At 38.1% G+C, this 72,089-nt stretch overlaps 3 protein-coding genes across 4 annotated transcripts; 1 reads left to right on the top strand and 2 right to left on the bottom strand.

Moving 5' to 3' along the window:
• Positions 1-2,284: 2,284 nt before the first annotated feature.
• GCNT1 (glucosaminyl (N-acetyl) transferase 1) lies at positions 2,285-12,231 on the bottom strand. 2 transcript variants are annotated; one of them, XM_041485566.1, is made up of 3 exons: positions 12,154-12,231; positions 4,687-4,819; positions 2,285-4,293 (listed from the first exon to the last, which is right to left on the bottom strand). In XM_041485566.1, the coding sequence occupies exon 3, from the start codon at positions 4,156-4,158 to the stop codon at positions 2,878-2,880; it is 1,281 nt and encodes a 426-aa protein (XP_041341500.1). In that variant the 5' UTR covers positions 4,159-4,293; positions 4,687-4,819; positions 12,154-12,231; the 3' UTR covers positions 2,285-2,877. The 2 variants fall into 2 exon arrangements, with proteins under 2 accessions (XP_041341500.1, XP_041341499.1); XM_041485565.1 differs by lacking the exon at positions 12,154-12,231 and adding an exon at positions 11,409-11,636.
• Positions 12,232-32,268: 20,037 nt separating this feature from the next.
• Positions 32,269-38,971, top strand: RFK (riboflavin kinase). The gene is made up of 4 exons (XM_041485561.1): positions 32,269-32,571; positions 34,140-34,291; positions 35,683-35,785; positions 36,319-38,971. The coding sequence occupies exons 1-4, from the start codon at positions 32,490-32,492 to the stop codon at positions 36,447-36,449; spliced, it is 468 nt and encodes a 155-aa protein (XP_041341495.1). The 5' UTR covers positions 32,269-32,489; the 3' UTR covers positions 36,450-38,971.
• Positions 38,972-52,778: 13,807 nt separating this feature from the next.
• LOC121363329 (long-chain fatty acid transport protein 6-like) lies at positions 52,779-69,685 on the bottom strand. The gene is made up of 10 exons (XM_041485552.1): positions 69,208-69,685; positions 67,998-68,210; positions 67,052-67,210; positions 65,210-65,334; positions 61,652-61,846; positions 60,129-60,219; positions 57,628-57,826; positions 57,164-57,261; positions 55,225-55,355; positions 52,779-52,955 (listed from the first exon to the last, which is right to left on the bottom strand). Exons 1-10 carry the CDS (start codon positions 69,683-69,685, stop codon positions 52,779-52,781), a joined length of 1,866 nt encoding a protein of 621 aa, XP_041341486.1.
• Between the last annotated feature and the right edge of the window lie 2,404 nt (positions 69,686-72,089).

A 72,089-nucleotide genomic window follows, 5' to 3' on the forward strand; every position in this document is an offset into this window, starting at 1 on the left:
CCAGTTGAAAATGCACCAAGTAATGGTGATCTGACTGGTGACCTTGATTATAACGGAAGTGTTGTAGGTTTTCTGTCATTTTTTTCTTGTGCTCGATAGGAAGGAGCAAGAGCCAAACACATGCTCCCTTGTCAAACCAAACCTCAGGCAGGCAAGAGATAAAAGCACAAGTATTAGGTTTCAGGGATCAAATCATCCTTTGATCCTAAAGGCTTTCTGCCTGGAGATCCTTAGTATTACGGGATACTTTGTTACCACAGTTATCATCACTAAACCAAGTAAATGGTGGTTGTTATTATTATTAATGCCACTCAAAATGCTTATGTGTTAAGTGGGGACTGAACTAGAGCAGTGTCTTCAATGCACTGAGCTCTTTTAGAAAGCTCTGCTATGAAAAGAAATTATATTAGGGGACTTAGCATACATGGTACTTCAGCCACAATTTCAGTGGCTACTCATTGCTTCCCAGCAATGGTGGTCAGCTGAACTGAGAAACTGAACCAGCTTTAAACCACTGAAAAAAAAATTAAAAAGAAAGAAAGAAAAAAAAAAAAGGTTATTCAGTAGGCAAAATGCAAACCAGTTTCCCTCCGAGCTGCCCACAGGATGACAGGATCACGGTGTGAAGGCTGGTGTAAGCTGGGTATGTGACTTGGGCCTTTAAATTCTACCAGAGCAGGGTGACTGTTCTCTAGTTGGTTTTAAGAGTTTTTTTTTTTTTTTTTTGTAGTTCACTTTTCCCAGAAGAAATTCTTCCTTATCTTATGGCAAATGTATCCTAAACAGCTATGCTCTCTTACTTTTCCTTCTGTACAGAAGATACAATGAGCATACACAGGATCGCTCTTCACTCCATCTAAACAGTAATATTTGAAGCATCTAATCAAGCAGCATCTTTGCTACCTATAGTAATAGTACTATTAACAACAGAAACACAGACAGGGTATTACAGAAATGATTAATTACAAAGCAGGCCGAAAGAGGTAGGGTAAAAATGCTCTAACTGACAAGTAGATTTCAAGCAACTGAGTCAGCAGTCCATCCGCTGCACAGAATATTTTATTATTTACCATCATTTTTTCAGTCTTTTTGAACTAGCAGTTCTGGTATCATAGAAGATATTTTTGCAGATTGTTTCTAGGTGCAAATTCTTAAAAACTGCTTTCTGCTGAAAATTACTTCCTCAAAATTCCCAGAACTGTATGCAGTGAAGGTTGTTGTAACTTGTGCAAAGGTGGTAAAGCACAACTGTCTACAAGAGCGTTCTTGTAGAAAAGTCAGAGGGTGGGGAAGACAGGGTATTTCCCTCAACTGCCTTGCTCACAGGCTTTAATTACCTGTTAACGTGAAAGTTTCTGAAAACTCCCTGAACAGCTTTCAGGTGGTTCTGAAGGCAGAGACTGGCAGAAACAGGCTCCATTTCAGATTAAACTTCTTGCATCCCTAGCTGTTTGCATGATCAACAGCAAGCAGCCCTTATGTTAATGTCTAAGTAGGAGAAACTTCAGAACAAACTGCCTTTGTAAGAAACACATGCTGCAGTTACAGCAACAGCTCACAAATAAAAAAAAAAAAATAGTCTGTTTTGCCATTTGCTAATACTTGTAATGAAGTCCACTGCCATCTCAGGAATGAGACAGCTGACAGTATGCATGACAAACCTGAACTGATACAGAAGGAAATAATATTATCCCTCACAGTGTCCTCTTCTTTCATCCCCAAGCTTCTGTTCCACACTGTAGTAGCTAAACTAAGCAATGGCCTAATTGGAATTAAAATCAGATTAACAAATTAAACCTAAACAAGCACAGACACATGAACAAATGACCATACATAGGTAAGGTAGGGCTTATCTTCAGTCATGTATGGAAAACCATACCAAAAATATCTTTGGCCTTCATCATTAGGAGTTATTTGTGATATTTTTAGGGGGGACTTGAATTGTAGGAAGAGACAATATCATTTAAAAAAATAATTTTATTTTTTTCATACTCAGTGTTAAAATGATCTGGAATGCAAGTTGAGCTTGACAGAAAGCAGAAACCAGCAGTTCCATCAGTAATATTTAGCCACTACTGCAGTTCTTTAAGTTTTGAGAAACTTCAGCAATTTTGGATACAAAAGCAAAACTCCCCATACAGTAAGAAATGTAAAATTACAAGTCTAAATCTCATCAGGCACAAAACTGAAGTTTCCCTGAGAAGAAGTAATTACAAACTAGTGTATAAACTTTATATCACAATATCAGGGTGCTTTAAGAATACAAAAGATTTGAATTCTTTAATACTCCATGCTGAAGACAAAATTCTCAGGAGCATTAAGAATTACATGTAACAGAACTGCAGCAAACAGATCTAAGTAAAATAGTAACAGCTGGCTTTGCATATCCCCTTTTGCATAGCTTTTAGATAATTTCTAATGTTATATACCTGAGATCTTTTAGTATTCAGTATGAAGTGCAGTCCAGCTGCTTTGTACCCCACCCCTTCATCTTTCTCTTCCAGCTAGCATTACATTCATGGGAAAAAAAAATTGAGAATAACCATGAACAACATGCATTTTCTATGCCTCAAAACAGTTTAGCCAAAGGGAGTCCATTAATTATAACTTCTAGATAATAAATATTCCAAATAGTTGGCTTTCCAAAAACTGCTGTCTGATTTTGTACCTAAAGCTCCAAACTTTAGTGTGCCACAAGGCATACTCAAGACACGTTTTCTCCCCCTTGTCCATGGACAAGGCAAGGCATGAGCAGCACCACACCAACATGGTGAGAGTCATTATACCCATTATCAGCACCACCACGATTGCTGTAACATGTTAAAGTACGTTGCAGTAGAATATGTGTACCTATGTTTCCTAAGAGGAGCAGACGTTTCAGTTCTTTTGCAGATACAGAGCTTTGTGCCGCAAATACTCTTCCAAACACTTCACTGCAAAAGGGTCGACATCAGTGTCAAACTTATTAGCAAATAAGTGGTGGTTTCGTAGCATCCAGTTCAAGTCTCCTACTCCAAAAACACAGACAGAGCGAATGTGAACTCCACTGCATGGTGGGTAGGGTGCACCTTTGGACACATCACCTTCAAAGTACTGCCATTTGACAAACCTGGCCAGGGCATTCATGTCAGAAACATCATACTTGTCACTGGAAGAAAACGCGCCTGGGACTTCAGGGATTCTTTGAATTGTTGCCCACAGGTACTCATCTGGGCTGTAAGTATCCTTCGCCCACTCAATGAATTTAAGTATTTTGCTGTTTTCTAGTACATATTCTACAAAGCTCCTGCTAACTACAAAATAGGCACTGCCAGAAAAAACTGGAGTACTGAGAGGTGGTAGTTGTTTGTCTATGCCTGTGTTCTTTATTTTACCATCAATAATCTCATGGTGTTTCTTCCACCTTACTTCTTTATAAACTGGCATTTTTTCTGTTTCCAAGCTGTTTTCACCCTTAAGGGCTTTTAATTTCTCTACTATTTCCTTGTTGGTCTTTATAGGAAAGTCCATACCACACAGGTTTATTAGGTATTTCCAGTTTGAACTTCTTCTGTGGAGATCTTTCATGCAATTAATGTCGGCCTGCACTCTGCTCCATGAAGCATATACCACACTCTCTAACTGGCTGGAAATAAAGACATTATCAAAACATGAGACTATTCCCTTCACAGCAGCAAAAAAGGATTCTGGAGACTTTTTGTCTACATGAATGCAGTAAAAATTCTGTGGAGCATAGATTGATCTTAGAAGTCTATCAAGCATCTCAATTTTGTGATAAACCACTATTGAGTAAGCAATTGGAAATTCTGCTTCCTCGTTACTGAGAGGTTCCATAATGTATTTCCTAGTCTTGGTGAAGGAGGCACAGTCTGCAGTCATGTTAATATAATCATCTGTTGTTAGTCTGGGGCGTTTCTTAAATGACACTGATAATGCCTCAAGCTGTACCTTTTGTATTTCTTCTATATCCCCCTCAATTATCTTGGTGCAGTTAACATCGCTAATAGGATCTTCTTTTGTTAGCTCCAGATGTCTCCGATTTAGGAAGTCTTCTTTCTGGTTAACTTTCAAAACTGAAATTATTACTAAAATGAGAGTTAGACCCAAGAAAAGCCTGAAGCGTGAGTTGTAGCAAAACCGTAATTTCCTCTTCAGCATTTCAAATACCAGGTAGCTTTGCAGGGCTAAAAAAAAATGTCCTCTTCTCTGTTCATATAAGCTTCAACAACTTCAGAAAAAAAATTTGTTTCTCAGGAATTTGGCAAGTTTTTCAGGGAAACAGAAGGAAAAATCCTAAAACAAAATGGAATATGATAGTCATTCTTAGACTAAAAGGTTTCTTAAACATATTAGTGATTAATAACTACATTCTTATTTAGTGACAGTAAAAAGCTGAATAGTTCAGCCAAAAATATTCTACTGAAAATCAAAAATTAACAAATACATTTTTTTATAGAAAAACACTGGGAGAAGCATACAATTTTCATGAAATTTCCACATTACTGACACTGCAAACTGAAGTTCAGTAAAAAAACAGAGCTGATTCAGCTGCATCTAAAACAAAACTGAAGTCAGATACACTACTGAGAAGCAAGTATTTCTTGTTAATTCATGCTTTAGAGTTTGACAAGAATGTTTAATACCCACTTCAGGGTTGACATAGATTTCTTTATCATTAAGACTTACCACTCACTTCCTGGATGGCAGCCATCCTTTAATTCTCGCTGGCAAAGAAGTCCCTGCAGCCTTTCAAGATCTTTATGTGAGACAATCTCTTCAACATCCTTCATATGAGCTTAGAAATACCACCAGGGAAGAGCTGATGAGAAGGGCAAGGAAAAAAAGTTATTATAGCAGGGCACCTCAGTTTTGAGTTGTGAGAAAAACTGTTACTGAATTGCTGAGAGAGGTTTTTAAGGTAAGAGGCAATATTTGCGACCTGTATCTCAAGCTGATTTGTATCAAGTTACTGCAAGTGCACTAATCTAAGTGCACAGCAGTGTTGCATTACCATAATTTAAACATAATTGTTTTTAATACTCAGCAATTACTTTTATGTGGAGGTATGCTACAGTGCTGGATTGCAACATGATTTCTAGCCAATTTTATTTTCTACTTTACTGCGCAAGCCCTAGATGATTTTTGTTTGTTAGTTCTGTTACTCTTTAAGCACCTTTTTTTCTTTTTCAGGACTCTGTGAACAGAATCACTGCAGCTGTGCAGCAGATACAGCTGTAGCTGTTGAGAAAACTGCCCTCTAGAACTGTATCACAGAACTGTGTGTCTTTTAAATTTTTTTTAAAGTACTATCTCATGCAGGTAAATTGATCAAGAACAGGATATCCTTAAATAACTTACACTGCTGCACAGATGCCACTTCTAATCACAAATTCACTGCCTAATAATTTAGTGCAGGTTTGAATTTCAAACCAGCCTCTAAATGCAAAAGCCCACACAGTTTACAGAGAATGTCTTCCAAAACATGAATCTGTAAGTTTATGAAACATTAAGTATTTGAGAGATACAAGGCTTCTTACATTTTTACTACTTTCAAGAAAAAAAGATAGTGCCTCAGAAAAACTTCTTGAATAGCTGTAAGAATAACAGCTATTATCAGAAAAACTGATAAGAAACTTTGTTTAACAAAAGTAAGTGCATATTGTGTCCACTGCTCTTTTGCCATAGGCTGTTCAGCACAAGAATTTCCTTTTTCCCCCTATTTTCTTTAAGCTGCTCCAGTATCATTTTAAGTTTTAATTCCTAAACTGTGGCTCTTAAGCTGCTACTTGCAGATCTCAGAACAGCTGCATTTAAGAAACTGAGGCATGGCATCACAGAGTTTTTCCTTAGCAATGCTGTTCGGGATGCACTACATGCTGGGTCCACCACTTTGCCCATGGCACTGCAAATTGACTGGGGGAAGCAGCAGGTGGGAGGAGGGTGTGGAACACTGCACAAGTGTCTAGCACAGCTATGAGAATCAGGAAGTACTATAGTCAAATATTTTGTATTTCAAGCCAACAGCAGGCAGAGACCACAAACTAGACATAAATTTGTCACTAACAGCATCATATAAACATTTTATTTACACTGAAGTGTACTTTGTTTTCAGAATTACAATTGTAAGTATTTTATCCTGCATTTCTCATTTATTTTAAGGAAGGCAGACAGTTGTTCACAGTGTATTTTTCATGTACAGTGAAGTCAAACTGGAAGAAAACTTAAAACTTAAGGAAAGTAGCCCAGTGAGCTAGCATGCAATTACAGTGGAAAGGACACAGAGGCAAGTTTTAACAATGAGGTCTTACACTTTGAATTTAAAAAAAAATTAAAAGGAAAATTCCAGAATTCTATCTTTCAATTTGCAATGTGACATAATTTAGAACATGTTTTAACACTTTGTAACTTATCACACTTTTGTACTTGATGTCCTGCTTGTTTTCACTAGTAAATCTAATCCTCCAAAAACAATATTCATTGCATATTAAATTAACAGAGGAAGGAGACTATATATACGGTAGTGTCCATTGGGTATATAGTTTCATAGGATGAAGCCTGTGATACTGCTTAAACTTCAATTACTGTATTCTGCCTACAAACTTAAAACTTAAGACATTTCTAGAACTTAAAGTGTACTTCAAATACAGTTATATTTGTGATACTTTAGCTGATAGACATAGGAATCCTTTCTTTAGGCTGTTGGCACTATTATTTTATCTTATTCTTAAGTTTTTATAGGAGCACTAGCATTGAGAAATAACACACTCAAGAAGATTACCAACCTGTCACTGTTCAAATGGATGGAGACAGTCTTAATTGAAAGTGACCATGGCAGTCTTCACCTTCTAAAATTTTCAAGAATAAAGCTTGCTAAGAAGTCTTTCCTTCTCCCATTTTAGAATAAAACTTAGTTGAGTGTAGGATAAAGAATCCCATTCAGAAAGACCTTGTATACCCAGCTGGGTGCAATTCCTCTATTGTTCAGAGCTCAGAATAATCAGACCCGGCATTTTCATTATATCAAAATGAGAGATCTGCAAACATTTACACATTAACATGGCTCTTATCTTTGAGGAATTTTTTTTCCTTGTAAATTTCTCTCACTGGCATGCTGCTTCCTCAGAACAATTTTAACAATAAGTTACTATTTGTTTATGCTCACAATTTCAGAGTCCTAAAATCTGATCATATCCCATTCACAAAAGCTGATCTTTACAGGTTAAGATTTGTTGCCTTTTATCTAATAATACACCTAATACACTTACTGACCCTAGAACACTCATTAATATAGTTTCAGACTACATTCAGTTAAGCTTTTAACATCACTAAAGCTTCAGCTCTGCACAGCCTTAGTGCGCACACTAGAGAATTACCTTATCAGAGGCAGCACTTTGCACTGTGGGAGAGCTGGAGGAAGGTTGCAAGGCTGTGGAGGAAACCTTTATTTGGCAGCCTTCGCTTCCCCCTCAACTGAGGTTCAGTTGCAAATTTACATACCTGACCTGCTTCCTTTTTTTACTGCTTTCTCCTCAAGTCAAAATCTGTGTTTCTGAAGCAGTCACCATTAAAACGGGAAACTTACAGCCATTGCTGGTAGTTGGGGAAGTTAGTGCAAAGGTTAGTATCCACTTCCCCACTGAGTCAGCTGCCCACTTCCCTCTTTCCTGCCAAAATTATTCTTTATTGCTGTCTACAAACCGTCTACCAACTGTATGGTATGACTAAACAAAACCAAGGTAATTTCAGCCAGATTTCTAGCAAACACAAAATTCCAGGAGAAACCTAGGTCTTCAAAACAAAAACCACACAAAATCTCCAAAACAAAGGGAAAAAAACCCCACCAAACAAAACACTTTTACAACAGTATACCACAGCTTGGAGGGAGACCAGAGCTGGCGTGGAGGTTTTGTGCAGACAGGCTGGACTGGAGCTGCTGGTCCTACAAATGAGGATGCTTGCGAGGGTGTGCAGCCAGCAGGGCACTGCTACTCCAGCAGCCAGGACACCAGCCTCTGGCCATCGGCACAGCACAGCCTCTGCGGCTTCACCACGCCACTGCTCTGGCACCATGATGTGCTGCTGGAGGAAGGAGCAGCCCCACTGCCATCTCTGGCACACACACATTGGGCCAGGAGGAGTGCAACAACAGATCCAACCAGACGGCCACTGGGGAGCTCTCCAGCCAGTGGGGCCATGAAGATGGATTTGCTGCAAAGTCCTAACATTTTACGAAGGCATATCCAGAATGCTTCAAAGCACACACATCCTGTAGTTACTACAATTACCATGGTTCCATTCAGATTCAGTTATGCAGAACATTCATTCTGAGGAGGAAGTGATTTTCAAACCAGTAAGCAGCTTGCATAAACACAAACATGCATAAACACAAAGACAGCCTGCGTGTCATCTGCAAAGATCTGCCAGACACAGAAGTCATTTACTCAGCTTTCCATAACACAGAGCAGCACAATCTTGAAAGTAGATATGCCTGTAAATGAATCAAAGAACTCGTATTTGTTCTGTTAGGTAGTGTTGAGTCTCGGGTCTTAGTGAAAATGAGAACTGGTCATAAGCCACATAGCTGGCTTATCATAAGGCTTTATGGGACTCTTAATTCTGAAATCATATGCAGCAGAGTTTCATATGGGCACAGTTGTCTGCAACTCCTACAACACTCTGTAGGAGTAGATGCTTTTCCCTCAGAGATGCTCAAGAAAAAAATAAAAAAGGGAAAATACACTCCCTTTTTACAGAAAAAACCCCAAACATTTATAGTCCTTTGTCAGCTTGGAAGATGGCTTTAGACAAAACTCCACAAGTGACCAGTCCACCACTACATGGAAATTAAATACTGAGTGTAGCTAAAAGTAGACAACTGTTTTTTCAGAGCTAAAAAAAAAAAGAAAATAAATTCAAACCTCCAGGTTACATGAAGATATTATATTCAATTGTTAGGAATCTTACACTCTAAAATATTTGTTTCAAAAAATGAGTAACACTCACATGTACGTACAATCTGTGTAGATTGTGAATTGAAAAAGCAGACAGTTTTACTAGCCTTTCTAGTACTCTCTCCTACTACTGTATCACGTAAACCTTCTGCAGAACAGTTCAAAGCTTTATTACTATTTCCAATCCTGTCTGTCCTTAGAGGCCCCACAGACAGAGCTAACAGTAAAGTATTTCAGCTAAGGAGAGTAAAGATGTTATGGCAGTGACCTGTTCAGTGACCAGTTCCTACCTCAAGAAGCCTGTGACTCTTAGTAAGGACAAAAAGATAGGTTTTACCTTAAGGTGACTAACACTGAAAGAAGGAATCACAAAACAAAAAATAATGAAATCTTTAAACTAATGTTGGCCAATTTAACATGCAGTAGAACTGCCCAGTGTTCCTCAAGGTGATTTGTACATATTGGCTACTTCAAGGTAAAACACCTATTTTTTTCACATTATTCTAAACTGTGACCTATAATCACCAGAGAGAGAGCCAGTTGCTGCACTCCTCATGCCCACATAAAAAATTTTGCTCATTGCTGCCTTGTGACAATGCCCTATTTCATAACTGGACACACACTGGCAGGAAAAGTTATCTATAAAACCAGAAGGAAGGTGGAAGTAAGAAGCTGCCAAATTTTTGAGTACTTGAATCCCTCTTCAAGCACAACAGAGAAAATATTCTGAGATTTTCTTCAGCCCTATGGAGAAGCCAGCGTTTTAAAGCCATGCCTACAGTTATAGGTCATCAGTGAGCTAAAGAATCATCAGTGAACTTCCTGAGATACTCTAACACAGTTTTCCAAGATGAGGTTTCTGTTTGTTTTATTAAAGTTCCTCTAACAGCACCACAATTATCCTATGTATAATAATGCTGCACATTGCAAAAAGTGGTGTCTCTGGAGCTATGAAGTAAACCTAACACTGAAAGTTACTCTACTTGTACTACTGGGTAGGATACATTTCTGTGGCACTAGATTTTTTCGCCTTTTGTAAGACAGAATTCTATGTTGATAGGTGTTTTCCAGTTTCAGGAGTTTATGAACTACTGTAAAAGGGAGAACTTTTGAATTATGTTGAAATCCAAAGCAAAACTGAGAAGAATGATTAAAAAAATGAAATTAACTCTTTTAATAACACTAGAAGTGGGTTTTCTAATGTGGAAACAAAATTGGAGAGCAGGATTTTGCTCAGTAAACATAGTATTTTCAGCAAATAGACTGCAAATCTTTAGCTTGTATGTTTGCCTTGCATTTGGTTTATGTTAGGAAAAAAAGGCAGACTTGGCAAAGGTATTCATCAGGTTTTTTAGCAACTTTTGGCTCTTCTCGCCTCAGGAAGTATTACCCCAGATAATTCAGATTTTTTAGGAAAGGCATGCTGCTAACTGGTATACACTATAGGCAAAATAGTTAATCATTGAGGAGAGAAGATGTTTTCTTGTGTATACATCTACTTTCAAAACCTAAGTGATCTCCAACACCTACTTTCAAAATCTAAGTGATCTCCAACTAGAGCTACAAATACTGCACTATTTTTCATAAAGATTTTCAAGTTGAAAGACAGAAAAGCTAGATTTGTCCCCTCTTCTCTCACTACCATTTCTGATTCTCATTTTTGCCAACTCTGTGGTCAAATACCTCATATTCCATTAAAAATTACATTTAAAATAGCAGACTCCAAAATGGCAATTCCCTCCTGCTGCCACTCCTCCTTCCCACAAAGAAGTCCACTTTTCTGAGTAACGCTGAAAGAAGGCAAAGTGCCAGAGCATAACTGAGTCCCCTGTCAGCCTTCTTTCTCAGTCCTCTCACCCAATCTGGGCCACAAAAAACTATTTACAACCTTCTAAACAGCTTTTTTTTTTTTTTTTTTTTTTTTTTCCTGACCAAAAAGAACTTTTTTCAGGGTTTTCCCAGTTAGACTGAGTTAAAGAGAGAGAGAAAAAGCACCACAACCTACGACTGCAACACCTCAGGAGCTCCATGAACCCTAAACCTTGTTATGGCTAGCAGATTTCCCACCAAGCCAACACCCTGCCCGGAGGGCAACAGCCTGCCGGGGTTCCCTGCATGCACTGCCGCGGGAAAAGGCGACCGGAGGGTCGGAAGGCAGGCAGACAGAAAGCGGGGAAACAAGAAAACACCAAGAAAACAGAAAGTGTGACAGGGGAAAAGCAGGGAAAGAAGGCGAAAAGGGAAATGAGAAGAACAGGGGAAAGAAAGAAAGAAGAAAAAAAGACATAAGTGGAACCAAAAAGGAGAGGAGAGAGGGAAAGTGGCGGGGGGTGGTGAGGAGGGGGATAGAGGGAAAAGGGTAAGGAAAGAAAAAAGAGGTGAGGGAAAAAAGAAGGAAAGAAGGAAAAAAAGGACACAGGCACAACAGATGCGACTCCCTGCCCTCCGGTGCAGCACCTGCCCGACGATACGGCGGCTCCTGGAGTAATACTGCGAGGCTCCGCAGGGTACGGCGCCCGGGAAGAGCGATGCTCCAGACCAGCCCGCGCAGCCACCCGCTTCGGGACCGCTCCCGGTACGCCCACAGCACCAGGTGCGGAGCAGCCCAGGGGCAGGCACGCAGCCCGGCCACCTCCCCGGCGGGCGCGGCCCCGAGCCGGACTCGGGCTCCTGCCCTGGGCTGCGGGTCCCGCCCGGCCCGCGCCCCTCCCGGCACCCACCCCCGGGTCCTGCCGGCCCGGCCCGGCCCGGCCCTCCGCGGCGCCGCGGCCGCGCCCAGCGTCCCGCCCCTGCCTCTCCGCCGGGCCCCCACCTCAGCCGCACGGAGCCCTCGGCAGCCCTGGCAACTGCGCTTGTTCGTCCTTTTTTGTTGCTTTCTTTAACGCTTCCTCCTGCAGTCCCGGTAACGTTGGAACCCACGTAGGACGAGCTCGCCTGCGGCTCATGGGATCGAAGGGCTGTCTCGCGGATCCCAGCCCCAAACGACCGCGCACGCAGCGGGGCTGGGGGCCGGGTGCCCCGGGGGCGAAGGCGCTGGCGGGCTCGGGGCGCTTGTAGCCGCCGCGCCTTGGTGAGCGAGGAGCCGACGGGGCCGGGGCTCCTGCGGCGGCACTGCGCGGCCCGAGGCTCGCCGGCTGCTGCATGTGGGCTTGGAAGAGCTCCGTGAGGGAGCAGCGGGAGTCGGGGTGGAGGGGGAGCAGACCTGGCTGGGAAGGGGTGCAGGAAACTTGCAGCGGTGAAGAGTAAGACGTGTCTAGGCAGAGTGTGAAGAGGATTCAGATTTCTTGTTCGCTTTGTCGCTTCAAATATCTGTCGGACGATAAATACAGTCCACGGGGTTTGGAGAGCTGTGAAAGATGAAGGTGGAGCTTAGGGGCAAGCCTCTTATTATTTTAGCGAAGTACTTTGAACGAAAACAGAAGATTAAATTTCAAGGAAATAGAAAGTTCAAAGAGAGCGTGTGCCTCATTAAAAAACCCCAAGTACTGCAGCCTGCAGCAGCTTGAACAGTGCTTACAGAATTCCCCAAAAATCTTTGCACATCAGCATTATCTGGCGTGCAGCTTGATTTGGCAGCTGGAGGCACACTTAATGGACTCTCCTGGCCATTTCTCATCCCAATCGTGAGATTGTACTGAGGGGTCTCGCATCTGCACTGATCAAGAGACTGGAAGCTAACAAGAAAATGAGATTAGCTTTCAAGGATTTTACTGGAACACATTGTTAGCAGGGAATTGTGTCCACACATCGTATCCATCCACATGGATCAGACAGCTTATTTTAGGAGTGGACTGCAAGATCTCAAATTTTCATCATCATGTTGTCAAGATGTTTAATGTCTGTACTTATTTATTTATTTATTTACATATTTATATATTTATATATAGGGTCAAGAATTAATGTGTAACTGCATGCCAGCTTGGCATTTCTCCCTTTTTCCCCCTTTCCTGACAGATGGGGAGGGGAAGCTGGTTTTCTAGTGTGTCTATTATTTATAGGCCTGAACTTCTTGTTCACTTCTGATTGTTCATGGAGCACCATGCCAAAAAGGCCTTTATCTGTAAATCCAGCAGAGGATGGTAAGAGAGGTTTCTAGCAGGAGACAGAAATCTGGGGGAGTGGGCAAGATTTCCTATTAGTTTTCCCCATGAAGAGTAATGTTTTATAATTACTCACAATTTATGATTATAGACAGTAACTATGTCTTGTTTGTCTTCCATGTAAATGAGAAAAATAAGTAGTAACATAAATTTAAGTATTTGTTCTCTTGGTAAACCGCCTGCAAAAGTATTGCAGTCACAGTACAAGCAGTAGAGCAGAACACCAGTATTCTTGAGAATTAATTGGGTAAGCTTTAGGGGCAGATGTTTGCTTTCACTGTTTTCCATCCACCCTGCCCTAATTACTTACAAAGTTACAGATGCAAAAATATCTGATGCTGAGTCACCAACTAGAGTTGATATATATTGGTGCACTAACAAAGTACTGTCTAACAAGTACTTCCTATGGAGAGAAAAACATTGAAGTCATTACTGCGTGTAATTATTTCAGGTAGAGGACTGAAGTTAAGTCTGTTATTCTCTAACTTTGGCACAAGTAAAAAATTGAGTTCTCTATACACTGACATAATTACAGAGGTTGTGATCCTTGGCTTACCATGCTGGCAGAGACCCATCATGTTTTTAGTGCAGCTTTGTGACATTTCAGGGACTGTGTTTCACTGATGTTTCTGTTCATGGATAGTTTTTGTTAGCTGTTCCTGAAAAAAAAGAGATTAAATGGGTTTGTGCCTGGTTTTTACTCTTCTAACCTTGAGTCTGGAATATGAAGATGACAGGGTCCACAAGCTGCACTTTCTGCCATGTGACAGGCCAGGGACAGATGTGACTGTATGGCAGCTGTAACACAAAATAAAAAAGTTACGTTGTTCACAATTTTGGAATTACTGACAGATAAAACAATAGAAAAAGTGGATCTCAGAGGCAAAATAAAGACAAAAGTGAACAAAAAGCAAGTTACAAATACGGGAAATTTAAAATACATAAATTATTTTGCTGTGAATTTTGATTGGTTTGAATGAAATCAGTTTGTACATGAATATTTGATTGATGAGGTAAAACTAACAATCCAGTGAGAACAAGTACATGCAAACAACATTGAGAAAGTTTCAAAAATAGTTTTCTGTGCATGGCTAAACTTACCTAATAGTTATGGTGCAGGAGAATACAGTTTAAATGTATTTTGAATAAGGAAGACAGCTGTCTCACAGATGTGCTTTCTCTGATTTGATATTAGTATCTCATTTGTAATTTGACATCTGCCTCCAGGATTTTAGGCTTTTTCTTGGAAAACATAAAGTATACAAAATGTTTCTAAATATCTTAGATTTTTTATGCTATGTAAAAAGTTTAAGCAGTAGAGAATTTTTAAACCTCATGCTTACTGCTAATTCTTGTAATTTTACTAGTTTTAAGGAAGTAAAGTTTCCTTTTTCTGAAAAGTCAGACAGCAATCTAGTATTTTGTAATAAGACCTTCCCCATTAACATTTGTAAAAAATTACTTGTCTTAATTTTTCTGTCATGTAAGTGTAACCCAAATATCTATTTCTTCTGGTAATTCAGACCTAACACTAGAAAGATGCAAGGTCCTAATATCTGTCCTCAGACAGACAGAGGATCCTAACCTCAGTTTTGAATCCTGCTAGGGCTTGAATGTTTCTTCATAAAGAGAGTGTGATCTTACTGTATTAGCCTTCTCTAAGGAAAGAGTTGCTCCAGTCCAGAAATTTTTATTATCTTCTCCACAAATGTCCCTAGCAACATTTACCTTTGTTGTAAAGTTTATGAGACTTAATGTTCTTGTCCTAGATTCCCAATTCTGCTTGCTCTGTACCTGAGTAAGGGAAAAAAAGTAATCTTCAATTTGAGAAGATGAACTCTTGAGGGCTGAGCCTCCACATAAATCGGGAGTGGGGGTGGAGTGTGCCAAAAATGCGAACACCATGTGCTGAAGTAAAAGGTTCAAAAAAGATGATTGCAGCTGCCAAAACCATTTTAACACAAAATATTGTCTGACAGAAGGAAGATACCTCAACACATTTTTGCAAATAAAGAAAAGCATGTCTAAAGCACACTGTAGTGTGCTTCTCTTTGGAACAAAATGTCTACTGATGTGGGTCAGTATTAATTTGTAGGGACAAGAGTGGCTCATGCCTAAAGTTCGTTGGGGAAGGTCGTGTTTTCTTCCTCAAACTATGTGTAATACATATTGAAAAGACTATTTCACTTTGCTTCTTGTGTTCTTACACAGAATTCTGATACTGTTTTGACAGGCAAATTTTTCAGGTAAGTTTAAAATAAGTTTAATGTGAATAGACTATGTCACTACTGCATGATGAGGGACATGCTAGGACAAATTTCTTCCAAGACACTGGCTGGCAGTTAGTACTAATTACTGAATCAAAAAATAATATGGAGTGCATGGCAACCCTGAGTTGTCAAAATTACTGTAGAACATATACTGGGTAAAACAGGGGCCTCTTATCCTACCACTGTGGTGGGTTTGACCTTGGCTTGCTGCCAGATGCCTATCCAGCTCTCTTACTTTTCTTCCTTCACAGAACAGGATTAGAAAATAAAATGGAAAAAGCTCATGGACTGGAATAAAGCCAGAGAGATTACTCACCTGTTACCATCATGGTCAAAACAGATTCAACTTGGGAAAGATTAATTTACTGTCAATTAAAAATAGAGTGCAATAGTGAGAGGGAAAAAAAAAAAAAAGGACAAAACTAAAAACACCTTCCCCTTAGTCACTCTGGCTTCTTCTCAGGTTCAACTTCACCCCTTCATTTCTGACTCTTCCTACTTCCCTCCCAAGTGCTGCAGGGGCATGAAGAATGATGATTGTCTTTGTCATTGCCATTGTCCTATAACTGCTCCTCTCTCCGAGTCCTTCATCCTGATGCTGTTTTTCCCTTTCATGTCCTTCACAAACTGCTCTAGTGTGGGTCCTTTCAATGTGCTGCTGTTCTTCAGGGACAGACTGCTCCAGCATGGGTTCCCACCCCAGGCAGCTGCTCCTGCCAGGAGCCTCCTCTTGAATGAGCTTTCTACTGCCTACAGCTTTCTTCAAAACACACACCCAACTGCTCCTTATGAGATCTTCCATGGGCTGCATGTGGTTATCTGTTCAACTGTGGTCATCCATGGGGTGCAGGGGGACAACCTGCTCCACTATGTTCTTCTCCAGGGCCTGCAGAGGAACCTCTGCTCCAGCATCTGAAGCACCCCCTCCCTCTCCTTCATTGCTGGCATTGGTGTCCATAGGGCTATTTTTCCCGTATTTTTCTCACTCCTCTCTCTCACAGCTGCTGCAGAGTGGTTGTTACACTTTTTGAAATACATCATCACAGGGGTGCCACCAGTGTCACCTGTGACAGGTTCAGCGTTGGATAGCAGTGGGTCTATCTTGGAACTGTCTGGAACAAGCTATGTCCCATACGAGGCATCCCCTGAACTGTTCTTGCAGAGGCCTCCCACCTCATCCCACCAACTTTGCCAAATAAACCAAATTGAACCACTTAGATTAATTTTTGTTATTCTGATCCAGTTAAGAAGAATGACTTGCTGATTTCACTGAAGAGATGAGAAGCAAGCTGATGTTATCTTGTCTGTTGGGGGAATGAACAACTCTTCCTGCTGACTGCTTTGGCCAGAGTGGTGAAAACTGAGCCTGGTGTAGCCTGACAAAGACAGTATTTTAACCAGAAGGACAATCAGTCAAGGTCCTCCTAAGACAATAACAAATGAGAAAAACTTCAACCCTCTGAACTATTTCAAATTTTACTTATGAAAATAAATAAATATGTCCCCTCTCCCAAAGTAATAAAAAATCAGTCCTGATATTATGTATATAACCATAAATAAATACATACACATATGCAGATCTATGTGTATGCATATGTCAGGAATTCTGAACTAATGTTTGGATTGGTTTCACTTGTTCTCTACACTTTTGAAACATTTCACAAATTTCAGAGCTTGGCCTCACCATTGCTTACAGACTGTAGACTTCTGAAAGGACTGCAGACCATGTATCCACAGTGGTCTGCTCAAGCCCTTCCTCTGATTGTCTATTGAAGCATTCACAAGTCACCTTTCCCAGAGAAGTTTGTTTCATTTTTCCTTCTTTGCTTACTTGAAGCTGATGCCTTGGGTTTCAGCTTTCAGATTTTTCAGATTCTGTGCTGCCTAGATGTGTAGCTCTGAGCTTCATATTAAGTGTTAGTAAGTTCTCTTCACAAGGTAGATAGATAAAACAATCCCTTTCCAGCTTGAGACCAAGGGGAAAAGTTAAAAGTTTCAGGCCCAAAAGGTATAAACAATGGAGCACTGAAGATAGGAACAAGAAAGAAGGAACTTCATAACCTGAAACTATAATTAGACAATTAACTCCAATATGCAAATGGACAAAAAAAAAAAAAAAAAAAATCTGAGACCTTGTGACTGGTCATCCATTTTGTGACCATTCTGGGTCCATCTTGGTTGTAGCCCTGGCCAGGTTCTTGTACTCCCCAAGGTGTATCCTTTAAGGCCTTTTAACAAATACCTACTGTATTCCTTTAACTCTGTCTAGTCTCTGTTCCAGGTTCAGCCTCTCAAGGCATCAAAGCTGTTGTTACAGCTGCATGGTGTGTTGATGTTGGCTGGATGCCAGGTGCCCACAAAAGCTGCTCCATCACTCCCTTTCCTTAGCTGGGCAGGGGAGAGAAAAAAATATAACAAAAAGCTTGTGGGTCGAAGAAGGGCAGGGAGACATCGCTCAGCAATTTCTGTCACAGGCAAAACACACCCAGCTTGAGGAAATAAGTTTATTACTGATCAAATCAGAGTAATGTCATGTTAATGAGAAATAAAACTAAATCTAAAAAAACACCTTTCCCCTTACCTTCTTCCCATGATCAGATTCACTCCTGATTGTCTCTGTCTTCTCTCTGCAAGTGAGACAGGGGACAAGGAATGGAGGCTGTGGTCAGTTCATGTGTTGTTTCTGCCATTCCTTCCTCCTCAGGGGGAGGATTCCTCACAGTGTTTCCCTGCTGTAGTGTGGGGTCCCTGCCATGGGAGACAGTCCTCCATAAACTGCTCCATGGTGAATTCTTCCACAATCTGCAGTTCTTTACAAACTGACCCAGCACAGGTCCCTTCCACAGAGCAGAGTCCTTCAGGAACAGACTGCTCCATCGTGGGCCACCTGTGGGGTCCCAAGTCCTGCCAACAAACTTGCTCTAGTGTGGGCTTCTTTCCATGGAGTCACAGCCTCCTTCAGGCATCCAGGTGCTCTGGTGTGGGATTTTCCATGGGCAGTAGGTAAGTGTTTGCTCCACCATGGATATCCATGGGCTGCAGGGGCACAGCTGCTTCACTGTTGGTATTAGGATCTATAGTTAATATGATTTCATGCTATATCGTCTGGTATTGCTACTTGTAGACAGGAGAAAAAAAAAGAATTCTGTATCAACACTTTTTTCCAGCGTATCCAAACAGAAATGTTAGCTTAGGACCATGAAGCCAAAGTTCCTTTAAATGTTGTTTGTATGTACAGAATAAGCCTCTTATCTTTGTTCTATCTTTAGCATTAAGCTTTCAACATCTACTCATCATTTCCCTGTATAGCTTTCCTTATGACATTTTGTGCAAATTCTGTAAAAAAGGCAGTATTTTTGTTATTTCTGGATTTTTTTTCCAATTAGACTTTCATTGTATGTTATCTGTTGTTGTGGGTTCCTTTTTTATAGCAGGGTTGCTCTACTGGCATCAGGAAAAAATTTTTCAAGATTTCAGTTATAAGGATTTTTTTTACTAAAACTTGTGCAGGAAACAGAATGGCCTTCTTTGTCCCTCTGGGCAGTCACTCTCCATACAGTGTGTTCAAAAAAGTACTGTATATGTGATTCCTGAGAAACTGCATGGAAGTATGAAACCTGAACACATGAATTTTCCAGTACTCCTACGGGAATTCTTTTGTATCATGTCAATTGTGGATAAAATTCATAGTCTGATATTTTTCGTCCCTGGAATAGGTGTTCCAGTCCCTAAGGAAATAATAAAGTGTGTATTTCCAAGTGTTGAGAATTGTTAGGATTAATATGCACAGCACTGGAAGCTAAAGTATTTGAGGCCTTAGGCTGCAAGAACTCTCTGAGTAAACCTTTTTATAAAGCCAATGATGCAACCACCAAACTAGATGAAAGTGCAGATGCAATCAGAATGAAGCTAGGAACCAAGGAAACATTTCTAAGGGACATGGTAATTTTTCAGACAAATGTCAGCCCAACAACCAAAGTACAGCTGGGGTGTGTGATCTGAAATGGGGGTCCCTCCTTGGACCACACAGCTCAAGCTCCTCTGTATGTCAGATAAAGAAACAAGTTAGTTACTCAGCAGATTGGTGGCCTGTCTCCTTCAGGCAGGAACCTAGGGCTGAGCCCTGTTGAGGTGGCATCTGCAAAATTCCTAACATGGAACTAGGTGGTAGCTGCATAATTCCCACAACACAAGGCTGCCTTTCACTTGTATATTTAGTAACTTGAATCTATAATAAGAATTGTTCCCTGGTATGTAATTCAGTTATTTCCTTTTTGGGACTTTACTGTAAGCTCATCATACAGTCATATGAACTGAACATTACCATAAATTGCAATGAGTTTATTCATACAACTAGATGCAGCTGCTTGTTGAGTAGCTGCTAGAGTGGTGTACTGCAGCATAAGAATGTAATTTCATTTTTATTAGGAATTTCATTTTTGTCCACAGGCTTTTGAAGATGGTATAAATTCATGGAAATGGAGAAATTTTATCAAAAGGGTGGATATTGCTGGGATGTGTATTTTATTGTGCCTTTATACAGTCTTTCACAGGGCCCTTTCCAAACTTGTCCTGTTGAATTTCTAGATTGCAGTTTCCAAATCTGCCTTGTTTCTTTATGTTCCCAGGAGTTAGTGGTTTGGTTATTGTTCTGCCCTGGAGCGTACATGTGGGGTCCTAATTACAGACCAGTCAGTTTATGTTCTGCATTTCACCACTCCTTTTCTTTTTTGTTTTCTTAAGTTTAAATCTGTGTCTTATGTAAATATTTTATTCAGGTTTGCCTGTCTCATGTCTGCCACAGAAGATGCTGAACAAGAACTTCCCTAAGATTTTAAGACTGCCTATAAAATTGAGGTCTCTTGTAAGAATTTCCTAAATTTCTTCCTCGTACATGATACCTTTTAACAGTTACCTACTTTCTAAGTCAAGAATACTTACTACCTTTACTTAGTACAGTCTGATGAACATGTAGTTTCATTTATATATCAATTATTAATGTCATTTCAATATCCAGGACAAAACAAGTTTCTTCGTGTTGTAGCTTAACCCCAGCTGGGAACCAAACCCCATCTAACTGCTTGCTTACTTCCTTACAGCATGACAGGGGAGACATTCAGAAGGGTGAAAGTGAGAAAACACATGGATTGATATAAGGACAGTTTAATAGGTAATGCAAAAACTGTGCAGATAAGCAAAGCAAAACTAAGAATTTGCTCCCCTCTTCCCATGGGCAGGCAGGTGTTCAGCCATTCCCAGGAAAGCAGGGCCCCATCACTCATAAGAGAAAACAAAAGAAAACCAAATGCCATCACTCCAAACACTGCCCCCTTTATTCTTCTTCTCTTAGGTTTATATGTTTACCACGCTGCCATAAGAACTGTGATATTCCTTGGGTCAGTTGGAGTTAGCTGTCTCAGATATGTCCCTTTCAACTCTTTGTGCCTGCCCAGCCGGATTGCTGCGGGGGTGAGGAGCAGAAAAGACCTTGACACTGTGTAAGTGCTGCTCATGAAAACAACCCTGAGCTGCCAACACTGCTTCCAGCACAAATGCAAAACACAGTGTCATGCAAGCCAGTGTGAAGAAAAATCCCATTTCTCACATTTCAGGGGTTTTTTCTAGCAGCTTCAGTAAACCTTCCTGAAGGACAAAATTCCTCATGGATCTCTCCAGGATTTTTCATTGGTCCTTCTATTTCTAAGCCTTATATTATCATGTAGTGCTCTGATAAATATAAGTGGTAGTGTTTTGTGGTAGAAGTAAATATTTTTGAAAAGGAAATAATAATAATCATAATAGTAAAAGCAGTAAGTATTTATCTCTTGAGGATGAGTTACAGGTCAGAACCTTATCAGAAGGAAAGGGTTTAATTTCTAGTTATCAACCCTGTACTTAAGTCCTCAGTAGCAGCTGAGTTATCTTAAAAGCTCAAAAGAACGAACGAAACTTTTGAAAAAACCAAGACAACAGAGGACTTGATGTATGGATTTTCTTGTATCTGTAGTTTCTGAATTAAATAGAGAGGGAAGTTATTTCTTCAGGGAAGTGCTTTTAGGTTTACTGGTTAAATGTTCTGCATAGATGTAGAGATTGCATTGCTGCAGTCATTGACATTAGTGTCCAAATATTTTGCAACTTTTACTTCTTGCAGCCACTTCCTGAGTAATATTTTGAGATATGATCAAGACAATTTATGGTCTGAACACAAAATATGGAAATATTAATTAAAATCTCAGAGTGAGGTCCAATGTTGACATTTTTGTTTCTTTGGCATACTGCTGCAGGTTTCTGTATGAAGTAGTGTATAGATGGACTATGCTGGGAAACTGGTCTGGTGCTCTCACAAAAATAAAGACACAAGAATGTATCATTCATCCTCTTACTCCTTTCGTATATATACATGGCAAGAGCTATGTTCCAAGAAAAAATTATTTTAGAAATCCTCATTCCCCCCACAGCAAAATATTCCATTGCACATTCTAATTGTGAAGAGTCATGGAGTGAAGTAGTAGATGGTTCATGCTGAACATACTAAGGATTTGGTAATAAAGCAAGTACATGTCACAGGATCTTTTCTGTATCAGTCATGATTCTTCAAAATTGGTTCAGGATCAAAAGTTGATTGAAAAAAAATCACTATATAGAACACCAAGTAATGCACAGGAAATAATTACCTCAACTCTGGAATTTATGAATAAAAATAATTTAGTTTTTTTTACCAGTTTGAAACTGAAAAATCCATATTCCTGGGAAACATGGACATGGACAAATACACAAGAGCAAAACTAATGTGGTTTCATTATTGTGAAAAAAAGTGAAAAGTGAAGTATCCCGATAGGTTCCAGCCGGGCTGTGCCTGGTGGACTGCCGAGGCCAGGATAGTCTCAGCGGAGGCTCAGACTTGGTCCAATTTCCCAAGCCGTTCCCATCTGCAGGCAGCCAAGCAAGCTCAAGTGATTTCAGCTCTTAGTGATTATCAGCTCTGTGTGATTATCAGCTCTTTATCTTGCTTGTGGCCGTGGCAGCAGACGCAGGGAGAGAGAGGAGAAGCGCTGTGTAAGGTTCCACAGGATTCTTTATTAGGGTGTCCCACGAAGGTTCTCAGTGACAGCTCTTCTGCCAAACCAGGCAGAATTAGGGGCTTTTATACCCTACAGGGGTTTTGGAAACTGTCCAATAGAAAGGGTCAGGGAAAAGTGACCTATAGGCTTACAGAGAGATAAGCAGGGTCCGAAAGGTGGAAGAGAGGGACTTCTAAGGCCCGAGCCATCGTGACTTGGCATTTCCTAGCTCAGGCTCCTGACCTCCAAGGAGGCCTTGCAGGCCCTGTGCCTGCTACAACGAAGTATAAAGGGAGGTGCTCCTGTAATTTATTTTTACTTACACCATCATTGTTCAATTGATTTTTAAAAAAATCTACTGATTATTTAAGCTGATCTACTGATTATTTATCTGAAATCAGAATTAGCTTGATCTTTAAGTACCCTTATATCAGTTGATGCAATCTTTTTGGATTTCAGTAAAGCTTTCAGTGCTTTCTCCTAGAGGATCCTTCTGGACAAAATGTGCAGCCCACTGCTGGATAAACACATCATGGGATGGATGAGCAACTGGCTAACAGGTCAGACACAGAGGGTTACAGTGACATCAGGTCAGGGTGACATCAGAGGGTGACAGCAGACTGGGAACCTGTCACTGGTGAGGTTCCACAGGGTGCCATCCTCAGCCCTGTGCTTTTCAGCATCTTCATAAATTACTTGGATGTAGGACTGGAAGGGATACTGAGCAAGTTCCCAGATGATACAAAACTGGTAGGAGGTGTTGACTCCTCCAGGGGCAAGGAGACCCTGCAGAAAGAGCTCAACAAATCAGGGGTCTGGGCAATCACCAACCATATAAATTTCAACAGGGGAAAGTGCTGGATTCTGCATCTGGGATGGGGCAGCCCTGGATGTATGGACAGACTGGGAATGAGAAACTGGAAAGCAGGGCCACAGGAAGAGACCTGGGGGTCCTGGTTGATGGCAAGTTGAACATGGGTCAGCAGTGCCCTGGCAGCCAGGAGGGACAGCCCTGTCCTGGGGGGCATCAGGCACAGCATCGCCAGCCGGGCAAGGGAGGGGATTGTCCTGCTCTGCTCTGAGCTGGGGCAGCCTCACCTCCAGTGCTGGGGGCAGTTTTGGGAGTTACAATACAGGAAAGCCATTAAAATGTTAGACAGTGTCCAAAGAAGAGTCACAAAGATGGTTGAAGGGTCTTGAGGGAAAGCTGTATGAGGAGCAGATGAGGTTACTTGGTCTGCTCAGCCTGGAGGAGACTTGAGGACAGATTCCATTGCAGGCTATAACTTCTTCCTGAGGGTGAGAGAGGCAGGCACTGATCTCTTCTCTTTGGACCCAAAGGAATGGCCTGAAGTTGTGTCAGGGGAGATTTAGGTTGGATAGCAAGAAAAGATTCTTCACCCAGAGGATGGCTCACCTCCAGTGCTGGGGGCAGTTTTGGGAGTTACAATACAGGAAAGCCATTAAAATGTTAGACAGTGTCCAAAGAAGAGTCACAAAGATGGTTGAAGGGTCTTGAGGGAAAGCTGTATGAGGAGCAGATGAGGTTACTTGGTCTGCTCAGCCTGGAGGAGACTTGAGGACAGATTCCATTGCAGGCTATAACTTCTTCCTGAGGGTGAGAGAGGCAGGCACTGATCTCTTCTCTTTGGACCCAAAGGAATGGCCTGAAGTTGTGTCAGGGGAGATTTAGGTTGGATAGCAAGAAAAGATTCTTCACCCAGAGGATGGCTGGGCACTGGAACAGACTCCCCAGGGAAATGGTCAAAGTGCCATGCTTTACAAAATTTGCTTGTTTCTTTGTTTCTAAATTCAACATTCTGGAGGATTTTGAGTTGTTGATTCAGGAGTGATGTGGAGAGTGAGGTGTCAGAAACAGGGGAGTGTGGTAGACTGGAAGACTAAAAAAAGTGTAACTGTATTTGCTGATGCTGTGTGTTATTTCACAGCTTTTAAAAGATTTTTCAAAATATATCAAACTTCTGGGTCATTTGGTATTAAGTTAGCAAGTCAGCTGACAACACCAAGCTATGTGGTGTTATCAACACACCAGAGGGCAGGGATGCCATCCAGAGGGACTTTGATAGGCTTGAGAGGTGGGCCCATGCAAACCTTATTAAGTTTAACAAGGCCAAGCATGATGTCCTGCACTTGGATCAGGGCAATCCTAAGCACAAATACAGGCTGGGAGGAGAATGGATTGACAGCAGCCCTGAAAAGAACTTGGGTGTGTTGTCTGACAAGAAACTTTAAGTGACATAGCTATGTGTACTTGCAGCCCAGAAAGCCAACTTTATCCTGGGCTATAACAAAAGCAGCACAGCCAGCAGGGCAAGGGGGGGGATTCTGCCCTCCTACTCTGCTCTTATGAGACTCTTATGGAGTGATGCATCCAGCTCTGAGGCCCCCAACATAAGCACCTTTTGTAGCAAATGCAAGGAAGGGCCACTTAGATGATCAAAGGGCTGCAGCACCTCTCCTGTGAATGACAGGATGAGAGAGGTGGTGATCAGGCTGGAGAAGAGAAGACTCTGGACAGACCTAAGAACAGCCTTTCAATTCCTAAAGCAAGCTCATAAAAAAAGGGTGAGAGTGATTTAACAGGAATATTTAGTCATAGGATGGGGAGAAATGGTGTTAAACTCTTGATATATATTAGATATAAGGAAGCAATTCTTTACTGTGAGGCTGCTGAGGTGCTGAAACGGGTTGCCCAGAGAAGCTGTGAATGCTTCATCCCTGTAAGTATTTAATGCCAGGTTGGATGGGGCTCTGAGTAACCTGGTCAAGCGAAAGGTGTCCCCTCCCATGCTAGAGGCTGGAACCAGAGGATTTATAAATTCCCTTTCAACCCAAACCATTTTATGAATCTAAGTTCTTTCACAAGGCAACAGATTCAGAAGCTTATATTCTAGTTTATAGGCCTTCTATGGGTTGTAAACATTTATTAAATATTTGGCATAAAAACAAACGTGGATAAAAACAGATGAACAGATGTTTATACAGATTCTCTTCCATGGCTTGATTTCTCCTTAAAAGAAGATGATGTTCGTTTGTTCAGTTGTTTTTTTTTTTATATATTCTTGGCATCAGATAAAATATTTTGGGTAGTTTTGTGTCACTTCCTTACTTATCTGCAGAGACAGTTAATGATAGTTAACTTGTCTGGTGTGAGAAAATACTATTTCTTTGCTGCTGTCAAGGAAGGAAGTAGAAGATCATTCAGACCACCCGAGGATATGGTGCCCTTTCTCACTAACTGAGTGAGATATTTGCAATATCTCAAAATATCTGTTCCCATGTTAGTACATTCTGGCTGCCAAGTACACGTGCAAGTACAGGGTTGACAGCATTCACGAATCTCTGGTTTATTTTTTAGTCAATGAAGAATTGTGTTAATCTTTTTATTAAATGTGTCTGATACTACGCTGAAGATGGCTATGAAAAACCTTAGTTTTGAGGGTAATTAGTTCTGTTATGTAAAGCAGGCTCTACTGAATTTTCTGCTCAACCTGTTTTGTAGCATAAATTATGGGTTCCCACTGCTATTTCTTTGCCAAGGTAAACAGTGTGGGGCAAAATGAGCAATCCATGTGCAGGAGGTAGGGATATTAATAATGTGGAAAAACTGGTTAGAACATCTCCACATGAAGCTAGTACTGATTTAGATAACTTGTTTTGAACCTCTGCAGCTCAGCATACCCTTGAGAAAGTAAGTGGAACAGGAGATGTCCTGTAACAATTCTGAGTTTTGGGGTTTTGTTAGGTTTTCTTTGGTTTGGATGGGAAGCTTTTTGTTGGTGTATTTTTGTCGGGTTTTTTTTTGAGGGGCGGGGGGGAGGAAAGAATGATTTTTAATTGTAACTCCCAATGAGAAAAATAACTTGTTTTCATTGCATTTGGATGCAGCTGAACTGGGAAAACTGAAGAAGCAGCACACAGCATTATGTTTCCACAATATAATTGATTTAAGCAACAATCATACCAGCTGTGTTATTCAGAGCAAGCCTTGCATTACTTCTGGGATTCTTCTTTGTACATGCCTTTTGTGTTCATAGCTTTGGTTTGGTTGGGAAAATGAGTAGGGCAGCACCCAGCTAGGCTTACTAGCAAGGACAAGTGACGGCACTCTGCCCATACTGAGGCAATTTTTGGGAGACTGATGCAGCCTTACTCTTCTGCCCTCAGCACTGTTGTGTCTCACAAAGACTGCTTGCAGGACTACTGGGATCTGTGCATGGCAAATGGGATCGAGTCCAAAAATCAAGGAAATTACGGCTAACACTTTTCCATTCCTGTTGTGCAAATACTTCCGGTGTTAAGAAAACGAGTTTGCACTCAAATGGCACATTTGAAGAGAGAAGGATTTCTTTGCAGTGGCAGACATGGGTGATGATTAAGGCTATTTCTTCAACAGGCAATATTAAGAAGATTGCTATTAAATAGAGCACTGCCTTATACAGATAGCAGTGCTGTCACAAATGCAGGTATACCTTGAACATGCATCACGTATTGGTGGCAGCAGGAGTATTACAAACTACAGGTTTCTTTTAGCAATGAGAAATTTTCATCAGAATCTTTCTTGTTTGGTCACCTGTTGCATACTCTGTGATAAAGGCTGGAACAGCAAACCCAGAGAAGGAAATAAGTAAATGATCTTAAAAATTCTAATTAGCATGCAAGGAAAAACATTGCAGCTACTTCCTTCATTACATCCCCTCTGCAATGTCAGTCACTACGACAATAATTTTAATTTTCTGCTCTTTCTGATGTTACTGCATCTGTGAAAAACTTTTATCCTTCATAGGCTGAAAACTAACAAAATCTTTTCTGTAAAGAGAATAGAGGTCAGTGCCTAAGCACTGGGTATTCCTGGACATAAAAAAAGGAAAATCTACCACTGGGGCAGTACATCTCCTGTGGTTTTGAGAGATGTTCTTCATGGCATTTCCATGAATTAATTCAGTGGTTACTGGTTCAATCTTTATGTTGTTGTGAAATCAGTTCCTGCAGTAAAGACAAACAGTTTTGACAAAGCCTTTCTTTTGTTGATTTACTTTCTTTTGTAAAGTGTTCCCAAACTTAAGAAGCTTCATGAACATCAAATATCTGCTCCTTTTATCTCCATACTCATTCCCATTTGAGATTATGCCCTTCTAACAGGCTTTTCCCTCTGAGTGATTCCCTTTTTCTATAAACCATTAGCACCTTTGTCTTCTATTCTTCCCCATGAAAAGCAGAGAACAAGAGCCAAGTCGTATTAAGTTCTAGGTCAGAAGATATTTTGGTATCTAATTTTTGTTTGCTTTACAACTCACAAGAAGCAGATATTATGCAGATTCACCAAAATCTGTAATTAAGTTATTCCTATTTCTTATTGTTGCTATTTCTTAAATTTAATGAGCTGAAAAATCCATTGCCTGTCCCATTGTTTATTACTTTCTTAAAAGATCTCATCTGTCTCAGTTACTTCCTGTAACACATTTCTTGCATACCATTTCCTACATTTCTTGCACACCATTTCTGTAGAAGTAGCTTGACACTGACCTCTGAGTTGATTAACATCTATTCATCTGCAAACATCATGACAATACAGTAAACATCTTCTAACCTCTCACCTAGATTCCCAGTCTTGTTCTTCTACATTCCATTGTGAGACTTCTAATAGCAATGTGTGTTGGTTGTTGAGAAATGCAAGATACTTTGGACCAGAATCTGTCAAACATACGAGAATCTCATTTTGTTATCTTCAATGTGGTAAGCTGCCTGAGCTGCCTTGCCCTGAATAACTTTTCTTGTGCTGCCGAAGTCTGTATAGGTAAGATTCTCCAGAATAATTTGTCATACAAGTAACTGAAGGTTGCTTTTATAATAAGGGACAGACTGGTCACAAACATTTTGATCTGGGCCAACTGTCACTACAAAAAAAAAAAAAAAAAGTGTGACAATACACCTGCAATTAAGATGGCCATCATATAATCCAGCCTAATCAGTTAATTACAGATATTTAATCTGAGACACCTATTAAACCATTTTAGGAAAATGGACAAAGAGGGAAGGACTTGAAATGCATTTAAAGGCTTATTTTTTGAGAACTAAACATGAAGCATGTCCACATGGCACAATACAATGCTGTGCAGAGATAATGGGAAGCTAGCTGAAAACAACACTTTGTGTTTTGCAAGGAGCTAACTGAGGATTTGGTGTGAAGAAAAGACATCAGAAAGAGAAATAGGGATTCAAAAGCTGGAGGAATTCTTGAGAATTGACATAAACTTTCAAAAAGCATCAAGTTCTACATTTTATGTAATATTTCTGCAATATCTGAAATACATCAGTTTTGTCTTTCACACAGTTTACTAACATACAAATGATAGTTCTTAGAATTTTATATAATTATCAGATGTTCAGCAGATAATATCAGCTATGCCTTATTAAACAGACATTCATAGTACCTGTTGCTTCACTGTAATCTAAGAGTCTCAGTACCATCATACTGATGTGCAGGTATTTTTCCTAGAATAAAGTGGTCTATTCAACTAGAACAAAACTTCAGACTACTAAAAATAAAGGTGATTTTTAAAAAAAAGTAAAAGAATAACTTATGTGGTTTTCTATTCCCGACTAAAATACAGAAAAAGTACTTTCAAAGCAGGTATTTGTTAGACATTCTAGCAAGAGTGTTTTGTACATATCTGTGATTTCATCACCTGGTTTCAGCATACTAAAAATAAGGAGTGCCAGAGCGTCCTTGAATTGAACTCCTGAATCAATGAGTGTTTTGTCATGCTGGAATGGAAACTTCCAAGGAACTGGCTAAAATGCTACTAGTTTTACTACATGTCGCTCTTTTCTGAGTCAGCTCCTGAATATTTCACTGAGCCTGGTGTAACCAGAATTTCCAGTTTGGCTGGGACAGCCCTAAAATATTTCAGTATCCAGCAGATATGGTTCTGCTATTTTTCCACACCACATGAAGGAAACAGGATATTCCTGCTCTCACCTTAAGCCTTGCATAGGAATGCAGGCTTTTGCAGCACAGTAGTAAGAGACAGGGACTCTGGCACAGGCTTGTGATGTGATAAAAATCTTATGTTTTACTGCAAATCAAGATGAACAAAGTATGTTCCACTCTGCATTAAATGTTGGTTAGTATGATGGGTCTTCAAACCTCGTGCTCAGTTACGTAACCTGACATGGGCCCTACACAGGTGACATAACACGTGCTCTCTTTTCTTTATTCTGGTGTCTGTGGCTCTAGAAAAAAAGAAAAATACTTTTCACTTACAATAACTATAGTTAAAGTAGCATAACTAGGGAACAGAATTTCTTCTCTAGCTGTCTGAAATAGCACTTGAGTTTTCTCACTGGAGGTAGGAACTCTTAAATAGTTGCTCTTTTGACTGACAATACTAGAAGACATGTTCATCACTAAAATTTGATTATGTTTTTGGAAGAAACATGTCTACTAACCCTACTAAATTTTAGTAGAGTTAACTACTATAAATGTCAGTAGAAGTAATTAAATGCTACTTAAGATCCACCCCCGTCTCCAATATGAACTAGTATACTTAATAACAAAAGAAAAATGAGGACATAATATGTAATCAGTCTCACAAAAATTGCCCTCGATGGCTAATATTTTAGCTGGATCATGGCAGCCTATCACGATTACTGATAAAAATTATTAATGTTACAACTGTTTGAGAGAATGAGATAGAAGCCGTAGGCAAGACTTCTGTGAAAATACTTAACCACACAGTTATTAAACAAATACTTCCTTGACTTAGTAATTCTCAAGGTATTACTGAGATTGTAAACCTTTTGTCCAAACCAACAGATGCTGAAAAAGAAGTCACTGCGTGCCATCGTGTGGATATCACAAGAACAGCAACATCTGTTCTGAAAAGATGGATTTGTTTTAAAAAATAAGAAGAAAAAAAGGCGTGGGGACGAGGGAGAAGAACACAAATGTGTATGTCCTTGAATACAAATATCGTGAAGAAGCTCCTTCAAGAAAATAGAGGGGTTTTGTTTTCGTTTCTTGCTTTTCAGTTAAAATAAACTAGCAGTGCTAATGGCTGTGAGGCCAGACTGTCAACTGTTAATGGTCTGTCATTAGTTAAGCAACTAGGCAATGACTTCAAGATTTAGTCTTCATGTGCAAGACACTTCCATTACAAAACCTTTAAACACCCCTTGTAAAATTATTCTCTACCCACTCAGAGACAGCAGAACAGAATTGATCTGCTAGCAGCATACTTAGGATACCTTCCACTTTTTTTTTCTTACACATTTACCATCACCACTCTGTTGCAAGTTCCAGCTACGCATATGGTCATTCTTTAAGACAGTCAAAGCTACTCAAGCTGAAGTAATGAATTTAAATGTTATCATAAAAAGGATGACAGGAAATTAAGATAAATAAAAGAAGAGGATAAGTTTGAGGCAAAATCATTTGGATTTTTTTTTGCCTTCTTATATAAAACTGCTTGTGTCCACAGCTTCCATGAGCAGTCAGTGCTTTCTAATATGATATATAAGTCCATTTCTTCAAACAATGCCCATTTAAAAAAGTTATTTACTTGGAATACAATTAAATACAAGCACAAGGCACAGATGTTCACATTGCTTTTCTGAAGAATCGTGTTCCACATTAAAAAAATAGCAAACCAAATTAGAAGTCCTGAAATATTTTTATGGCTCTTATCAAACTGTTGAAATTCAAAGCTGTTCTAGAAGGGGGTGGGGGGGGAGGAATAGAAAGCACCGGTTCACCTCAGGGATTTCCTGTATGGTGTTTCTGGATAACAGTTATGTGCTTAAACACAAATATGCTTATGTGCAGCACAGCAGTGCTGAATGAGACCCCAGAACTCAAATGGCCTGTGTGTCACTGATACAAAGAGACTGTCTGCTGGTGGGCTGGCTGTTCTGTAATTTACTAAGACTATGGATATCTTTCATGTAATACTATTTTGAACTCATACCATCTCAAATTTATTTAAGTTGGATCAGGCAGGGCAATAGAAAAAAGAGTGCTAATAATCTAAATACATTAGTAAGCTTTATCAACATGAAGAGACAGGAAGTGAAGGAAATGCTCATGTAACCCTTCATTTTCCTTCCAGCGGACACAGAATGAGCACTGCTCTCTGGGTGCTTTTCTTCCAAAGGAGACCCCTGCACTAGCAGCGGAAATGGCAGAAAGGGAGACGTGAGCACCTTGGTAAAAGCAGAGGTTGGGTAAAAATGGTTTGGTATTTGGTTTGGTTTTGGTTTAGTTTGCTGTTGGGGTTTGGTTGTTTGGATTATTTGTTTTTGTTTTAAGCAAGGATCTGCAGTTTGCTGGAGCATGTCACAAGAAGACCTGTTCTCACGGCTTTCCTGAATGTCTGCTGTGCACTGAAGCATTTTGCCTTTTCTGAGCGAAAAGGCAAATCCAGGGCTACCAAGGGAGCAACAATCCCTATCTACACGCGTGGGCGCAGGGTGCGAGGAGCAGCCTTTCAGATAAGAGGATCGGGATGTGGCAGCTGGAGCACGGCAGTCGCAGCTCTCACTGCAGTTTCTATCGAAGAAACTGCAGGACGGGCCAGACAGACCTAGCTGCCCTCGCAGAGCCGAGTGTGCAGGAGCAAAGGGCAGGAAGGTGGCCCTGACGAGTGACAGCACGGCGCTGCGCACGGCAACGCTCGCCGCCCTCCGCAAGCACCGCCCGCCCCGCTGCGGCCGCGATCTCCACCCCGCTCCGCCCGCCCCGCTGCGGCCGGCACCGCCATGCAGCTCCGCCCCGCTGCGGCCCGCACGGCCATGCAGCTCCGCCCCGCTGCAGCCCGCACCGCCATGCAGCTCCGCCCCGCTGCGGCCGCGATCTCCGCCCCGCTGCGGCCGCACCGCACCGCCATGCAGCTCCGCCCCGCTGCGGCCGGGATGGCCGTCCCCCGGCGAAGGAGGGCACACTGGGCATGCGGAGCGGGCACGTCTACTCTGGAGGGTGGGCAGGAGCGGCTCCTCCCCTGTCGTTGGTAGCGCCCCGTGCGGAAGTGGTGAGCGGCGCCGCGGCGCGGCGGGCTCGGGGCGCCGGCGCCTCAGCGCAGGGCCATGAGGCACCTGCCGTACTTCTGCCGCGGGGAGGTGGTGAAGGGCTTCGGCAGGGGCTCCAAGGAGCTGGGCATCCCCACCGGTGAGCGGGCGCGGAGGGCACATCTTCCCGGAACAGCACGGGCGGGAAGTCCGCGGGGCTGGGCCCAGCCGTGGGGTTGAGGGTCCCCGCCGGGTCCCGGGAGGGCTCCCGCCGGCGAGATGCTGGCCGGGGGTTCTGCAGCCGGTCTGTGTCGCGCCCCCCGGGGCACCGCCAGGCAGCGGCGCGGCAGCGCTGTGGCGAAGCTCGCCTGACCTCGGCGGCCGCCCGGCTGCCCTGCACAGCTTGTGTCGTGACTTGAGATTTCCGAGAACAGCCCTGCCTTCTTACCTACTAGCGTTTTGCTGACGCCTTTTCCCCCCGCTCTCCTGCACTGCTTAGAGTCTTGCGCTTTCTCTTGTGTTATTTCCTGCATCCCAGTCTATGAAGAGGTTTCCCTGAATCTTGATGTTTGTTCCTTTTCTCATCTAGTGATCGTCACGATGTACAGGACGTAGATAAGTGTCACATTCTCGATGCAGTGGTGTGGCAGCCTGGGAAAATATCCCTTCGCATAAATCTCCGATAGGAATAGGAAAGGGAGTAGGCATTGGGAATCGCTGCAAGGAAGAAATTTTAAGGGAAGTAAAGCAGAGTTTGAAACAGAGCAGGGGGGCTTGGCCTGCAGAGAATATATTTTCCTATTGCACATCTCTAGACATCAGATGTCTAAATGCAGGCAGATGAATACTGCAAGAGAATTTTGGTTGTTCTTAAGCAGACTGAAATCAGTAGTCATATTGCACTACATCTAACAGACATGAAACTTTTCAAGACCACTCTTGTAGTGCTGGATTTCTGACATCTGTTTCTGTGAACGTTTCTTGTTTTTCTCTTGGTTGTTTATAAACAATGTGTTGGTATTAGGGAACAGGAAAAGGAAGCTGTAACTATCTGTGAGCTTTGATAAAAATTTGGTAACCATCTCTTCTTTCAAATCAGTTTGGTATCTTGAGTGAAGGGACCTATTCAACTTGGAAATAGGTGTAGGATAGTAATTTTGAGAGAAGATTCAATTCAGTCAAAAGGAAATTTTATTTAATTGTAAATATGTAGTTTTTAAAGATCCCTCTGAAGGGGAGCTTGTGCAAAAATGACAGATGACTAAACAATGATTACGTTTGCTTCTACATAGTTTATTTCATCAGTAAATATTTTACTAATAAATAGTTCTGAGATGCTATTTTATAGTGCAGAAGAAATTGACTTTTCCCCTCTCATTTTTCCTCGTGGTAAAACTGATGTAATTGTCCAAGAGATGTTTTCTGGCTGTATGTATGACACATTTTTAAATTATTACTGCAGAAGAGAAAGAGAAGTATACAACACTGTGTGTGTGTGTGTGTGTGTGTGTGTGTGTGTAAGAGATGTAATAACTCTGGTGTTGCCACAGTAACTGAATTTTATGAAGGTGATTTATACTTTGCCGATGGTATGTCTCATTATGCTTATCATCACCAGTGTTATGTTTGTAAATAGTATGTAGGCAGAGTTTGGCTTTTAAGTATTTGAAGATCCTGTTATATACTTGATTTACACAAAGTCACTCACACTTTATAAAATTTTTACAGCTAACTTTTCTGAGCAAGTAGTTGAAAGCTTTCCATCTGATATCCCTACTGGTATATACTATGGATGGGCCTGTGTTGGAAATGGAGATGTGCATAAAATGGTTTTGAGCATAGGATGGAATCCCTTCTATAAGAATATTAAGAAATCAGTGGTAAGAATTTTACTTTTTGTGGGATTTTTATTGTAATAAAATACTGAATGAATGTTAACAAGGTACACAGAATTTGATTGATGAATGGTATCTAGGAATTTGTGCGCCATTAGAAATGCATGTGTTATCTAGTTAATATTTGTATTCTGAAAAGAATATATACTCTTTGTAACCAGAGAGTATGCAGAGGAAGTTGAATGAAGTTTTTCTTTCTTCTCTTCCACCATTTCTTAACTACTTCCAAAATTAAAATATAATAGTACTTGACATGATGGTTGCTTGACTTGCTGGTAGCACATTAAGCATGAACTTGGTCAATGCATTGAATTTACTAGTTATGAGACCCTAGCATAAGCTGGAACATAGTAATAATCTATTATTCTGTGCAACATATCTGCATTTCAGATAGCAGATGTTGGGGCAGCTTAATGTGTAATGAATTTTTAATTAATTCTTCTCTTAAATGATGAAATGGATTCATAAGATGCTGTGGCTTAATGTACCAAATAAATATTTGAAGGCATATAAGGATGTAAGGATGAAGAAGTTAAAATCCTGAGTTGTGACAGCAGTCGGTTTCTTTTGCTGTTAAGTGCTGGTGCTTTTCCTGAGTCTTGCAAAGCTCTCCTTAATTTGTTGAAAACAATTTTATTTGTACCTGAATCTCTACTTCTAGGTGTTCGTCTTAGGCAGTCTATACTTTAAAATGTTTTTGCAGATAACTTTTCTGAGCAAGTAGTTAAAAGCTTCCCAAATGATAGCTCTGGTGGTAGATGCTATGGGTTCATCTATTTTGGAGATCAAGATGTACATAAAAAAAGTTTAGAGTGTCAAGTCTGTGTCTTAGTCTGGACTTGCTCTCCAATTTTATCATTCAGTTCACTTAAGAGATAGTTGTAAAAGCTCTCCTTGAGGCAACTACTTCTATCAAAATCTTCATAGTTATTTTAATATATCCACTTGTTGATGAAACATTAACATTTCCTGCCTTGGAAATCTTAACTCTGAGGAACTCCTGGTGTCTGGGGGTGTGGGTTTTGGTTTTTTTTTTAATTGGTTTTCATTGGTTTGTTGGGTCTTTTTGTTGGTTTTGGGGGCTTTTTGTTATTTTTGTTTTGTTGGGGTTTTTTTTCCATTCCTTTTCTCTTTGAACACTTTTTACTCTTTAAGGAAGTAATTTTTTTAATTCCATGCAGAATGCAGTTCTACTTCCAAATACAAACTAAACCTGGCCTTTTAATTTTGGATTATACATGCTATACTAAATGTCCCTTTTATTTTTTTATCTGTTAAGGAGAATTTGAATGTTGGATATCGGGCCTGCATGCTTACAGAGAGAGAAATAAAGTCTTACGTTCATAGTAATTGTCCACTTACTTCTCTTCCTTTAGGAAACACACATTATCCACACCTTCAAAGAAGACTTTTATGGAGAAATTCTTAGTATAGTCATAACTGGATACATTCGACCGGAAAAAAACTTTGATTCCTTAGGTCAGTATGGAAGGTCTCCCTCAGACTAGTTTCTTTTTTGCCTTACTCATGCAAGTTCTGGGTCTTCACTGTACCTCCTTCCATCCTGAGATGTATTATTGGTTAACCTTTAAAATGTTAGTAAAATGTTTTCATAATTTAAAAACAAAAAGCATACCCCACATCTTCTTCTGTATCACACTAAAAACCTGCACTTTTCTTTTGCTTGTCTGAGGAGCTACATTAAAATCATGGGCTTGTCATAAATATCAAATGTACTAATTTCGTCTTAAAATGCAGTTTTGTTAGTATTGAAACAGAGCTGCTAATATGTTTTTTGGCAAACAAAGAGGATAGTACTGGTAACAGGTAAAAATGCAACTTCAGCATGTTAAAAAAATATTTTAAAAGCAGAGAATTCTGCCTTTCGGACCTCATAGTTACATTCTACTTCTGTGATTGTTTTTTTATATTTTGTGGTGCCTTATTTTCACTTGTTATTGTGTTCAGAATACAAACCAACTTTTAAATATCCCTATTCTTACCTTTTTCAGATGCGCTCATTTCGGCAATTCAGGAAGACATTGAAGAAGCAAAAAGACAGCTAGATCTACCAGAGCATCTTAAACTCAAAGAAGATAACTTTTTTCATCTGCCAGAAGGCAAAATAGTAAACAATTGCTGAGAAAAACCATACAGCCTTTTTTGATTTTTTTTTTGTTGTTATTTTCTCCTCTGTCATGGAGTTTTTTTATTTGCACTGCTCTCATAGATACTTTTGTGTTATATGTTAGGTGACTGAGATCAGAACCGACCATACAAGATGACTTCAGTTTTCTTTGGTTAAGTCATCATTAGCCCAGTCGTACAAAAGAACGAGAAGGCTGTACTATGTGGTTGTAGATAAACAATGTACAATGTTACCAGGTTACAATGTATTACCTAGTGTTACCAGGTCTTTGGAGATCTGAGCACATTCAGAAGATGACCAAAGTTAATTGTATCTGTGAGGTGTGGTTAGCTCATTTAATGAAGAATGTTTGTTCTTAACATAATGTTCTTCTCCCATTTTCTATGTCATTCTGAGTTTTAGCTTAGAAAATATTGGTATTGATTGACTCAGAAAATTCGTGTGATTAGATAACAATAGCAAAATTAATTCCCTGTAGTTCTTGGTTTTTTATATGCTACACAGCTGTTATGGTTGAAGCTGTTACTTTAATTGAAATTATTTATTTTAAGTTTATTTGAAATGGGAGAAATCACTGTTGCTCATTGTGTTTCTAGAATCTGAACTATGTTTCTTCACACTTGACTGAACATATATAACATATGATTGTGTAGTTTAGTTCTGAAGAGGTGTTTCACTTAACTTCAAAAAATGAGTAAAAGTGTGAAAGCTGATAATAAGGTTCAGGCGTAAAAGATGCAGAAACAATATTACGAGACTGCTGCTCATTGCACCTTAAAGGAAATAGGTAGTGAGACACGAATTTGCATTTTATGTGCTGCTGGTATTTTTCATTGGAAAATCTTGAGGTTATTCACTGCACAGGCAATAAAATGTCTGACTTCAAGGTTCGCATTATTGTAAGGCACAGAAAAATCTCATCAACACTCTGCACTAAGTGCAGGTAAGAGCCAAGGTTTTGGCAAACCAAGTAGATAAATACACAAATGAAAACCTTTGGGGATTTATTACATAATGTATCTACACTATAAAGAATATTAGTTATTTTTTATAAGTAGTTGCAGACAGTCCTACTCTTAAATGTGGGGATACAAGTGAGGGTTAGACTAGATGATCTCTGAAGGTCCCTTACAACCCTAACTATTCTGTGATAGATAAGTGGAAGGAGTATGGTGAGAGTTGATGGTAATTTGAAAAATGCTTGGAAAAAAGTATTCTTTTCCTCTGATAAATTTTTCTATCCCTTGGTGAATAGAAGGAGGTTAGCTACAGTGACTGTCACAACCATAACACTTTGACATCACCCTGTGTTGTGTCTGGGACATATTCTGAAATTCAAAGTACTTATTTAAGTATGTCTCAGCTGTGATTCTCTGTCTGAACTACAATGTTCAATATGGAACGCACAATTTCTGTAGTGAAATTTGATGAATTTACTCCTATTCTAATCTTACTTTTTGCTCTAGAATTTAAAAGAGTTTTAGCAAGGTAGCTGTTTTGGTCTTTGTGGCAGGTGCTGTCAAGATGATAGATGATAGTTTCACTTCATATTGCTTTAAATTCTAGCCAGTATCATGGGCTATTATTAGGGAAGAAGTCTTGAGGAAATCAAGGGTTCATGTTTGCTTTTTAGGACTTCAGGAGAAAACTTGATTTTGCTTAAATGAATTGTTCACCAGTGGTGTTGATAGCAGAGACAGATACAATGCATTTGGGAGAGAGGGACGTGGGACAATATACTTTCTTTTAAAAGAGAAGGAAATAATTTAGTGGGCTTTTTACTATGTAACTTGTTGGAAACTGTATTTCTAAGAAGTCTGTAAAAGAATTTCTTGCAAGATTGATGATTGGAATTTTAAAAAGGAGAGATAAAAGGAGAAATTTTTTTTGCTAAGAGTTTTTGCATTCTTCAGATTGTAGTAACATTAAAATCATATACTTTACTACTCCTTCTAGAGACTAAACAGAGCCACACTAGTCAACGGAGAATGTTGTTAACATTAGGTTGCTGTTCATCATGGTACTGTAGCTAAACACTCATAGCTGCCTTTAACATTGATTTTTGCCAGTAATGTCTTGGGTCTGTTGTGGAAACTATGGTGCCTTAGGCTGGTTCTGAATAATACTTTTCTGTATCTGCTAATAAATGCCACTATCCAAAATTCAACTCACCATTTGATTGTAGAACTGCTGTGCTATGGCTAAAGAGCAGTAGCAAAGGGAAAACATGAAAGACTTAGCTTGCTCTCAAATCCTAGCTGAGGTATGATATATGGACACACTGAACTAAGAAACTGCTCTGTATGTGTTTGTCTTCAGATGTGTTAGTACATCCATTTGGCTGAGTGTACCTGACCATATTATTTAAGAGAAAATGTTATACATCACTCTTTAAGCTCAATACATAATTCCTAGCACAGTATAAACTTTATTTTTGTATTATGTACAAGTAGCTGTATTTTGGTTGATGTTGTTGCACTGTACTGTTACTAAAGGAACTGTAATTGACAAAGTTATCCTTCTTGTCTTGGATTTCCTTTCCTTTGTCACTCCTAGCAATGTTAGTTGTTTCAGTTTTAGGCGAATCATTTTGGGGGTGACTGCCTTATTTGAACTTCTAAATCTTCACATGATTTTGTATTCCTCTTTGTTACTGAAGGTGCGATGATTAAATCCACAAAACAATGTCAAAGTTACAGGGTGATCATGAGGCCTTTAGGAGTATCTAACACAAAAAAAAATCCACTCAAGAATTATGGCTTAAAAATTAGTCCTCAAAATTAATTAATTTGTAAAGATAAGTCTTCAGTGATTACCAGCTCTAGAGCTGTTTATTATCAAAAATGTGAAGGAACTATTTGAAGGCTCAGTCTATTCTCTTAGCCATCTCACCATACTGACAACAAATAACAGCACTTCCATGCACTTTTGTGTGAAGACTTTGTTCTTCATAGCAAGGAACTATGAAGAGCATCCTCTTCTGTAATATTATGTATCCAGCAATGCTTAAAAAATTGCTTTGTTGTGTCCCTTTAAGTTAGATTACCCACTGAGTGCTATTTATTCCCTTTGGCATAGTTTGAAAGTACTGAACCACTTTAAAAGATAAGTGGAAAATTTCTGTTGTAAATGCTCTCTGCTGTAAATGCCTTTTTTCAGTTCACTGTAGCCCAAGAAGATCATAAAGAAGGCAGAAGTAGTCCTTTTTGCCAGTGTACTTCTGTATTTCACTTCACAATAAATTCAAACTCTCTGTGATGAAACACTATTTAAACCACTGGAATTAGATTAATTAGGTATTGATGATGTATAGAATATTTCTGATATTTTTTAAACAAATGAGGAATACTGTGAAGGTGCTTGGCAGAAGAAGTCATGTCATAAATGCAGTTCCATTGGGAAACATACTACAAGTTTTATGACAAAAACCATCAACTTTGGGGAACACAGATGCACCAGATGATACCTGCAAGTCTGGGTACAAGAGCTACTGTATTATGAATTGCTTTCCAACTATAATTCCATCATAGTAAACTACTGGCACCCATCCAGTGGCATTAGATAATTCTTGTTTATCTCTTTGTGTTTTGGTAGTGATTGGCATGGTTTTTGGTAAAAGTGCAAGGACATGCTTTGAATGGATGGTTGTAGTAGTTACAATGCATTCACATGCATATTGGCAAAGGATTTGCTCTCTGAAGAGTGGACAGAAATACATTCTCCTAAAGCAGTGTGCATCTGAAAGCCTGGAAAATAGTCAGTTAAAGCTTTAAAAAAACTGCTTTCAGAAACCATACCCTTTTCATGATCTTTGTTGTCTGAAGTCTTGAGCTCAGCATGCTAGGAAGGTGTTAAATACAGTGCAGTAATTCTGTAAGAAAGGCAGCATAGAAAATCCGTAAAGTAGTAAAAATTTCTCTAAAACACTGATTTCCCTCCTATTCACATACATCTCCCTTGTCCCCCAGAAGTCCATTTTGAAATATATATTGAACTGTTGCCATCCTATCCCATATATGCTGTATCTTCATCTCCAGTCTCAATCACTTCATGTTCTTGTAGTAGTTACTTTTGTGGGAAGGAAAGGCTTCAGACTGATTTGTAGCCTCTCATACCCTCCTCCATTAACAGCTGTGGCTTTGCCTTGCTTTATACCCCAGATCCATGGTTCCAAGCAAAAAGAAAGCCAAATCAGCTGGCAAGAAAGTAAGTGGTTTGGATTTTCTTCTCTGGTGGTAGAATGGATTATATTACACAATCATCTGACAATAGCAATTTTAAAAATTGAAATTATGTGAAGTCAAGTAGGAGGAGTCTTTGTTTTAAATGACCTGGTAGAAATGTAGGTTAGAGTGCCATTTTTAATGTTTTGGAGATACTGTCTTAGCCTTCCAAAATTGCAGTTGTATTCTCATAGCTGTGATGGTATAAGGCTGAAGAAAAGGAGGTTGGTAGGGCAGTTATATGGTTTTTTATTAGTTTAAGAATAGTCAGAAGCAGAGAAGCTAACAGGGACACAATACATCTCACTTCTAACCTTAGGCTAGAAACACAAAAAACTCAGAAACATTTTTAACTTTAGAAAAAACCGAAGAGGGGTTGTGTGGCCTGAGCCTGGTTTTCCCATTTGTATCCATTTGTAGCATCCCATGAACTTGCACCTACCACCTTAACACCTGCATTTTTATCCATTTGGTTTAATCACATTTTTTTCACTCCACAAATCTATGTGCAAGATGCCGTAGCTGTTTCAAAGCCAGTGATGTAATTTTGGCATGATGATATGGATTGTTATCCATTGAAATAGGTACTTTCTAGTCAACTGTATTATGATAGCACAGATGTTTTAAAAAATGCAGGAGGAAAGGTGACATGTTGCAAATCAGCTTCAAGTAAGCCTGGCCTATTCTAGTGATGGTGCAGAGACATTATGTTGTGTGCCTTCAGCTCAGCGTCACGCTTTGGCTTTTTTCTGCTTTTCATTTTTAAATGTCAGCGTAGTCAGTCATAAAGCCCTTAAATGCCAGTACTGCTCTTCAGCAAGGTCATACCTTGGGATTTTGCTACAGTCAAAGCAACCTGAGCTGTCTGCCAGTTTGAAGTTACCACAGCAGGGTGGGTAGCAGCCTTCTTCACTGTACAGTGGCATGTTAGCTGGAAACAAGAGAAATATCAAAAGACAACCTATCCTTACAAGAAATTCTACATTGCTCACATTGTGTTCAATAGTTAAAAGTTCAGTGTACAAATCACAGAAGAAAATGCCTCCAAATGGCCACCTCTTATCCTTGTGTCTCTTGGACTTTGTATTAATCTGCAGAACAGCCTGAGTTGCGCATTTCACTCAATAAACTTTATCTGTATGCACAAGGTACGCACCCAAATGCTCTCTTTTCTAGAAAAAAAGTTAAGGCAATATCACAACACAAAAAAGAAGTAGTCTAACTTCCATTCAAATACACACTGAGCATTTTTGATTGTCTTCACAAAGAATCATATGTGAGATCTCTAGCAGGAGAAGGTCAGTATCAAAAAAAAATTGAATGCTGAGGCTCATCTTGAAATTCTGTGTACCTACAAAGCAGATTTTGTTGGTGTTTTGAAATTTGCGAAACAGCTCTTCATGAACGGAAAGGACTCTGATGAACTTCCACCTTTTTGCTTTTTGCCTGTTGTCATCATTCTATCAACTGCCCTGAAGAATTTGCAGAGTCCTGGCAGGGTTCTTCATATAATGCACATAACAGAAGAAGCAGACTTTCAGGGAAATGTGGGATGTGAAACCCAGGCCGAGGTGCTGACACCAGCAAAATGTCAGCTATTGCAGCCTGTGCTGCATAATTGAGGGTCTGAAAGGAAGAGTGAGCAATGGCAAAGGAGTTCAGGAGATATATAACTCTCTTGGTCTATAAACTATACTAAACATTTAATACTTCTAGTTGATGTGCTTCATTGACTTTTTACCTTTATTTAAGGAAATAAATTGACACAGACATTTAGTGTGAAAATTGTTCACACTAAATGCCTTAACAAATTACATTCATAGAGCCATTCTCTCCTCTAAGCTGATTGCTCAGCTTTCTTATTTGCTCTTGTCAGCTCCAGTTTCTCCTGGCAGCCACAGCTAATTGTTGTGCAGGGGGGAGCTTTAAGAGCAAGCAAATCCGGTGTCTGCCTTTCGCAGTGATGTCAGAGGCAAAAGAAGAGCAGATTGGGACACTCAGAACTTGAAGTCAGTTTCATTGAGCAACAAGAGCAACCCGGAGCCAGACTGCACCTCTCTGTAGTCACCTCAATGCAGAAGTAGTGGAGCAAGATGAGCCAGAAGATGCTAGCTCGAGCAGGAGGGTGTAGTGAGACAAGAAGGAAAAGCAGTAATTCAGGTCCCTGAGATTAGAAACACTCATCTGAGTCATTGAGTTCAGGTGCAGCATATTTACCTGGATGTTGAGGATGTCTGATTGAAGAGCTGCTGGCTAATTTTTCTGACAGGTAGAAATCAGGATTGTTAGAAAGGACTGCAGTTCGAGCAAGTATCGAGCACACAGGAGCCCAACACCTCATTACCACTCTATTATGCTTTTTTTTAACATTTCTCCTTTCTGAAGAGTTGAAATCCTTTTCAGCTGAGCACACCAGCCAGTCAGGTAGTGGGAAGGAAAAATAATGACTACAGAAGCACAGTATCTTGACTAATGTCAAGGTCTCCCTTTTCAGAGATAATGGTGCAAATACAAGATTAGTGAATCTTTATAGTCAGAGTGTTAGCAAAATTATTGCAGGCTACCCTAGGGGATAAAAAAAAGCCAGTACTATTCAGTGTGGTCTGTCCCACTAACTCATTCTGCCATCTGAACTTAAGCAAGTGCAGGTGGAGATGTGTGCCTCATCTCCAGCTGCATGGGGCTGCAGAGACCACCCAAGTGCTCCATGACTTCTTGAAGAAAGCTTTGGCTAGCCTCTTTGCTGTATCTATGTATTTGTTAAATATTTTGGTATGGATTAGTAGTACCACTAGCTACTCCACTAGTAGAGTGAAGAATGAGACACAAAGACTTTTTAAAATGCCTTTTCCATTTTCCTGTAAGTTTCATCCTTCCTGGGGAGAATGATCATTTTGTTCTGCTTTCCTTAGCTGTTTTCAGTGGAAGGATGTGGATATCTTGCAAGGCTTCCTGCTCTGGCAAGGTCCTAAGAGTGTAAATAACTTCTTTCTCTCACTGACATACTGTCTATATTTGCTTTTTATCTTCTTTCTTGCTGAAGATCCATTTTTCTACAGAGCAGATTAAAATGTACAGCAGCCCAGTCTGCCTCAATGTCCCTGGGGGTAGAGTGTAGTCCAAGTCTCTCTCAAGCCTCTACATGTACCTAGCTGTGCTAGCCCACAAACTCTTTTAACTTGCTTATACACATAATGCTCAAATATATATAAGGAATATATAAGAAAGCTATATGTTTGATCTTAATTTTGTTGAGTTGAGCAGTATTCACATTTCCCATTCTTCTATCCTCACTGCTGTGTAAACCCTAAAGTTTTTTTCCCCTTTTAGACACTGGTCATTTGGCATGCTCTGACAAAGTGTCGAGTAGTTGATAATATATTGGACAGCCATATAGTTTTAAGGAATGTGTTTCACTTTACTCCAAAACCTTAGCTGAAGTAAAGACCCCTGTCTTTCTGGTGTCTAGCTGCAGTTGGACATCCTCCACTCTATTGCCAGAGATTTCTAAAATCTATGTAACATATAGTACTAATGTTTCTTCTTTGCATTCATCTACTTTATTCTGACTTATATTTAATTTAATTTCTGTGTCATTTTAAAAATTTAACCCTGGTTATGAGTGTGAAGAACTAAACCAAAAGCACAGCTGAATTACAGTTAAAATCAACCTTGGTCCTGATAAGGTAATGGTTGTAAGATAAAAGAAATAAATAGCAATAAAATAGGCTTCTTATTTTGTTATATTGAGAATAGATTAACTCCCACTGAAGAATACAATTTTAAGAACACCTAAAGCCTTGCAAGTAAAAATGAAGATTTTTATTTTTAAGGTGAAGTACAGGCCCCCTGCCCCCTGCCTTAAATATTTGCTCCTTTTAGCCGTTTTTGTTGTTTTCTGTAATAGTTGCCAGCCACCTGCAGAGGGGAATGTACACAAGCAGGTGGTCTTAATATGCTTCATAAGTGACAGTCTTTAACGTTATAATCAGATAAAAAATTTTAAATGCCTCAATTTGTACGCTTCTCTTGCCAACAAAAGGAGTGGAATTACCCTTTCTTGTATTTAAAAACAATTTTTTAAAAAAAATATCTAAAACTTCGTGGAATTAGCAGTTGTGATAAAGAAGATTTTCCTACTGAAACCTGTGCAGGATATTACTTGTAGTAGTATAACTAGAGGTTCCCCCAAAAGAGCCTCACAAAGTTGCAAAGAAAATCAGTCATGATAAGGTAAAATGTTTATCCTTGGCCTTTGAACCACTGCTAAATGAAAACCGCAAATGACTGGGTTTAGTCATAAAAAGACCTTTAACTTGTCAGTTAAAATTTTACTCAGGAAAGTATGACAGGTTGTTGCAAAAATGCTGCAGGAGAACTAATTAATTAATAACAGAGTTTCTTGCCTTAATGGGAAGAATGCCAATTTTGAGACTTCATCTCTCCTGCACCTCCTGCACCTGGTCCTTGCATAAAACCAAGTCTTATGTAAAGTCAAATGCTTATTCATGTCTTGCTGTTGAACTCTTTTGTTGTACTTTTTTCTGTTCTAATGTCTACTACCATGCTTTATGTGAGGATCCTGTAAGTCTCTGTTTGAAAAGTTCAGTCTGTAGCTCCTCTGGTTGTAAGTGAAACATGTAGAAGTCCCCTGTTTATGATGTTTGAATCTGAATTTTTTATGGAATCGTGGATCAGAGGCTACTGTAAACTAACCATATTCTACAAATGGAACATTTACTCCAGATGAACCACTCCGTTGGATTATTATGCCCTTATGGATTTTTGAAGACAAAAATGTACTGTTTCAGGCCTACTGAGCTGGTTTTATCAATATGTGCACTTTCTTGTTGGTTGGTGTTTGTTTCTTTGGGCATTTCTATACCTTTTTTTCCACCTAAACTTAAACACCTTCTCTTTAAAAGTCCTGTTCAGGCCAGGCTCTGCCTTAATGTCACATTGATTCTTGTGATTTTATCTACTTTATGACTACTTTGTCATACATTCAGCTCATCTCCTCTGTTTTTGGAAACCAAGAAACTGCTCATGTTGTGCCATTTCTTGAGCTAAGGCTTAATTATTTGAAGAAGCTACTGTAGTACTCTACCCATTCAGTTTATTCCAGCACTAAAACTATTAATAGTTCTTGGAAATCTTAGGTACAAAACCTGAAAATTGCTACAGAATTTGTTAATGGGAAGACAGTAATGCCCTTCCAAATGGTCACAGAGATCTCATTACTGATAAGGTATAGATGTAGGTGGCTTGGTCTGATGGCACTATGAATACATTCTTTTTTTAGACCTTCTTTATTTTTTTCAGATACCTCCATGAAAGCATACAAAATGGGTGACAAGGAAACACCGCTATTCTAATTTAATGCAATTCTGAACTGGAAAAATTAAGTTTTCAGTCCCCAAATCTGCCCATACTTCCTGTACTAATTTTCTATCTGTTGAAACATTCCTTCAATCAGTACTTTTTTCTCAGTTATGATTTTTTTTCTGGACTCTGCTGGGATATATCACAGTCTGATCATCGATATTTGTATTGTAAGTTGTGGAATTGTTTGTTTTGTTGTTCTGGGTTTTTTCTCTGTGCAAGAATATGTCTCACAGGATGACTCCAATTTCATACTAGAAAAAAATGATGCTGATCTGCCATCAGCACAAGCTAAAAATAGATTAATAGCAAAGGAAATCATCACCTCTTTCTGAAGCAGCAGTTTTCTTTGAAGCCTCCTAACTGAAAGTTGGTTCCAAGTGACTGGAGAGATTTGTCCAGATTACAGCTGGGGGTATTCCACCTGTAGGCACATTTGAGACAGAACTCAGAAGAGTCACATGGAGAAAAAGAATAGTGTGGTTGTGTTTTGGGTAGACATTTATGCTTTCATGTGCCTACAGCAATTCTTTATTGAAGCTAGGACTGCCACATTTGGTATCTTCTGCAGAGCCAGATTCTATGAGATTTTTTTTACCTTTTCTGCTAGGATCACAAGGTTATTCATTCACTCATAAAAGTGCTTCAAATGTGTACTGCTGCTTTATGGGTTTTACCTGTCTGTTTTAAAAATGAATGTTGGTTCCCCTACAAACAAGGAACATCTCTTTTTTAGACTCTGCACAGAACAGAACAGTAATAGAATTCAGAATTAGATACATAACATGAATGAATAGGTGCATGAAGCAACAACAAAGATCAGAAAATACTTCCTGACTATTGCAGGGGATAACCAGAAGGATTAATATAGTTCATCAGTTGTGCTGCTAAAATAATCTTGGTTGCCTTACTGTAAGTCAGGAAAATGGAAGTCAGCCTGGAAGGTTTTCTAAAAGTTCACTGTTAGCCAGAAATAGTATAAGAAACTACAGCCCAAACACTCACCCACTCACTCTCACACTCACTCACTCACTCACTCTCTCACTCTCTCACTCACTCACTCACACACTCACTCACTCACTCACACTCACTCACTCTCACTCACACACTCACTCACTCACTCACTCACTCACTCACTCACTCACACGCTCACTCACTCTCACACTCACTCACACTCTCACTCACTCACTCACTCACTGACTCACTCACTCACTCACTCTGTCCACCTACTGTATTAAAAATAATACAATTAAGATAATGAAGAGTGGAACAAAAAGATTAAAACTTTTCTTCTAGTTAATGCTGCCAGGTTTATAAGGTGTTATGTGATACTGTTCTGTGATTTGAGTTTATAGAATAGAAAACCAACAACACCACATACAATCAATTCTTCCATTTTTTCATTAAGTTTGAAATGAGAAGATTTTTTTGTTAAAAACTGTAGAAATCCAGTTGAGTTTGACCTACATACATACTGGAATAGGAAGGAGGCTGAATCACTGGGCACTTCCATGCACCAACACAAGAATTTGTAGTATGCTTTGTCTTTCATTGTAGTGAAAATAAAACTTAATAACTTTGAGAGAGGCCCATTTACCTTCAACAGGTGGTTCACACATAGCATTCATTCAAATCCAAGAGAAGAAGAAAAATATTTCTGCTCCACGAGGAACATCTCCACAACTGGTGACAAATATTAATGGGACAAAGTACACTTGAAATTAGGTGGACCAAGAAAAAACTGAAATAAGTCCTTCTAGAATGGTCAGCTGCACGTACATACATGTCCTGTCATACTTTCAAGCTCTCAGTGGGAATTTTAGCTGATGTTTCTTTGTCTGTCTATTTTTCATGTAGTAGAAAAAATAAAAATACTTACATATTTTGAAGCTTATTCAAATAGTTTTAGTGACGTCCAATAACATACATCTAAGCACTCTTAAAAGTATCCAGCTTTTAATCTCACTTAGAGTGAGATGAGACATATTTTATGGCTTCAAATACCTTACTGTAAGTAAATATCAAAGTATCAAAATTCGGAATTATTTTGTTAGGAAATAAGATTGTTTTGTGATGTTATTTAGCTGCCTGAAGTGTAATATGCCTTAAAATTTAGCAAATTATAAATTAATAATTAAAAAGTAATGTTATGGCAGTGTAAAATCTTTCCAGTAGAAGTCTTATAACTTATTTTTAAATGTGAGAAAGCAGTAATTATCTAGATTTGTCCTTTCTGATATAAAGCTATTTCTTTCTGAGATGCTATTCAACCAGGTATGAGGACTACTTTGTTCATTTTGCCTTACTGATAATTTCCAGTATTTAATAGTATTAATCTCTCTAAAAACTATGTTTTAAAATAAATTCAGCGTTCATACTTAATTATTTTTTGTTTGCAAATAGATATCTTTCAAAATATATCTCAAGGCTGAAATTTTCAGGAAGCTAAAGGGCGATTCTACGCTTATCTCCCATAACCACCATTTAGAAGTACCCACTCCTGTGACATTCTTACCGAAGCCTTTCCTTCAATCTCGATTTTTTATGAAGTGCTCATACTGAAGTGAATTAAACTGAAGTGTGCAGTGGGACTCAAAAACATCATGCGGATGTTTCATCAAGGGTACTAAGATGCTTCAATTTAGGTAGCTGGTTTAGCCCTTATAGTTAGGAGATAGGTTAAATTTGCCCTCAGTACTTTTGTTCTCTATAATTTCAGTACTTTTATCCAATGCAGATGTATGCATATTTATTAATATTTTTTAAGTAAGTTGCATGGGATTTGAAAGGCTTACAAAGAAATGAATTATTTCAATTAATGTAAGGTAATTACTATCCTCAGTGAAGACAAAATTAACTGCATGCATAGGGCAGTAAGTGCAACACAGGCTACTGAGCTGTTAAGCAAGTTCAAGTTGCCACATGCCACACTGCATGAGACAAGAAGTCTGGGGAAGATTGTGTGCTGTTGTGAGATTGAAACTGCTAATAACACATACTTGCAAGTGGCAAATTCATATTGTGAAGAAACCTTTATAAGGAGGTACTGAAGGTTATCTCTAAAAGGTCTCTAAAACCTCTTATATTTTAAATGTATTTTTAAATTTGTTTTTAAATAAGTAAACCCCCAAAGTATAACAAAAAAATATATCTGTTATTTGGCTTCTTGTTACATGCCATTAACTGGAATAATTTTTATTCTTGACATATGTAGAACTCATAAACTCATACCATAGTGCCATGAATTATTTATTGTGCTGTAATTATTATACTCGATTTCCCTTCAAAACAATATGATTCCTTGGAGTATGGAATGACCCAATAAGAAAATGTAAAACAGTTTAATTTTCCCCATGTGACATTCAGAGTGAAGTTTTTTTAAAAAATGTGATTAGATAAAACCAAAAAATTTCCCTATGACATCTCGTTGTAGCAAAGAAACATACACCAAATACTGAAATGCTTTGTTAATGTAAAAAACCAAACCTCATTTTGAGGGGGTTTGAGACATTAATATCCAGACAATACAATATTATATATATGTATATTTGCATTAACTCTGAACCTGACTATTATACCTTAGGTAATTATAATGCTTTTTTAGTAGCATAAGCACCAGAGAAGTGAAGTACTTCAAAAAAAAAGAAGGAACTTGTCCTAAATAAAGCATTGTAGATGTAAGAGATTATTGGTAGTTTGTGGTTTTTAAAAAAAACATAGTAAATTTTGAAGTGTTAGCTATTTATTTAAATTTAGTATTATACAGTATATATATACTATATATTATATGTTATAGTATACTATATATACTATATATATAATATATAGTATATATTATATATTATAGCATATATTATAGTATATATTACTATAAACTATACAGTTTATAGTAAATATATAACGTTATGCTTCTTATTATACTATGTAGAGAATATTATCCCAATTCATTTTTTAGTAGCTGTCAGATATGAAAGCTTCTGTGTCTTGGTTCAAAATAGAGTAATATAGGAGACTAGAAGGCATAATCTGCATTCTGCTTTGTGGAACATTTGATCTAGGACTTTAACATTAAAAAAGTTTGCCCTTCCAGAGAGGAATAGCCACTCACAGGACTGAGTAAACTTGGAGAGCCTTGTAAGTATAGGATCAGCATTAAAGCCAGATTTCATTTAATGTTGCTGCTCTTTTTCTTCCCTCCCATTGATTTCTCCAATTGTGTCTTCTGTGTGGAAGACAACTTTATTGACTGGTATAAATGGGTTATACTCTAAAATTTTAGGTTTTAAAATTCTGTATCAAAAATAGTTGATCACTTTCTTAGTTTTCTTGTCATATCCTCTTTTTCTGCTCTGTGGAAATGAAGAAAGGAAGCTACACCATCGAAAGCCCAAAAAACAACTTATAACAACAGGTGAGGAAGAAAAGGATTTAGATGCTTAAGAGTTATAGGTAGTCATCCTTCTCTGCACAAGCATGGAAATTTCTTCTGGATCTTGAAACCACAGTAATTTTGTGGTGTAAGAGACCCATTCCTCAACCCTCTCCTACTTAGATCCTGGTAAATGTGATTGTTGTCTTGTGCTCTATTTTAACCTTTCCTGAAGAATAAATGTTGGTAAGGAATTAAATGTAGAGAGTAAAAAGGTGAAGGAGAAAAGAAGAAATAACAGGCAGTAAGACAGTAGTTTATTGTACATCTCCTTAATACAAATAATGGGAGAAAATGACACTTTTTTCTGAGGCTTTTGGAGCTTTGTAAATGTTGTAAACTTAATTAAGTGTATTGATAACAGCAGTTATATAGGGATAGTCCTCATAAAGTTCAATGTTCTACATGTTCAAGTGTTATATGTATTCATAGTTATATAAACCTTTAGATAGTAGGAAAAATACAAGTATTTTGTTTATAGTGGCCAATTCAGAGCTGTCTCAATATTATGTCATGTTTTGAAAATTATTGACATTTTGGAAATAACATGTCAGCTTATAAGAAGAGTTCTAGGTGAGCACTATTGTTTCATGTGTTAGAAGACCACAGTAGAAGTAGTTGGAGAAACCACTACATACAACAGTCATGAATAACCAATCCCTTCCTTTCTAGGTAATAGGATTCCCAGAAACTTGGCAAGACATAAGAAGTTTACTGCCTCAGTCAAAGGAGACTTTTTGGATGCTATAGGGTCCCATAATGTATTCAAACCATTGAAATTCCTTGGGCCTTCCTCAAACCTGTATGTTGTTCAGTACTCTTCCTAGTCCACAAATGGACAATTCTTAAAAGTAAAGGTTTTTATTTGCAGTTCTGCTTCTCTCACTCCAAGTTCCTCTGTCTCATAGGAGATGTTAGTGTGTCCTAGGTGTATCTGGTATCATCTGTCCAGTTCTGAGCACATTTACTGCCTTCCAGACCTCAAGCTGCGCCTGCTTCTGTCACACACGCTTCTCCTGACTTGGAATGGCAGAGGATCCTGAGAGACACATGGTATTCACCAAGGGGTTTGGACCTTTGTGGTCACAACAGAGTTTCTCTGTTAGTTAAATTGTTCCTTACTTTAGGTGATGAGTTCTTGTGGTGTGGGGCTGCGTGTGTCCTGTGCCCTACAATGCACCAAAGGTGTTTGGGTCACTTACCTGCATCACTGCATTATGGCAGAAGTAGCAGAGTTAGAAGTGGTAGTAATAGCACATACTGAAAACCAAGAAAAAATAAGTCTTGTGCTTGGGGAAATCACGCAAGTGTGTAAGGCTCTAACTGGGATGAGCATTAGCTTTATAGTACAGATATTTTATTAATCCAGGCAAAAGTTCACATGAATCCAGGGAATCGTACAGTAGGGAGGTTTTACCTTACATAAGTGCAGACTTGTTTGATTTTTAAATTAAATCAGATATGCCTACTCAAGGAAAGCACATCCAGCAGGTATGCTAATATTATATTCTCTGATCTAATTCTGGCTTTGAAACTTTCTAAATCCTTTTAAGAGTTTCTAGGTGTTCAGTTCCGGTAAAAGCTGTAGTAAATTTTGTCCCATTTTCATGAGAACTCAGCTTCAGGAATATGACAGCTGGTAAGTAAAAGAAGACATAATGTACCATCAAGCATGAATTTTTGCAAATAATCTGTGTTCTGGTGTAAATAGTGGAAAATAATGTACACTAAATACTACAAGTATATTTCACCTCTGAATGTTTATTTTCCATAGAAGTCTGAAGTTGAGCATCACATAAAATACTGCAATTAAATATTACATTGTTACATAATTATCAAACATTGAACTGAGGTCTACATGCAGTGCTTGTGCAGTATTTTGCTTATGTCTCTGATGGCTCACTTTATTTATGCCTTGGACATTATTGATCTAATTATTTATTCATTTTAGAAGCAGAGTCAGAATAAAATGTAGGTGTGTAAAGTATTCAGCTAGGTTAAGATAATGGTGGCTTAGACAAAAATAATTTGAATCAGTGAGAAATGTAAAATTAAAATTTGTATATGTGAGCCCATGTGTGAGGAAATAATATGAGCAGATGCAGTGCAGGCTACACAATGCACATAACTATTGTATCTGTATCTTTGGAAGCGACAGATTTGAATACTATAAGATTAATTTGAATTTCTTGCATTTTTAAAACAAATATTGCATATGGCTCCTGCTGAAATGGTTTCAGGAGTATATCTGAAATTTTCTGTATTATAGAGTAATTTTATTTCTATGCTTTATAAACGTATTTCACCAGAAACCACCTTCTGGTATATCTCTCTTGTCAAAGGAATATAGGAACGTGCAGGTTCATACATGAAATACAGAGGTTCAGATATAATTTCTGGATTAAATCCTTCATTTGCCAGATGCATTTTCTGATGCTTGAAAGTTGCAGTAATTTGCATAACATCCTACAAAAGAAATAATTCAAGTAAGGTGCAATATTCCATTTCAGTCTATATAAGTGAAATTATGATGTACTTACTGAATAAAAGAGACCATACAATTCACTATACAATTTCTTCAGTTAAACAATTCTCAGATTCACAAGCACAGTGAAATCTAAATCGAAATGAATATTTTATTTCTTATTCATTTTCCTACTAAAGCAACACACAAGATGGCAAGTTTCTGTTTCAACATATGCATTTTCTTTTAACATTCCTTAGGGCAGTCCACCACAAAATCAGCAGAGTACAGAACACTCGGTGATGCCCTGCAAATAGCTGACTGATTTTGTGGTATTGGCTCTCTTCTGATTTCCTACTGCTAAACTTAATTTAAGACATTAAACTCAACAATGTTAAATGTCTTCTTGTCTTATTTGCCTGTATAAGGAGTTTCTATACAGCAATTATTAAAATGCCAATTCACGAACAAGTTGTTCTGCAGAAATGGTTGGTGTATTGAAGCAGAAGTGGTATATAAATAAATCGCCTTTCAAATATTGTTTACATTAAGAGAAAAGTTTAGAACAGACTGTTCTCAAGCATTGTTATTACTTATATGGTGTTTTCAATGTAGTGAACGTTTTGTTTTTGTTCCCATGCTGAAAAGAACCACTTTTTAGTTCTTGTTGGAAGGAAGTTAAAAAACTCAGGTGGAAAACATAACAGAGCCCCAGATTTCCCTGTTTTTTTGCATCCTTGTCCCCGTGTCTCTGCTATTTTTTTAGAATCAAGTAGGAGATACTGAGAACAGAAAACCAGTCTGTCTGATTTGCACAAAACCAGTCAATCATAATTGCAAGTCATATTAGAAAAAACTTACATACGGACTGCTGAAAATTTTTCAAGAATGATTTTGTTTTTAATCTAATATTGCATGAGGATTTCAAGTATTTGTTTGTCACTCTTGATTAGGGTGACCTCTTTCTCAGGACCTAGAGAAGGAATTAATTTTCTTCCAAACAGAACATTGTGAGTTCGGAATGCATCCTGTTATACTCCCCTAAGACATTTCATAAAGCAGCAACAATTTTTTCTCATTTTGATTTTTTTAAAAAATAAAATTGAATTTATCTCCTTTAATAAAAATTTGCACACGTGCAAATATTAGTTAATTAGTACTGCTAGTAACCTCGTTTACTTTGGCTCCTCCTCAGTTACCTAAAAAAAGATTTTGTCAGAGAACACATAAATGCAAACAGGTTTAATTGGTTCCACATATATAAATCTTAGAGTTCTGTATAAATGTGCTCAGTCTAGTGGAACTATAAAGACAGATGTGTTCTAAAAGCTTTTCCCAGAAGACACCACTTATGTCCTTATGTGTCATTGGTAGTATAATCTATTCTTGCTGCATGTGAAGGTACGTTTGCTTAGTACAGTAATCTGTCAGTGAAAAAAAAAAAGGTTTTCTCAATCTCTAAATTCTTAAATTTGTACCTTTTCGACAACTTATCAGTATATAAGGAAAGGTAAAACTGCCAAATCCCTCTCAGCATCCCCTAACAGTAGAAAACTGTGAGCTACAAACTTTCGGATGATGTCATGTGGAGCCTTCTCCTACCATTTGCAGTTCATGCTTTCCTGCCTGGTTGCAGATCGGCCTGTGGGCTGTTCACAAGGGGTATAATCCTTGTGAAGGGATACTTTTAAAGTGGATGTTAAAAAAGAATTGTATCCCAGTTCTGCTTTTGTACCGTACAACATGTGAGAGCATTTTAATTCTCACATTAAGAAATCTTCATAAAACTTTTCTCTTACTATCTGTTGTAAATAATTGAGTATTTCTTTAGTGCCTTGTCAGTAACAGTGGATAATAATCACTTCAAAAACAGCCACATCAGGAGAGGTTTGAAATGGATCATGTCACCCTGTTATAAGAAGACACTCTTATGAGTAAGGCTATGCATGTGTTTGCTTAGTCTTCTATTGACTAGAAGAAAACACTGGTTAAAGAACTTTGAAGCAAAATCCAACAGCCAAGTTATTAATCCCATCTAGGATTCTTAGGTATGGATGGATCCATAAAACAAAATAGAAGCTTAATTCATCATATATTTGCTAAAATTCATCATAGTAACAATCATAGGAACAGTAATTTAGGCTACTATTTCCTTTTGTTTTCAATTATTGAAACAGTTTGTAAAATGCATTCTGCATTACATGGTTGAAGAGACCAATTTTCAAGTCAGACAGAAGATAAATACAAGTGGGAGGTACCTGATGGTCTTACCATGATTCTTACAAAGCGTGGTTGGGCATAACTTGGAAGGAAGTCCTCAACATGCTTATAAAGTCTTTCTCCATCAAAATTGTAGTAACGTTTAAGCACAATAGCTGCCATCCCTGTTCTTCCTTCATAATCTAAGAAAATTGAAAAATAGTATGACAAGTAAGAGTATATGTAAATGCTTTACAACATCTGGGGAGATTTAGTAATATTCAGAACAAATAAATTGATATAGTGAAATATCCATCCTGTTTTATGGGACATCACTGAGTATAAAGTACATGATATTTTATTTATAAGGTATATAATATTTTATTTACTTTACTTATTTTATTTATACATGGTATTGGAAAACTTTAAAAAGTTACTTTCAGTTAAAAAAAGTCACTGATGTCTTTTTATTGGGAATTCTCTGTAGCTGGAAACTGCATGCTAGGTTTATTCCTACTTGAACATGGTAACATAATGGCCTAATTAAATCAGAGGGAGCATAATTTTAAAAAAAAACAAAAACCAAACCTGAATGCACTCACACAAAGACTAATGCAATAGATGGATATAGACATGTATGAGGCTGTACTTGTTCTGTATAAACACCTATTGTACACTGTAAAGGCTGAGTGCTTTGCACTCTATCCCACAGACAAATTTGTGACAAAAAAGGTAAGTGACTCCTAGTAAATTCAGGCATCAAATTATGTTTGACACACAAACTGAAACAAAACCCTTTTCAAAAACATGTACCAGACATAGTTCCTGCATTCTATTTATTGAAATGCAAGTAAAAATTTTAAGTGGAGAAAACATCTAAGTTGCAAGAAATCAGCTGCCACAATTTAATCTGTTCAGGAAAAAAGAGCAGCCTTGAGGTCTGCCTAAAGGCACTGGAAAGAAAAAAATATGGCTATTCCTTTCCCCGAAAATGAATCTGCTGTTACTGAACTGGTGATATGCTGTGAAGTTTGTTATGGCAATATTTGAGACTCAAGTCTATATAGAAATATGAAAGACCATGCTATCTAGATGTTATTGACACTACAACCGAAAATTGATGTGAATCTTGAGGCCTTTTTCTATGTGCTATTTACTGCCTGAGGCAGCAATAACCCTTTCGAGGAGCTCCCATCAGCTCCAGCTGTAGATGATAATGAGAGATGCTTTGAACATTAGCCTACAGTTTTATTTGTATGCACTGCATGACTGCCACCTGCTGATCAACCATTCAGATGATGGCCTTTTAATTTTATTTTTATCTATCCTCTTTCTTTGAACCCATTGTGTTTCCCATCTCTCAGTGCTGTCTGTTGACAGCTTCTTCTTCATGTGACTAGTTTCTTTTAATACTAGACTTTATTTGCCTCCAAAGGAAATGATGAACAGTTACTCAACACCACAAAAACTTTGTCTTCCTCAACCTGTTCCTCCAATGGCTGCATCTTCTGAGAAATTTTTAAATTTTGTCATTTGGTTTCCTACAGCTTTTCAGCATGATATTGTACATTTTTATGAAGCATCATACATAGTTGAGAACATTCCAGTTATGAAAAAATATATGTGTTCTTGGACAGTACTCATAAGATACTGTTTTCGGACATTATCTTTTAATATACTCTATCTTACTCTTTTTCAGATGAAAGCTTGTAACCTAAGAGAAGTCTTGTGTAGTTCATAACTTGGATTTCTCACTTAATATTTCTCACTTCTGTGTTACAACTTTTAATTTATCCAAATTTTCTTCCATTCATTACAAAATTTCAGCACATCATATTTATTAAATGCAGTATTTTGCTGAAACTGAAATCTCAAAACACTGTAGAAAAGCCTGAATTACCAAGCTGAAACCACTTATATCCTTACATGTACTTGTACAAGAACAGAAAAGTTACAGTAAGAAATTACAATCTTCCTTTTATATGTTCTTAAATTATAGGGAATATCTTACTTTTTACGCTGACACCATAAACGTTAACTTCTTGGACAAAATCCATCATGCCAATGATCTCTGCAACTTCTAAAGTGGCAACATTTTCTCCTTTCCACCTGTTGAAAAATATTTCTTATATTAATATAGATGTTAGCTAACACATGTTTTATTCTGTATGTGACAGAGGACTTTTAACATGGGCTACATTCTTAACTGAAGAAAGTAGATGGACAGACAAAGTTTTTTCTGGTTTAGTGCCATCTCATTTGAGATCCCAGTGATACAAGAAGCACGAAATTTTAAAAATTTTAAAAATTCCATTATGTTGGAGTGAATTTTGGTGGACTTGAATCCTATCCTTAGTGTTTTTGTTTAAACAAAGTTGACATTCATCATGTTTGAGTCTGACCTGTGTAATCCAGGCCTGCGTATGTGTGATTTCTTCCAAGCTCCCTGGATTTACTCTTAACTTTGTGCTGTACCTGAAGGTGTCTCCCACCCGGTCAGTGAAGTAGAAGAACCCATCCTCATCCATCACTAGGAGGTCCCCTGTGTCAAGATACACATCTCCTTCCACAAACACATTACGCAGGAGTTTCTTCTCTGAGGCTTCTTTATTTCCAACATATCCAGAAAATGGGCCATCATCAGTAACTTGAAAAACTAGAAGGCCAGGTTTACCTGCAGGCCATGAAAAGAGGATGCAAATAAACATATATAGAGTGGGCTATTAAGAGCAAAAATTATCATATTAAAAATCCTTTGGAAAGCCACATGGGGAAGAACTAAGGTAGCATAGCAATAAGACATGTGTGTCTTATTGCTATGTTACCTTAGTTCTTCCCTGAACAGAAGAAATGAGTGAGTGGAAAAGGGAACATAATTTTGCTTTCTTCTCTTCCAAAAATCTGCACCATAGGGAAGAGATTTTTGGAGTGTGTTGTACATCACTTATCTGGTAAGTGTTTACCCTTTGAAAAGCTTATTTATCTGTAATTTGAAAAGGGCGATGGTTGTCAAACAATACATGTAGAGGCAAAATGTATAGTACCTAAGATCTTTGAGGGCTTTGAGGTTTTCCAGAGGATGGGGATGCTACTGCCCGAGCACTGGTGCACTGGTGTGACAAAACAAGTTGTAAGCCCCAGTGTGCGCCCCTGATCATCAAGGAATCTCTGGAGCCTGAAGCATATCCCTACTGGGCATCACTCCTTGTTGCTGCCTGTCTAAGTCCTATTTATAACAAGGACAAAACTTCCATTGACTTCACTGGACTTGATTCAGAATACCCTTTAAACATGTTTCTTTTATTATTCTTTATCAGTGGTAAGTACTGGCTTTTTTTCTCAATGTGCTCCTGATGTTAAAAGATACTTCCATCTTCGAAAAACTTATTTTGCTCCTTCAGCAGATGTAAGGAGATGTTTTCAAACAAATAATTTTCTTCATAGCTGTATTTCTGCATCTTAAATGTAATCCTCTTCATTTTTTGAACACTCAATATAGAAAATAGTATGAAAGCTCATACTACCTTTCAGAAGAGGAATTGGCAAATACAATGCATAATTTATTACAGAAGAACACCAAACAAAAATGTTGGATTTATAAAAGGAGTTGCTCTAACCCCAAGTCATTTTTACAGGAGGATCCTCTAGTCCAGTTTGTACATTTACTGTTATTACTATCTCACATTGCATCAAGTGACAGCTTCAGAGTTATCTAAAAAATACGTGTAACAACCTGCAAAATTTTGCCGGTAGTGTCATGAAACTGGGAATTTTATAAATTTCACTGAGAACCCAATAATTTTTTGTGCATTTTCTAATGTAACTGTAGTGAGAAGCAAGCTCTTTTCAAGAAAAAAGAATAAATATTTTTCTTGATTTGGACATTATCAGCAAATAATATTTTATCAGAAATAATAGAAGATTGCTACTTTTTTTTTCCAGTACTACTACTAGAAAATGTAATGTAATAGAATAGAATAGAATAGAACATATATAATAATTATAACATAACATTATATTATATTAATTATATTATTATATTATATTATCAATGAAAAGCAATAATAATTACTGATTTGATGACCAGTACTACTGTGTGTCATTGAGATTTGGCATTATCATAACTATTATAATTTAGGTCATCTGTACAAGCTTCTCTTCTACCTACAGTATTTTTATCTCTATGATAATTAAATCTACATACTAAAACTAGTGATGTTAAAGACCTTTCCCCAGAGTTGATAACTTTGTCAGAGATGAATTCATGCATGTGTACACAGGTACATGAACATTAGATGTGGCTTCGATAAATGCAGTGCTGTCTTTTGTGAGACTCAATTTTCAGGATTTCTCAACTAAGAAGCTATGCTATTTTCTGTCTGGGAGCTTCAACTCTTTAGAGCTGAAGCTTTGAAAATGGAGTATTCCATTTTAAGTAGGAGTTTGGAAAGACTGTGCAACTCTAGGTACTAAATAGATAAATCTCGTTTTGTCATTAAATACAAAAATATGATCCCCATTTGAAAATTTTCTGTTCTTCCTCAGAATTTTAAATCTGAAACTTAGAAAGCATCTTTAAACATCTGGCCTCAGATGGCACAACATATTGAGGAATTGCTGTATTTTTTTTTCAAAAAGAAGCACTAAAACATCTGATTTTTCTAGGAATAGGAAGAAGTGCTTCTCAAGTGAAAATAAAAATATTATGGGTCCCAAATATTACTAATGTTCTTATATGATTGTATTTTTTTCTTTACAATTATGATTGTAATACTTTCTTTTCTAAATATTCTTTCCTTTATAAATATTTGGATATATGATTGCATATATTAACCACAGATCCCTGTTTGGATCTATTTTCCTGTTTTTTCTATTTTCAAGTTTTAGGTGTATGTCAAAAATCTGTTGATCACAGAAATATGACCATCTAAATTGAGTTACCTTTAGGTTAATGGATAACTAGTATTTTTCCTTACCTCTGGGTGCTTTCTTACACCTTCCATTTTCATCTTTTATAACTTCTTGTTTCCAGACATCATATTTCAACAACTCAAAAGAATGTAGAAACTAAAAAAAAAAAAAAAAAAAACAACAACAAAAAAAAAACCAAAAAAAACCACCAAAAAACCCCCTCATGTGCATACTTTAAATCACCTCTTTCTTACAAATTTTCTAGCTTTGATAAAAATTGCTTTGAATTAATGAATAGGCTCTATTGACTTTTGGAGACTTGAGACAGCCTGAAATAAACTGACAGGATCCTAAGATGCAATGGTCAGAAAGTGTTTATATCATGATAAGGAGCGCTAAGTATACATATACAGGTAAGTGTTCATCTCCTTTATTGATAAAAAGAAGCCCATTTCTAAGAGTAGGATCAGATTCAAATCATTTGTATGAAGGAAAATGTGCATTTGATCAATTTGTCAGTTTTGCTTTAAAACTGTCATCCATTTCTAATATTGTTGGAATGCAAATCAAGATGATTCTCTGACAAAAAAAAAAAAAAAAACCAAAAACAAACCACCAACAAAATAAATTTACAGACATCTCAAAATTTACACCAGACAGATGCAAGTGGAAACTTTCAGTTTAATGACTTAATTAGTCTTTCCTGCCGCAATCCTCCATCCATGTGGTTAAGATTGCTAGAAGATTGAAAGTCTTGCAGAGTTGTTATCATTGTCATGCCAAGGCGCTTTTGGCATCTCAGATATAAAGCAGAAATCATTTGGAAGTCATTAATCTGGTCTTGATCTTAACTGATGTGAATCTTTAGTATTGTTTAAGTAGTATTTCATTGTAGTATAATGTCTGTGATTCACAGAAACTGTACAAATTGGAAAAGCATTTGAGACTGCCAGGGCATTTTAATGGTAGAAATATGGAGAGTTTCAACAGCGGTTGTATATGTAAATGTATAGCTTAGATACTTTGAGATTAATATTTTTCTACTCCATTTGCTGAGACTTTTGAATTTTTTTGTTTTGCTAATCTTATCTCAGAGAAATAAGATGCAGCAAAAGAACAAAATTGTTTAAGTTTGCTTTGGAATATCTATCTCCTGATTCATACCAAAAGTCAAATCAAAACTAGTTTCTGGCCTCATCATTTATTATATGTGGGTTTTCAGAACGATAAGTAAACTTTAACAAAAATTGTCATTGCCCAGTCTTGTGGGTAGTCATTTCTACACAGTCAGTCTGGTTTTTTAATATATTCTGGGGGAAAAGTTGTGTACACAAGCTTCTATGTACTCATTGTGTATATTTACTGTGGCTTCAAAATATGTGTAAAGAGAATAGAGTCAAGGAAGCAGGCAAGAATAAGGCTTCTGTTTTCATAAACCAATGATTATTATTGTATCTGGAAAGAAGGAAGCATTTTCTTCCTTCCTGTTCTTTATAATTTCTGCCTTTCCCATGCCTTTTAATTTTTTAAAATTATTGTACAGTTAATTGGTTGATTGGTTGGTTGATTTCATAACCCTTACTCTTACCTTTGAGAAGATGCCAGCACGGCCCACAGCTCCTATTTTATTAGTGTAGTTCAGGAAACCAAGACTTCCTTCTGTGGACCCATAGAATTCAAATATTTTAACTGGGCCAAACCTCATCAGAAATTCTTTCCATACAGAAGGTCTAATGCCATTTCCAAGAGCAATGCGCACTTCATGAACTCTGTCCTCTTCTTTCTGTGAGCAGAAAACATAAACACTCTGTTGCTGGGAAAAGTGGATCTAAATACCTAAAATTGACCTGATACTTTCTAATAGAACAATTTTCATTTGTGAACTGCCACCTTGACTAAAATGCTTCACAGAACGGTTTTGTTGTTGTTGTTGTTGTTTTTTAAAATAAAACAGAAAAGCATATGAAATCTTGGTCTGAGGTTGAAGGGTTTTTGCAGGGTGAAAACTTTATTTCTGTAATTATTTGAATTTTCACTTATGAACTCTATAATGAGGATGTATATTACAAAGTTAGAAAGATTTTAACTGTAAATAAATAAGTTTTGAGGAAGTGCCATTTCCCATAGAACAGAACTTCCTTTCCCACCAAAAAGAGAAGTTTTCCTGTATCAACAAAATTGTGCCTTAGAAAACACTTGTGATACACAAAGGTCGATTCTTTTTGTAATGATACTTGGTAGAAAATTTTGCACATCTGCCATGTTCCTTATGGAACCTGAAAAATCAGCAGAATAACTCAAAGCTGCTTAAAATACCTCATATTATTAGGTTCAATTTTAATCTTAAATCCGGATTCATCAAAAGATTATAATAAAATCTGCAGTCAAAATGTAGTTGCTAATGTGTTATTGTTACATGCTAGTGATGTAATTATTGTGGTAAACTATTAAAAAGTTTACTTACACAAGTGCTGTCTCCATAGGAGCAGACTGTTCAGCCCCCTGTCTATAGGGCTGTGTTCAAGACTCTCAGAAGCCCCCACTTTTTTGGAGGTGTATTTGGGATTGAGTAATGAAGTTACTGTTATGGCTAAACGTCAGCAGAAAATAAACTTATTTCAGGTCAACAGGAATGGTTTCTTCAAATCAAATAAATGCATTTTGGTTTTGTTGCAGTGTCATTCTAATCTTTAAAACTGCAAAATTATGTTTGATTTCTAAATAATATTAAGGTGATTTAAAGATGGAACTTTGCCTTGTAATTACACTGAAATGTTTTAGTAGAGTTTCAAACTTTTGACTTTCAAAAACATTCACATAAAATTGTTTTGTGAACTATGTATTAGCAGACAACTTCATTTGATCCAGAACTTCATTTTATGGCAGATTAATTATTTGCTGTGACAGGATCAACCGTAATGCAGACTAAACCTCACTGTTAAACACAGGAGTCAAACTGGAGTTTGATATCCCTTGCTTCTGCCTAATCAGATGTGTTTTCTTTTGCAATTTTAATGGTAACTCTGAAGGAATAAATGTTTTGATCACATGTATGCAATCCAACTCAATTTTAAACCAGCTGGGAGGCTGACTGGGAGACTTCCTTCATACATAATATTGTCTCTTCTTCAGCACTTTGTCTTCAGGATGAAATGACGGGTTTTGATTTTTTCCCCAAGGTATTTTGTGATACTGTAAGACTTGATGTAAAACTCAAGAGTTTGAGAGATTACAAGTAATAGGAGAAACTGTTATTCTTACCTTGGTTCATGCCTGGTTCAACAATCTGCAGCATTTCCCTGAACTACCTTGAATTTTAAATGTCTTTATTTAAAAGTTACATGGTTCCCTTTAAAAACATTCTTTGACATGCTTTCTCAGTATTTTGTTACCTTCTATGGGCTTAATATTTACTTCTGATAGGTACATGAGGCTGGTTATCTTGCAGTAGATGTAATTAGTCACAGTTTCTGTCCACATGAAGAAATCCCCAAGTGCCTCCTAGTTTCCAAATCCATGTTTCTTTCACAGATTGTGAGACCTGGGCATGCTCAGTGAAAGGAGGGAAGGACAGACGCCTGTGTATGATGTAGAGCATACTCAAACAGGTCCCTCATGTTCAGTCCTAGTCCTGAACCACACCAGACCTATTACCCTGCTTGGGTTTCTCTCAGTGTAGATGAACCTGGGTGGTACAGTAGAAGTTATATGTTATATATGTATATAACATCTGGCTATATGTTATATGTGGTCATAGTTTAGTAAGGTACGTGATCTTGACAGAGCTCCTGATGCACCTGATCCACTTCTGTTAGCAACTTCACCTTCCTCAACTCATCCAGGCCGTCTCTGTTTTTCCCTCTTACCAGTTGCCAGTTAAGTATCTATTTCTTCTCTGATAAATTTTTGTTATTGAGTCAAGAAAAGATATTTCTCATTGCTTTTTCCTGCAGGAGAAACCTTTACACAACTGGTTTGGCCTAGCTAATTATTCCTTTGTGGTTTCTTGATCCATGGACTGCTGATACAGTAGTAGCTGTTGGCCAGGCTTGCGTTGTTTCAGGCTTGTTTGTACAGGCTTGAGTCCTGGCCAACAGCTATCCTGTCTTCTACCCTTTAGTACTTTTTGTCTTTGATCCCTCTCCTACATCCAGACCACCTAATAATAAGATTCTGTTCAAACCAGCTGGACAATTCTTTCAGATATTTCCTTGTTCTTAGTCCTTGCATCAATCTCTGACCAATACCATTGGAGATCATTTGAATTTTGTGCTTGTACATGAGGTTTTTTGAGGTAAGTAGCAATATTTCTTGTCACCTCCCTTCAGTAATATCCTAACTCCCAAGCATAAAATTAAAAAAATTAACCAAGCTTTCCCAAAAAATTAACCAAGCTGTCATTGAGAAATGAGAGTTCCAACTTAGTAAGTATTTTCAGATTTACTTGTCACTGTTTGGTGACATTTTACTTTGTTCCAAACCTGATTATGATTTACTTGTCCTTATCTTTAGGACTGTTATCTCAGGGGGATCAAGATTTTGCACCACACTGTTAGTATTAGAACTTTGGCTTCATACAGATATATCCATCATCATATATACAGGGATGGAAGAGAATGTGCCTTTGGAAGACCTCCAAGAAAAAGATTTAAAATAATAAAAACTCATTCATCAATTTCAAAGTTAAAAATTAACTATCATCCATGAAATGCTGAACATAATAGGCCTCTCTTGATAAAGAATTACTTTGGAACCGGGCACTGAAATTGTTTAATATTTCAGTCTGGTTCAGACTCCTGTTTGGGATCATGTATGATTAAACTTTTACAGCTTATACCTTTTCCTGACTGACTTGTGACTTGCTGGTCACTCAGATGAAAAGCCAACACGCCTGGCTTTGCAGAGGCACTTCTGTGAGTGTCAGGTATGTGTACCCTATCCTTCCAGGCTTGTTCCTTTGTCACCACTTCATTTCCTGGTGTAAACTTGATGCTATTGGTAATAGCAAGGAACACGAAACCCAAATTCTGTACACACTGTAAAAAGCTATCAAACATTGAAAATACTAAACCATTCAGAAATGAGTGAATCTGTCTGACTTTCAGATTTGCTATATCTTAAAGCTGTATTTGCAACTGGAACTTACACAGGGCTGATTGCAGAGATAGCGGCAGAGTTCTCCTATATACAGAAACATGGTAACATTGTATTTCCTACAGTCATTCCAAAACTGGCTCGCAGAAAATTTCTTCTTCAAAACACAGGTCGCTCCTATGTGATGAAAACAGATAAGAAATTTCAAAACAAACTTTAAAATAAACCCCTTATGTTTTACCACTATTGTAACAAAAAAAAAAAAAAAAAACAAACAAACAAAAAAAAAAAAACCCAAAAAAACAACCATATCCCACGTTGTCATTCTCTTAATTCAGTTAATGATTAATTCAGCACATTAAATAAATTGAAATAAATTGTAAGCTATTTCCAATAGGATCTGTCTGTTTAATGAAACTTGCGCAATTGAGCCTTGCTTCTTTTTCGAGTAGTAACTAAAAAATTAGAGTAACAGAAGCAACAGAACCAAAGCTTTTAATGATCTCCCATTGTTAGGAATAGGTCACAGCCTAAACAATGTTTTTTCTGTCAAGATCATGAACCAGTTTAACTCCGAAAAAAGAAGATCTTGGAATGGGGGAAATGATAGCTCACAGCTTCTCTATTTGTGTGACAAGTGGTGGAAAGGAAATGGGCTGAGTCTTTTTTGTTTCTGTTTAATTCCCCTTTTTCTGTTCCTTGACAACTGAGAATCAACGCTATTTTTTTTTTCTGTGACCCTCATGTTCTTTTAGAGCTTTGCATTCTAAAAGCCACTTCATACTACACCTCTCATATCTGCCACCCCATCCCTTCCTATGTGTTGTTAGTCAAGAATTTACAAATTTCCCTGTTTCTATCCTTTCAAAAATTCCTTTTTGCCCAAGTCATGTTTGTCCTGCGTGAGGCTTCCCAGGGACTTCCAAATTTTTAATCCCTTCTAGTCCACTTTTCCCAGCTTGCCAGTTCTTCCCTGATCTTGAAACCTTTCAGAGCTCTTCAGCCTCACCCTCCTCAAAGCTTTGTCATTCAAATCCGACTCCCAGATCTCTATCTAAACACCGAAGAAAGATGTGATCCTACATTTTCTGTTCCACGAAAATTCATAGCCTCAAACCTTTTCATAGACTCATTTTCCCATCCCCTTTGTGTTTCTGTTAGGCAGAAGCAGCCTTGCCAGCGGTTACTGTAAGCCAGCATGCCTGCCTGCCTTGTTTCTGAATAAACAAAACACTGAAATGTCTTTTAAAACACTCCAGTTATATACTTAGCATGCCAAAACCCAGCATCTGGGCAAGACTAACAACAGAAAAGGACATACCTGGGAAATATCTGTTTGCCATCTCTCTACAAATAACTCCCATTATCAAATTTAGAAGAGGAGATTTTGTCCTTCTTCCTGTTTTCCACCTTAATATGATGAATGTAACTCTGTAGGTCTTGCTCAAATAAGAGACTGAAAAAGCTCCACAACATATTTAGTCAATCTTATTCTGAAGGCTGGGCTTTCACAATGCATTTATAGTTTCTGACACTAAAAATCAAGCCTCAGATGTCTGTGTGCATGCCTTTACAGACTTTGGGCATAGGGTAGAAATATGATTTCAGGTTAAACCTACAGAATGTATGCAGTGGTGCTAACAAGACACAGACCTCAAGTAATTTTATGCTGGATTTATACAACAATTAGAGTCTGTTCTAAGCTTCAAAAACTATGCATACACCTTAGATGTTGTTCTACTTGTCTGCAAATGGCACAGGTGATAAAAATGATAAAATTACAAAAGTCTTTTTTGTAAACATAATATTTGAGTTACCAAGCAGTTATTCACCTAACACTAACATGTTATAGCCTCGTCAAGTTAATGAAACTTCACTAGAAGGTAAATATTACCTAACTGAATGCATCCACTGATGCCAAGAAGAGAAGCACTGATGTGGTACAAGGGAAGAGTGACATACATAATATCCTGAGAAACCGCACCACACTGAGTCAATGCTAAGGAGGCAACCAGAGTTCTGCGATGAGTGATGACAGCAGCTTTTGGGAAACCTGTCAAAGGGAAAGAGCAGATAACTATAAATGTACTGCACACATTAATAATTTTGCTCTAAGTAGAATTATGTTGGGAATGTACAGGGAGAATCCTCTTCTTCTGAGTCTTCCTCCTGTGCTTTGCTGTTTTGTTTCTCCTTAGTCTCTCAGCTCCTTCACTCTTTCTCCCTGTTAAACTATTCAATCATAGTGGTTAGGGTTGGAAGGGATAATGATAGTGCAAGATAATGTACTACCAACCCCCCTGCCACGTCTGTTTCATCTGGGGACAAAGTCCATGCCCTTCACAGGCCAACTCTGCATACAGGTTTTCCTTGCCAGAAAGTGAGAACGGGAGAACTTCTGGAGACCCACTGTGTCACTCTACTTGCAATAGAAATAGCTTCTACTTGCAATAGAAATAACTTCTAGGAAGTTGTTTGGATTGACTAGTGGACAGATTTCCCCATTCTATCACTCTAAAAATAACTCCTATTTCAGAAGCAAAAGCAAAGGTTCCACTGCTCTTCCTTTTCTATGCAACTCTTAGAGACTGACTTTATTTGCTTTATATTCCAGAAAGTAATTTCAGCCATGGAGTATCCATGTAGAAGTTCAGTAACTGAAATTATGCTCTTGTTAAGCTATGGCAAAAACGGTTTGAAGTGTACTGTGCTTCTAAATAAATTAATCCTCCCTGTCTTGACTTGGAAATTCAAGTTCTGTCTTTTTGTGTCTTTTTGCTTAATTTATACTGCCTAAATTTTCAGAGGCGCAGCTGTACCTTGTTAGTACATATCCTTACCTGTACTCCCTGATGTGAAGATATACAGAGCTGTGTTTCTTGTGTCAGTGACAGCTCTAAGATGAGATGGAACAGGATTATCAGGCACCTTGTCTAGTTTGTCTGGTAGGGTGTGAACATGCTGGAAAGGAGAACTGGCGCTCATCAGCCAGACAGCAACATTATTTTCCGAAAGATTCAAAATAAATTCCTTCTCTATTGATCCCAAACAGTCTGCCAAGTTAAAGCAAAAAAACAAACAAACAAACAAACAAAACCAAACCCATGGTAATTATTAAAATAAATACAACTGCAGACCTGATTACTAGCACTGAAATTATATATCATACTACTGTATAAACCTACCGCAGCCATAGGAGGGCTAACCTGCCTACTGGACAGTGAAAAAAATCATCATAATGTTTAATTTCCCTATATTTCTCATGTGGCTTTAATTGTAATTGATAAAACACCATGAACTTAGTTGGTGATGCTAGTATATAGGATTTAATTTAATCGCATTTGTTCTGAAGCTTGACGCATATGCCAAACAACAAACCCTCACAGATTCATATGGAATTATGGTAGTACTGCCAACCTGTATAAAAGATGGGAAAACAAGAGTAGAAAGTTAAATAACTTGCCTAGTATTGCATAATATGCCATAAACAGGGAAAAAACTGCAGCTCATTGGGCTGTAATGTTTGCTCCAAGCAATGCTAGCTTGTGATCACTACTTAAAGTAGTTACAAAGTAACATAAATTTTTATGTGGGTATTTTGAGCTGAAGGAATTCACAATTACAAAAGGCATCTATGTCTTCCTCTAGTCAGTGAAGTTTTATATAAGCCACATAAACGAATAAAGGGAAATGGAAATGAAATTATGCTAAAGTATCTCCCAAGGCTGTTTTCATGCTGATGCATGATTATTGCTCCTGGTACCTTGTCCAGTACTTGGAGAGTTTCACATTTAAGCTTTTTATTTTACTAATTAATTGCATAGGGCTTATTTTGTGCTTATACCCTTGAAATTTAAACATTATCTCTTTACTCTTCTTTTTAGACAACACTATCTCTTTCCTTACTTTTTCCCCTCCTTTTCTTCCCTCCTTTTAAGTGTGTGTATATATAAAGAGCTTGCAGCTCTGAAGGGCTCTAATTTTTTATGTTTGATAAGAGCAGGAAACAGTAGAAAGTGAGCAGTAAGTGAAGCACAATACAGAACTTACCTTCTCCTATCACCAGTGCTTTTGCTGCGCAGGTATTAATACAGTTCAGGAGAGATCTTGAGCGGATATTGATGTTGAGAAAGGCCACGATGAAGCCCAGCTTGGCCAGCCCGAACCAGACATGGATGAAGTCAGGTCCATTACCCATCAGCAGGGCCACAGTGTCACCTTTTTTCAGATTCCCGTGGTGCAGGAAGGCCTGTGCTACCCTGTTACTCCTCCTGTCCACATCTTGATAGGTGTACACAGTCCCTTCATAGATAAGGAATGGCTTGTGGGGATTTGTTTCCACTGTCTGCCTGAAAAGGTCAATCATGGAGAGAATTCCATTTTTTGCCCACTTTTTTACTGTTGCCTTTGACCTCTTCCATCTCAAGAAATAGATCAGGTCTGCCCAGAAATAGGGGAGAAAGATCTTCAGGGAGACACACAGCACCACTATTCCTCCGGCAACTGTTGAAATCCACGTGCATAGCATGCTTGGAACAGGGCAATAATGTATTTAGTGACCTCAAACATATAAAATACATACATTATAATAATTAACACTGAGTTTTAAGACATAGACTGAAAGTTAACAAGCTAATTAAAATTCCAGCAGTTAATTTGAGAACAGTCAAAAATACCTTATTGGCATTTACTAGAATAAAAAGACCCACAAGAGTACAAGCAAGAAAAAGGGAGTTAAGAATAAATAAAGGATTTTGCAGGATTTTTAACTCGTAATCAAAACTATGTCTAGATTTTTTACTGTCCCGTGACAAGCCCTAAAAAAAAGGTGAAAACAAAGAGGCCAGGCATATACTATCATATGTATAATATGAAAGTATGTTTCATACAATACACCTGTAAGATGCACCAAATGTTATTTTTTTGCTGCCTAAGTTGTATTTTCTGCTCTGATAGAATTTGAGACCATTTGAGACCAAAAGTTTGAACAGTCTGATCAACAGACTGAACATACACAAATTGCAGGCAGCATACTGTGAAACTTCTGCATCTTCTGAAGTATCCAGTTTTCACCACAGGATTTTCTGGCATTTGCAATAAATGGTGAATAATAATTTTGCAATATTTATATTATTTACATTATTTACAATAGCATCCCGCAGTCTCAAACAAAATCATGCACAAACACAAACTGAGGTTTGGAAAACAACCTTTATAGCATAACAATTATTTACTTCTGTAAAGTATTTCAGGCAAAAATTAATTGTCATATTTTCAAACAGTCAGAGGGGACAACTTGTGAAGATCATGCAAGATCCTTAGAACATAATATCAGTAGCGTTGACCAGACTCCTTTTTAAAGTTTCAGCCATGATTACTACAAATATTTGAAAATCCTTATGTGACAATCTGGGATTCAGGAACACTTCAGCAGACTGAGATGCTTTTCTTCATGGGGTGACCTCCACTCTGTAGTTTAAAAATATCTTACTGACAAGCTATACTTTTGTTATATTCCTCAAGCTTGTTCACATTTTAAACAATATTCAATGAATATACTTGTAAAATTCAGGGGAATTCTTGCAGAAAGCAAGATCTTGTATGAACCATAAGGCATATGAAATGTATTGGTAAAAGAGCAACTTAGAAATGAAAGCATCATGGCATTAATGGAACATAAACATATAAATGAAGTTAAAGCATGTGAGGCACAATGTTTTGATGTTCTAAGCAAAAATTCTAAACCCATCAATTCCTGAAGTCCTGAAGTTTGTAACGAGACATTCATAGTTACCTTGAAATCTGTCAGTTCTTCTTGATTACACTGTGTTACCTATCTGGCCAAATGTCTTATCTTTCTATGTGAAGAAACAATTGAAGTAGCTGCAAGTTCATTCTTACAATAGATATGCCATTAGAAGATCCTGTGTTTCAGCTCATATGGCTCCTTCATTGCCTTTCTGCCTTTCTCAGAATGCTACTGTTTAATGGCCAAGGGCACAAACAGAAGACCTCCTGAGTGTCATGGCTTGCCTATGATTTGGAAACCTTTACTCAGCTTTCTTTGCCAGCATGCAAGATTCACTGAAATTAATCAACCACTAAATTTAGCTCCAGGCAAAGTCAAACTGGCAGACTTCATAAACTGAACCAATAAATACACAACCTCAAGAGAAAATAAATAAAAGGGATGATGATGTTAGACTAGGTTTCATCCCTAGCTTTCTTTTAGCATTTTTATATTACTTCTATAGCCAAAATTAGCCATGGTGTATAAGTAAGCATTCAAAGTAAAAAAACAAAATAAAAAAAACCAAAAGATGGAGGGAAAAATAAGCAGGCAACAGGGAAAAAAATTAGTCCTCAAAGGTGTGTCAGGATTAGTTTTCTCACTTGAATGTGATTGGCAAGGCTCATAAATTTTTGTTTTAGAATTGTTTGAGTAAAATACTATTTATGGAGCAGAAAACAAAGAGAATTAAAGGGAAAATATAGAGCATAGAGAGAAGGAGTGAATTTTATGAAAGAGTGACTATTGTAAAAGAGCATGCATCTCTCTCAGAGAGACTACAGTCCTACAGCCAGCTGCAGTGCAGAAATCATACTGTTGTCACCTGCTGTATGCCTGGAATGGAAAGCTTGATGCTTGCTTTTGTCTGCAGTATTCTGGCAATACAACCTAGCTTGGTTTTGATTATTGCTTGTAAGGTTTCTCCAAAGCATCCAGAAAAGTATATGCACAGGAAGTTAAATTACATTCCAAATGAAGGGGCTGCTCAGAACAATGAAATGTTTTCTCAATTCTGACAAATTCAAAACACTTTGGGAAAAAAAAATCATGTGCTATGATAAGTAGGTCTTGATTTTGCTGTAAACCAGCTGTTTCCAAGGAGGTATTAAATGCATGCTTAATCTGCAGTCTAACCAAATCT

Source organism: Pyrgilauda ruficollis, unplaced genomic scaffold (genome assembly GCF_017590135.1).
Source record: "Pyrgilauda ruficollis isolate IOZ18807 unplaced genomic scaffold, ASM1759013v1 scaffold71, whole genome shotgun sequence".
Classification (NCBI taxonomy): domain Eukaryota; kingdom Metazoa; phylum Chordata; class Aves; order Passeriformes; family Passeridae; genus Pyrgilauda; species Pyrgilauda ruficollis.

Bases quoted from the DNA above. Each gene is read 5' to 3' on its own strand.
- GCNT1 (XM_041485566.1), bottom strand. From the start codon at position 4,158: ATGCTGAAGAGGAAATTACGGTTTTGCTACAACTCACGCTTCAGGCTT.
- RFK (XM_041485561.1), top strand. From the start codon at position 32,490: ATGAGGCACCTGCCGTACTTCTGCCGCGGGGAGGTGGTGAAGGGCTTC. The intron at 32,572-34,139 runs GTGAGCGGGCGC...AAATTTTTACAG, and splicing joins GGAGCTGGGCATCCCCACCG to CTAACTTTTCTGAGCAAGTA. The intron at 35,786-36,318 runs GTCAGTATGGAA...TACCTTTTTCAG, and splicing joins AAAAAACTTTGATTCCTTAG to ATGCGCTCATTTCGGCAATT.
- LOC121363329 (XM_041485552.1), bottom strand. From the start codon at position 69,685: ATGCTATGCACGTGGATTTCAACAGTTGCCGGAGGAATAGTGGTGCTG. The intron at 61,847-65,209 runs GTAAGTTCCAGT...TTCTGCTCACAG, and splicing joins ATCTCTGCAATCAGCCCTGT to AAAGAAGAGGACAGAGTTCA. The intron at 57,827-60,128 runs GTAAGGAAAAAT...CATGGCCTGCAG, and splicing joins GTGTAAGAAAGCACCCAGAG to GTAAACCTGGCCTTCTAGTT.